General features: G+C 34.0%; 2 protein-coding genes, 1 long non-coding RNA gene and 1 pseudogene across 3 annotated transcripts; 1 reads left to right on the top strand and 3 right to left on the bottom strand.

Moving 5' to 3' along the window:
• Positions 1-335: 335 nt before the first annotated feature.
• On the bottom strand, positions 336-3,858 carry LOC131639821 (BTB/POZ domain-containing protein At5g66560-like). The gene is made up of 3 exons (XM_058910272.1): positions 3,083-3,858; positions 1,713-2,972; positions 336-1,625 (listed from the first exon to the last, which is right to left on the bottom strand). Exons 1-3 carry the CDS (start codon positions 3,194-3,196, stop codon positions 1,032-1,034), a joined length of 1,968 nt encoding a protein of 655 aa, XP_058766255.1. The 5' UTR covers positions 3,197-3,858; the 3' UTR covers positions 336-1,031.
• A 9,249-nt stretch (positions 3,859-13,107) lies between these two features.
• LOC131607963 (uncharacterized) lies at positions 13,108-14,809 on the top strand. Its single transcript, XR_009285461.1, has 2 exons — positions 13,108-14,076; positions 14,287-14,809. It is a non-coding gene; the product is annotated as an uncharacterized LOC131607963 (long non-coding RNA).
• Positions 14,810-24,381: 9,572 nt separating this feature from the next.
• On the bottom strand, positions 24,382-28,876 carry LOC131639813 (wall-associated receptor kinase-like 14). The gene is made up of 4 exons (XM_058910267.1): positions 28,737-28,876; positions 27,794-28,571; positions 26,333-26,407; positions 24,382-26,208 (listed from the first exon to the last, which is right to left on the bottom strand). Exons 2-4 carry the CDS (start codon positions 28,566-28,568, stop codon positions 24,947-24,949), a joined length of 2,112 nt encoding a protein of 703 aa, XP_058766250.1. The 5' UTR covers positions 28,569-28,571; positions 28,737-28,876; the 3' UTR covers positions 24,382-24,946.
• A 10,567-nt stretch (positions 28,877-39,443) lies between these two features.
• LOC131639805 (uncharacterized) lies at positions 39,444-71,219 on the bottom strand (annotated as a pseudogene).
• Positions 71,220-72,089: the final 870 nt, after the last annotated feature.

Here is a 72,089-nt window from a genome sequence, read left to right as displayed (position 1 = left end):
TTTTATATTTAAAATAAACTTCAATGTTAAAAAGTTAATTTGGAGAAAATATGATGAACTAAAGTTCCAAGCAGTAATATCATATTATAAATATGATTAGTTAATAGTGGTTCAATTCAGTAAACTTTAGTTCGATTAATGGTTCGGTTTGGTTATTGAACTGTTTGACAAACATTAGTTCGGTTCATAAACCAATGAGAATAGTTAAATTTTTTAACAACGATTCGGTTTAATTCTGTGGTTCAGTACTGTTCTATAGATTTTTTGACCAACCCTAATCACCGGTGCTCCTAAGTTCATACACTAGGAGAGTTATTCCTTTAATTTGATTAGTAATAAGAAAGTGATCCTTTATTCCATTTATTTGAATCATGACATTTTCCCCCTGCTCCCTAAAACCTAATCACAGAAAGGCTAATGTTGCTAAGATATGGAAGCAATGCAACAATTCTTCCGGCATCAAACTCATAAAGCGTAGTAGAAGAAACCTTTCTTGCTGTTTCTGCGGTTCATGATTAATCACCATGTGTGCTTTCAGTTTAGAAAAAGCACTTTGATGTATCCCCATCTTTTACTAGAAGCAAGAATGAGTGTGATTCAGCAATGTACCAAACAACAAAAATCACATAAACCTCGAACAAAAAGCATCTAAAACTTCCATCACCAATTATCTGTCTCCACCATGCCACCCACTATAATTCATTTTCTATAATTTCATGTCTTGTGCTTCTCACCACATCACCATCACTTTAAAAGCTGGGTCACCCCGACATTTCAAACCTAGTCGTCCCAATAATTGCCGCACAGGAGTCAAACACTCCCTCACAAATTATAATCGTGTTTTTACTTTCAGATTTAACAACTTAACTATGATGATTAACTATAATAAAGTAAAATTATGATGGTGATAAATTAAAATTTTATGTAGAAGATTAAAAAGAAAGGGTAAAATGAACAATTACAAGTGGGACCCGTATCAGCTTTACTCTACCAACTACAATGATCCTCACGCGAGAAATTGAGCGTGGTGCTTATTCATGATGAGAATGCTGTTGTTGCTGCTGCGAGTTGCGTTGTCGTCCCTTGCGCGTATCAACAACCGCCGATTGATGCGAGTCACAAACCTGAGTTTTAAACTTGCAACCGAGTTTCTTCCCCAGCGACGCCCTCCAGCCACCGCCGTGTGTGGCGGGCTTTTCAATCTTCTCAATCACTTTTTTCATCGAGGAACACTCACGTTCCAGCTGATGCACTCGCGTCCTCATGCTATCCATATCCAAGCGCAATACCTGATTCTCCCTCACCGTTACACGCCACGTGCTGTTCTCTTCCTGCACGTGCTCTGATTCTAACGTTAACCGTAATGGTTCTCCTCCTCCGTCTTCCTCTTCGCGTTCCAGTGCTGCCGATTGACGCCCTATATCCGTACCTGTCTCCGCCGCTATCAGCGTCTCGGCGATGGCGTGACGAAGCTGTAACTGCTCGAAGAAAAGTACTTGAACCACCGCGCGTAGTGGAAGTCTCTCGTTTTGCGCAGCGTGTGTGCATGCTTCTAGCGTTAGCTTCTGGCAGTCTAGTAATCCGCAAATCTTCTCCCTATCCGATTCCGAAACCCATGGATGTGCCTGCAATATTGCAATTAACACAATGAATCTGAATATTCGGTTTCTCAAAATGTAAAATGAAAATTAGGAACTGAAATTGAATGATACCTTGAGATACACATCAACGGCACGGTAGAGACCGTCGTCGAAGAGTCTTGCTTGATCTGGAAGAGATATTGCGAATTTGTAGAATCTCTCTGGCTTGAGATTCGCGTCTGAAGCAATTTCAGAGAGATATCCGTCTATGAGTTTTCCGACGAGCATCATCGCCGGAGTCCTCGCAGCGGATTCGCCGCCTTCGATTACCTCTGCGACTGTTTCAACGGCGGCGTTTCTCGCTTCGAAGCCATTCAGAAAATGAGATAAAATCCTCTCTACGCAATCAACATCGTAAAGCGTTTCGTTCAGATACGAATAACTCGGTACGAGAAGATCATCGAGTGTGGCTTCTTCAAGCTGTAACCCTATCTTCTTCTCTAAAGAGTTTCTACATGCTTCAGAAGCGTTCAGTATGTTCGCGGTTCGCAGCAATCCGAATAGAAACCTCGTCGCCGTGGACGAATTCAAATTCTTCTCATGAGGAAGATTCGAAACAACTGTTTCCAGAATCTCTTTCTGCTCCGTCTCTGATAAAACCGACGAGGACGACGATAACGGCTTCCGACTCGATCTTGAAACACCAGGAATGTACTTCTTAGCGTAATACATTACGCAGGTTTCAATAATCTCAGGGTTAAGCTCTGCATCTCTCATCGCGAGAATCAATCGCTTGAACAGAGGCAAACGCAGAAGCGCCAGATCTTCAAACCAAGACTCTCCGGCACCACCGTTTCTTCTTCCGGCAGCATCAATTCCATTCCAAAGAATCTGTTTAGACGCAGACGCAATGGCTTCACTTACCGGCCAACCAAATAACGCAGGATCCGCCGTCGAAGCTCTGGTGATAACCGAATCGATGCACCTCTCCGTGATTCCCAAATCGTCCGCCATTGGAAACACCCGCTCGCAGGATTTTAGGGTTTTGATTGAGTTGCCGAGGCTCTTGAGCACGTTCTGTGAGATGAACTTCTCTGTTTTGGAGATGAGATTATCCTCGGAGTAATCTTCTGTCATATCAAGAAACTCACCGGCGCAACGGAGCGAAGCTACATTGGACGGTGACAGTTCCATTTTAACACCGTAACAGAATTTAGCCGCCATCTCAAACGCCTCAGAGCCGCCAGGGAAATCAGTAAACGTCACATGACACTGTTCCTCCACGATTTCATCATCTTCTTCTTCCTGTGGGACGGTAGAATGCGTTATTGCTTCCGCTTCTTGCTGGGTTATCAGGTCATGAAGCTTTCTACTCTTTGACATCAGAGGAAACTGAAATTGTAAATTGTAGCTACTCTAGTTAGAAATAACCCAAGTTTTTGTGTATATATTTTCAATTGCATAAAACAAAATTGATTAGTTTTGTATATTGTTAGACTTACCTTGTGGAGATGAAAGGTCATGTCATCCACTTCAACCACAATGTCACTTGGTAATCCAGTTGTGCAGAACCATGCCTGTCCTTTGGAGCTAGGTTGTTTTTCAGATGATGACATTTTTTCTCTGTAAGTTATATATGATTCTTTCTTCTCTAGGAATCTCAAACTAGGTTAGTGAAAAGTCAGATCCATGAATATCACAAGGATAGTAAAACTTTCAGTTAGAACTGGAGACACTGGAAATATTATGTGGGGGTGGATAGTACTCAGAATTATGATAGTCTTGAAGAGGTGAAATGGACTTGACTTGTACTACTAGTACTCAGCAATTCAATATCAATTGGAAAAAAGAGGAATAGAAGAGGAGAATGAAAGAAATTGTTTGTTTGTTCTTTATGCTGAGGTTTTTATGAAACAAAACAAAGGAAGAAATTATACTTTAAGAAAAAGGAAAGTAATAATAATAAAAAGTTATTATAAAAAATAAAAAAGCGGTAAAACAGAATGGAATCCACAAACTCAAAGAGGACAAATGAACCTTGATCAAAATTCTTAAAAGGGGTCAAATTGGAACGTTTTTCCTCCCTTTACCAAACCTTATATCCTTTTTTATTTTCTATGAATCAAATCAGAATCTCATACCCACCTACTAGTACTCTCTATTAGGGCAAATACATTTCAACAAAAAGAAGGGGCCTTTGATGATTTTTCTTCTTTAAACCCTTGAAAAGCCAATAATAACCTCTATTAGCCCATATGTCATATTTGCATTGCTTGCCAACCAGTTTACTACACTTGCGTAAATTATGGAGTATTTTAAAATGGAATTCTCAATTCATGACCTATTGACTGGCTCCACTTAAAATAATTTATTATCGCTATCAATTAACGATATATTACAATGAATAGGTGAGACAATATCTCACTTAAGCTTGTTAACCAATGTAATATATAATTATTAATGATAATTCATAATTGTCTTCACTAGAGCATAAAATTCATGAAGTCATTTCCTATTTTAGTACTAAAAATTAAATAAATATAATTATTAATTAATGTGATTAGCAATTTACTAGTACAAGTTAGCTGTCATTGATAGAGAATATATCATTCTAGCACCGTTTGAAAATGTATTTGGGAAGAGCCTAAACTACGAGCAATATTTTTAGTAGTTAGATGTAGCTAAATGGATTGAAAACTTGCTATAAGTAGCACATGGTATATTAAAGATAGTTGCTTGAAATTAATCACCAAATCAATTCTGTTTTGATTTTCAAATTTTTGAATTTATCAGCTCTGGTCGCCTTGGATCCTTCTTTTCGAAATGTAATAGTACTACTCTTGGAACAAAAAGATTTTGTTTAAAATAAAATACACAAGAAAAAGTTATCTTCATTTATGTTGGTATAGCTACCCTCATTACTCTTACCTTAGAATTTATGACTGCCATTAATGTATAGACAGCTATTGTAAGGTACATTATTCCATTCACAAGTTCAAAGTGAATGGAGGGTATTTTTCAAGTTTTCAAATTGAGACAGTTGAAAATAATGTGAAGAAAAAAAAGAAAAAAACAAATGTTTGGGGCGATAGTCCAAAAAGAAAAGTCTCAAGCGTGGGAGAAAAAACTTGAGGAAAAGGTCAAAAATAGGCCCCCTTACTCCATGACCATAGTATGTAGTATATGGGTTTTATATGCTTTGGATTGAGTATTATATTAGCTGGAAAATAGACCAATTATTTGAAATTGTAGATTAATAGGCAATAGGTATGTTTTGTTACTGCTAATCATGTGGTTGGTGGCTCATTATCATTCGATTTAGAAGAGAATTTTCATACTTTCAAAGAAGTATTAGAGTACTAATAGCTTATTAGACTCACTATTGCGCATTCTCGTCTCATAAGTGAAAGTGAAAAGGACAAATTAAAGACAAATACTACCAAGACTAAAACTACCAAGACTTAAACTAAAACATAAAATAAATTAAAATATAGAAGGAAAAAAAAAGGATAATAGAACAACATTTCAAAATGGTGTATTTTACAATGTCACACGAATTTTATGTATAAGACACAAACCATATAACTTATATATGAATAGTGACATTAATGGTGTATTTTACAATGTCCCATGAATTTTATTTATAAGACACAAACCATATAACTTATACATGAATGATGACATTGATAATAGAAAATTTTCACTAGTATTTAATATAACTTTTCCATACTATAATAGAAAATAGATAACGTGTTGAGAACGACTACCTTGATATGTTTTTCGGCACACTATGGTGATGATTTTCAGTAATTAGATAGGTATGTGCAAAAAAGGTTATCACCATGACGTTTAAGTCCGTATATCATTCAAACTTTATATCAGAGTGAATTTGTACTTGAATATAATTTAGAGTCATACGTATATAAAGAAGACATCTATAATTATTCTCAACTTGTATGACATGGAGTGTGGGCAACCGTTAGATGAGGATCAAAAGTCCAGATGGATTGAGGGTTGTGCTCCTATGTGGTACTCAAGGATAAGAGTATACTTGCACATGAGTGATTAGTGTGCCTTTTCCAGGGGTTTAGAAATTCAATTCAAGCATAAGGTTGTTTTTTATGAAGTGAGACGGTGGTTGGAAGAAAGTCTAGGTGTATGAATAATACAGAAGACATAATGAAGAAGGCGTCACTACCACCCGTGGAACTATCCACTAGCGTTGAATATTATTGTTGGGTGGATGATGAGGTTCTATGAACCAGGTCTTTCTACACCGATAAGGATATGATGTAACATGCGTACTGGGAAGTGAGACCTTAATTTGACAAATGTGAGTCTTCCACATCCTATAACAAAATATAACACATGATCCAACTTTTGCTCCCCCATCAAGGTGAATCATGACTCTGATACCACTTGTTAAGGAAACAAGAGAGTTATGTGCAACAACACGCATCCAATGCTCCAGGACCACAAGAAAGGGAGAGGTCACATATCTGAAGGTGAAAAAATACACAATAAGGGGGGTTGAATTGTGTAGTTGATAACTTTTGCTTTTCTAGAATCAACAGCTTTTGAATCTGACCATGTTCAGATTCTAAGCTCGAGTAAGCAGTAGCGAAATAATTTAAATTGCAGAAGCAATAAGTAAATGACATACAACAATTATTCTGGTTCCTCTATAACGAGAGTAGTTCAGGCCCCTTGTCACACAAGAGAGTTATGTGCAACAACACGCATCCAATGCTCCAGGACCACAAGAAAGGGAGAGGTCACATATCTGAAGGTGAAAAAATACACAATAAGGGGGGTTGAATTGTGTAGTTGATAACTTTTGCTTTTCTAGAATCAACAGCTTTTGAATCTGACCATGTTCAGATTCTAAGCTCGAGTAAGCAGTAGCGAAATAATTTAAATTGCAGAAGCAATAAGTAAATGACATACAACAATTATTCTGGTTCCTCTATAACGAGAGTAGTTCAGGCCCCTTGTCACACAAGAGCTTTTCAATATAATCAGAACCTGATTACAACTTGCTTAGACATACCAGTCCAAGACTTCATGTTTAATCACACCTGAAAGAGACTTCCTTACCTAAACACACACCTTTTTGATTTCCTTGCTCAATCTACCTGAAAGAGACTTCCTTGCTCAATCTAACCAGAAAAAGACTTCCTTGCCTAAACTCAAAACTCAAGACTTTTTTGTTCAATCACACCTGAAAGAGACTTCCTTGCTCAATCTAACCAGAAAGAGACTTCCTTGCCTAAACTCACAGCTCAAGAATTCCTTGCTCAAACACATTGTTTAATACTTATACAAATTCTATTCAAACTGTTTAGGATTACAACAAGATGTATTTGATATACGCTCAAAGGTACGAATAATACTGCACAAGAAAAGATCTTGTTACATGAGATTTCTTGGATATACAAGTGTAAGAAACTCTTAAGTCTATGTACAATACAACAAATATGTATGAAAGCTTAGAGTGAGAAAAAATTCCTGTTCTATCTTGTTGTGTGTATTCTTGTTCTTACTTCTTTTGAATATTTAGCTCCTTATATGGTGGGAACAAAAGAGATGCTGGAAGCTTGCTTGCTCAAGTATCTTTGTTGAAGAAACAATTTCTAAGAGCGAGACGTTGAAGTAGGTACAATAAGGATCTTCATCTTCTAAATAATCTCTTTATCCATTGTGTATTTCTCAAGTAAGTCGTCCATAAGCGTGCTGGAGTAGACAGAAGAAATCGCGTCACACAATTTTTGAGCCTTGCGCTAAAACCTCTAGTTGTCTTTCTCCATAATTATGGTAATTGACAAGATGAAAATGCTTTTGCACAAAGTACAAACCAAAAGACATTATACTATGTTTCCAGCTTATCAGGGGCTGAGTCAATATGGCGCTGAGGTTCCATTTAAAAATCAGATTCTGAGTCATTATAATCTGAATTATATGCTTGTTCTTTACAAGCCATTTAACTGGGTCAGAGCCTAGTTAATTACTAGCTTAATGATCCTGCACACTTAAACAAATGTTAATATAACATATTGTTCTTTAAGTACTTTGTTATTATCAAAATCCAAGGAGTATGAACAGATTTTGTTCCAACAATGTCCACCCAAAACCTTAAGGTATCAGGTATATGGGTCTCCTCTGTTAAAAATCCAATATTTCACACATTCATAGACCATGTGTGACTACAACTTAACATCTCTTTCATAATACGATCCTTATTTTCGGATGTGGAAGATAAAACAAAGTTACAATCACATAGCATACTAAGAACTATTATCCCCTGATCGAACCAAAAGCTCTGATACTTGTTGTTGGAAAAAACCAGCAAAGAGAAAAATAAAATAGCATAATCACAACAAAAGTGACATAACATGTAAACAGAGAAAACTCCATGACCATTGTCAAATGACAGTAAAATAATAACATTAAAATTGTTATAATACATAATTTACCATTAGCCACCCCAGGCCCCCAATACACCCACATCATCCAAAACAAATATTTAACTATACCTCACAACACTTTAACACTACAATATAAGAGAACCAAAAAAATTAAGTCTTAATTGCAACTTTGAACCCCTATTTTTCCCTTCTTTTTTTTTTGAGTTTTGGTCCCTTATTTTAAAACCCGGAATTTCGGTCCCTTTTTAACTTTTTTTTTTATAATCCCCCACCCCATTTAAGTGTCATTTTGCATGACATGACAGTTGAATCGATGACGTGGTGTGACTTTAGTGGCAAAAAATAATTTCCACATCATTCATAATTATTTTTTATTTAAATAATATATTAAAATATTAAATTTAAAATTTAAAATAAACTAAATTATAGTATCATAAATATTCTATTAAAATTAATTTAATTTGCTTACAAAATTAAATTGAAATTGATTTATTCTTATCTTCTTCCTTTCAAATCCATGCTAATTTTTTTTCTTCAAATTTTTCCATAAATTCATGTTTACATCTTCTCACCCAAATCTAAATCTTCATCAAATCTCATAAAATTAAAACTCACAAAACTCCAAAAGTTTGTTTATGAGTTTTAATTTCATACAAAGTCTGGTTATCCATACATGAAACAGAAACTACCATGAAATGTTGCTTCCCACATTCACTCATTCATCTTCCTTTTTCTTCTTCCCCTTTAATTTCCCTATTTCAATAATCTTAACCCCTCCAAATTCATTATTCGAAGCTCTATTTCCAAATCTCAAACCCTTCTTGAATTCAACATTCAACGAATTGCCGACAAACTTCACTCCCTCGGCATCACCACCGATCAATCCACCACAACCGCAACTTCCATAACTGTCGATGAAATCTTTGTTCCCTTACCACACAACTTCTGAAGCATTGAGTGGAGCATAGACTCGACCACAATTGGAGAACGCCAAAGAATTGGATCCGGCTTCCTGGTAAATGAGTCGAGAAATTGAACAAGAATGAGGTGGATAGACAATGATTAGAGAAGGAAAAGGCGATGGAAGAAAAGAGAATGAGAGTTTCAACGCTTGCAGAGCTGAGTATGATAAATGGGGAGATTTTGAGATTGGCAAAGTTAGGGTTTGAGATAAAGCAGAAGATTGGGATTGGGAAGGCAGTGTGGTGGAAGGGATTGCTAATGAAATTCATGAACGATAGAGGCGCTCTGAAGTTGTGAGGATTGTTTGTGATGATCTTTGTAGAACTAACATGAAATGGACTCCAAATATATTGGAGGTATAATTTTAAAAAATAATTGAAATTTTTATAGTTTTTTCCTACTTTTTTTTCTTTGATTTTACCTTTTTTTGTCAAGTAGTCTAATGGCTTGGGTTTACCCTTGTAAGATTAACAAGTGGGATGTCGCAGGTTCTAACCCGCGGCCCTGCACCTGATGTCCTTGCACATCTACCAACTGAGCTGACTTGTTGGATGAATGGGTAAATTAGTGATACAAATCAATAAAATTGAGCTGGTATTGGGTGAAAGGTAACCAATATTGTATTGAGCTTTGGAAGTTTGTGACATTGAATTTCATGAGGTTTGATGGATTTTTAGATTTGGGTGAGAAGATGTAAACATGAATTTGTGGAATAATTTGGAACAAAAACTAACATGGATTCAAAAGGAAGAAGATAAGAATAAATCAATTTCAATTTAATTTTAAAAACAACATAAATTAATTATAATAGAATATTTATGATAATTTAATTTATTTTAGTTTATTTTAATTTTTAATTTTAATATTTTTATATATTATTTAAATAAACTATAATTATGAATGATGTCGAAATTGTTTTTTGCCACTTAAGTCACGCCACATCATCCGTTTAACTGCCATGTCATGCATAATGACACTTAAATGGGGCGGGGGATTAAATAAAGAAAAAATTAAGATAAGGGGACTAAAATTCAAAAAAGTGGGAAAATAGTGGGACCAAAGTTGCAATAAAGTCAAAAATTAAATACAAACTTAAAATGCTTTTGACTAGTGCATCTTTTAATGAAGAATTTGGATCTTTTATATAATTTTAGAGACCCTCTTTCTTTACAAAATTAAACGATATTAGACTTTTTCAACATATATATTTTCAACTAACCTCAGAGTAGGTGTGATTTCACCGAACTGGGTCAACAATTACTGGTGTCATTTATCTTTCAGTTTGGCATAATTATGTGAATATACCTTGCTGATGTTTCTTGACAGATCACATATCTCGACATCTTTCACGACATCTGGATCTGTTACACCAGAATTCCAAATTACATAATGCAAGTATATTTTCAAAGCTTAATCTTAAATATGGATATTATCATATGCAACTAAAAGAAGAAGATAAATATAAAACCGCTTTTGTAGTTCCCCTTGATCAGTATGAATGGAATGTCATGTCATTAGGATTAAAAAATGCTCCTGCTAAATTCCAAAGCATTATGAACACTATATTTAATAATTACTCCCACTTCACCATAGTTTATTTAGATGACATATTAGTATTTTTAGATTCTATAAATCCACATATACAACATATTAACCAATTTTATGAGATAATTAAAGATAATGGGTTAGTCTTATCAAAAAAGAAACTTAAAATATTTCAATCTAAACTAAGATTTTTGGATGTTGATATTCCCCAAAGAATGTATACTCCCATTAGTAGGTCTTGGGAATTCATTAGTAAATTTCCAGACGAATTAAAAAATAAAAACCACTTGCAGAGATTCTTAAATTGTATAAATCATGTGTCTGACTTTATACCCAACTTAAGAACCATTTGTATATCATTATTCAAGAGATTTATAAGAATCCTCCTTCTTCGGATGATTCAATGACCAAAAGTGTCTTGCAAATAAAAGCAAATAATTAAAAAATTACCATGTTTAGGAATATCTGATCCTAGAGCTAACTTTATTGTTGAAAGTGACGCCTCGAACATAGGTTTTGGAGAAATTCTAAAACAAATACTTGCGGGCATGGAAAAGGAACAAGTTTTCAGATATTATTCTCGAACTTGAAACTAAACTCAGTTAAACCATAATACTATTAAAAAAGAAAATTTATATATTATTTTATGTATTACAAAATTTCAAGATGATTTGTTTTCAAATTTTTTTGTATTAAAAACAAATTGCAAAGCTGCACAAAGTGTTTTACAAAAACATGTTAAAAATTTCGTTTCAAAACATATATTTGTTCGGTGACAAGCATTACTTTCTTGAATTTTCTAACCTGAGAATTTTTACCGGGAAAACATGAGTAAAAAATCAGTTGACCCCAGAGATGATTATGATCCTCCCATTAATGATAAAAAAAATAAGAAAATAATTTTAGGTTCTCCATCTTTTATTTCCAATGTTACCTCTTTTATTACTGCTACTCCATTGACAACTATTAAGTCTACTTTATTAACTCCATTAGCTTTTACCTCTCAAATTACCAACTCATTATGTATCCAGAAAGTTCACCCCTCTAAATTAGCCTATTATACTCATCCTTCTTCCTTTCTAAAATTGACCTTTATTACCAAAGATTTTTCTATACCAATATCACCTTTAAAATAGTTTATTGTTCTTCAAACTCTTCGTTATTACAAAATATTTCTAGAACTTTTTTTCTGGGATTTTTCTTCATTCCTAAAGATAAATTTAAGACCAGAAAATTCTACGATTTTATTCTGGTAAATGTTGAATGTATTACTCTTACCCATCATATAGATCAGAATGATAAATCTAAAACTAAGTTCTCTAAATTCAAAATTAATAAGGTATTATCTCCTTATTGGAAACAACCTCCATCGAAATTAAATTCTTTTTCTAGAATGTTTACTCCATATTATTGTTCTTACTTTGATTACATGGACGCTTGGTTCAACTTTTTGTCTGTCGAGCCTTTCAACCGCACTTGATTTATATGTTTCAACAAGGATATTTCACTTAGTTTTTCTAATTAATTTTTCCATTGGTTCCAAATTCTTTGGTCAATTTTAAAAATATTCCTTGATTATGCCTCAAAGGCATTCAAAATTTTTATAGAAAAAACTACTTGTCCTCATTACAAGTCTTTATAATCTTTATAATGTTACGGTGTTGTTTTTTGAATTACATGAATTATATTTTGTACCTTTTCAACTGAACTATTACGAGAAAATCCTCTTCTACTCAATTAGTCATGAAATTTTTTAGTATTAAATAATGGTCAAAGTTTAATCTAGATTTGCTTTCTCCATTAAGATAAAAAATAAAATAACTATAATAAATTTCAATTCAAAACTTAGGCTTCAAGTTTTTTATGACAGCATTTAAGCTTCAAGATGAAGAATATTAGTAGCAGTCAACACAAGAACAGGGGAGTTTGTTATTTAGTTATTTAGTTATGTGTTGCAATGGAACCATAAAAAAGCATTACCGAACGAGGGAATCCAAAAATTCTGATCCGTGTCTCTATCTTACAACCCCATAAAATTTTAATATTTATGACATACCACATCTGGGTCTACTTCAAGAATTTGAGCATTTCAATATTTCATTGTCCGCTTAAAACAAGAATTAGAAAAAGTACTAGCAAGTTTCATCTTTATAAGCAGCTACTTTAGCATTTGTTGGTCGAGGCTCTCTTTACTCTCGCAGGAACATTTTATACTTCAATTATTCTTATTCCCTCATGATATAATATAACAACTATTTGTTGGGATTCAATTGTCGTATCTACTTGAATTATTATTATATTCACTCACATACTGCCTTGTATGTCTCAATATAATAATAATATTAGACTATGACAAGTTACACCATGCCATGACCGGCACGTAAAGGAACAGTGTTTTCTCTCCTCTATGTTGTTGTGATATGAAGTATAAATGGTGGTCAAGTGCTAGCCACGTCCACGTGTCTCGATGAATAATTTCCCTTGTATGTATTTATAAAGACTCCAATGTTCAAGCAAGTTAAGGGAGACTACCAATTTATATCATATTTAAAAAGGGGCACTACTTCGTTACCCTACTAAAAATAATGGGTAACTTTACCCACCTGACATGTTTCACATGTATTGGTGATTAATTATATCATTTGTCATGTCATCAATAAATTGTAATTTTTAGTTTTTATCCACATCATTGTTTATAATTGTATATTTATCCCAATTTCAATTTTTTTCATTTTTTCATCTTGAGTCTAAAAAAAAACATCTTTTATTATCTCTAAAAAGAAGAATTAGAAAGAAGAAAGCCATCTACATAACTCCGATCAACCACCGCTTTCTACGCCTCTGCTTTTTCCGTCGAAATTGAAGATACTCTCCATTCTCTTCTGAATCTCACGTTTCTACTCGTTTTCCACTCTTAATTTTGTTCTATCTCTACGATGTCTATTAACGCCCCCAACTGCCGCCGCTCAAATGACATTCATCACTGACCTCATTTCAGATTTCACCATCTTCTCTGTTTTGTTAAGTATTCTCTTTCTTAAATAATTTTTCAATTTCACAATTTTTTTTTATTTTCTTTTCTGTTTCATAATTTTAGGGTTTTTATGCTTTTTTTGTGTTAGCTAAAAGTTGTGTTTAGCTTGTAATTGTGTAAAATTGTGTATTAATTATATGTTCTCTTCATGGGTCTGTAGTAATTTTGGGGTTTTATGTGATATTACTGTGAAGGTTGGGTTTGGTTTATCATTCTTCATGTGAGTTTCGAATGTCATCATTGTATTTGGCGTGGGATGGTGATTCTTTATGATTTCAGAATTTTTATCAGTTTGAGCTTGTTAATTTTGAGAAATGTAATGAATTTTGGTGATAAAGAAGTGACTAAATCCTTAATATTTTGTCTAATGTTTTGATGAATTAATAACTATAATTTCTGTATGCCATCATTGTAGCCGAGAGTGCATTCCTCTTGGGCTTCAAGAGCAGAGAATAATGTATCCAAAAATGGTCATGTGGGTTAAAAGAAAGTGATTTAATTACATCTTCTGCAAGAAAAATTAAATTTGGTAACTTATCAGTAATAGTTGTTTCTGTTTTTACATGTATATATTGATTAGTGTTTTGCTTATGATGAAGAGTATATCTTTATGCTCTTTTCTTATCCTAATCTCTTTAGTATGCTAAAAAGAGAAACAAAATGTAAACATCTTGCATTTAGCATAGTAAAAATAACTTTATTAGCCAATATCTAAAATACTCTACTTATGTATTTGCAGTGGCCATCGGTTCTAGTATTGGTCAAGTTGTTTGCGAATGAAAGTCTATTTCTTGAATGTCAAATTCTTTGAGCAAGCGCTGTGAAACAGTTTTCTTGCCTGGTAGAAAGTTATGCTGAAGCCATCATACTGGATCATGTGAATTAGAAGTGTATTGATACTTTATTCCAAATACTAAAATCTCCATCTGATAAAAAGAAAATTGTTTCTGCTATGGGAATAATCTGCTATCTTCCAAAAATTCAATCACATAGTGGCTTTTGGATGCCGGGCCACTGCCAATCATTTGTAAAAAGTAAGCTGGTAGAGGTAAGCTGGTAGAGAATTATGTTGGTGCCTTGTATCATTTTCCAGTTCCAACAATTTGGAATGGCAAAAGAGAAGGACAAAGATCTCCTAAATAGGAAGTTGGTAGAGAATTATGTTGGTGCTTTATGTCTTTTTAAGGTTCCAACAAACTTAGAATGGCAAAAGAGAAAGACAAATATCTCCTAAATAATAAGCTGGTAGAGAATTTTGTTGATGCCTTATGTCTTTTTACTGCTCCAACAAAACTTGTGTTTCATCGATTGTATGACGGAGATAGTTCGTTATCCCTTATACTCCTTGTGTAATTCCATAACCTATTAAAAAAAAAACAAAACTTGTGTTATTAATAAGCTTCCAAACAACATAACAATTGGTTAAACAAAAAAATATAGTAAAACAAAAATAAAAGATACTAAAACAAATTAGAAAAAGCAATGCTTGATTATTAACCTGAAAGATGATACATAAACCACTGAGATGTTTTTACATACGGCGTTTGAGTCTCATTTCATTAGGCAAAGCTGAAGTAAAGCACTCTTCTTCCATGTTCTGTTTGAAAGTTGTAATGGTTGTTTAGCTAAAGATCGAAAACCTTATCGCTTTCGCAAAGAAGAATAAATGGGAGGAAAAAATTGTATCCATAGATGGAATTGATTCAGACAATGGGAACTGTGTAAATTAAAAGAATGATGGCAGAATATGCATTGAAAAGTTAACAAGTCAATTAAAAGCAAGGGTTTTTGAATCGTTTGGTTTCTTTTCAAGAATAAATAGTTAGTATTTTGCTTCTATCAAATAAATAAACGTGTGGGACTTTTTCACAAGGAACCGGTTATTCCTTTTTTTTAATTTTAATTTTAAAATAAATTGAGTTTTTATTACTAGGAGGAGTCCGGATTATTTTATAGGCTAATTGCTTTTTTAATTTTAAATTTGATTGCTAACAATTTAAACTCCTTCTTTTAAGGATCAAATGTCACAATTTTAAAAAAATTATATAATTTTACTTAGTTGTTTCTAATTTTATTTTAAAATTAAAAGTTTTAAACAAATATTTAAAATATATTTTTTAGATTTTAAGTTTCAGAAAAATATTATTTAAATTGTTACTTTTTAATTTTTAAACCAAAAAATTATAGTTTATAACAATTGATTGAAATATGTTGGAAAACTAATAATTTATTTATTAGTTACAATTGTTTTCCACCCTACAGCTAGACGGTAGCCATCTTATCCCATACGTGGGCCCGGACTTGCAGGGATTCAATGATGTTGTGACCAAGTCGTGGGGTTCGTGGAATTGATCGTATCATTTGGAACACCTGAGAAGGCCAGGGCTATAAAAGTCTAATTCCTGGTTGTCGACTGCCCATCCATCTATCAGTGCATCTTCGGATGTTCCACTCTTGCCGAAATGATAGCAGTACCCTCAACTATCCACCTCAAATTAAAGTACTACACTGCGAAAGGACAGGTTGCCATCTTACACGGAGATATCGAGGCTGCCTGGAGATGTTTTAAGGAAGCATCTAAGGGCCTCAATTCCATTAAGGTGTCACCTCGGCAGGATGCCAAGTTCACACTGCCCACCAGCTATGAGATGTATAAGCCGTTTCCGCACGTCGTCACCGTCGACTTAGACAGCCGCTTAGTTACTCGTGTTGTCTTTGATAATTGTTTGGAGTCTTATGAACTCCGTGTTATTTGAATAAATATTGTTTATGCTGGATGCACATTAATTTGATCACATTATGTGATTCTTTTCTGTTGCGTAATAAAATGGGAAGTTGGGATTTATTAAGTTTTGTTTTGATTCATCCGCATAATGTGTTATGTATCTATTCGGGTAGAGTCAGAACATATGGCCAGCAGCAACGGCGTGATCTTCACTAATGGTTGAGAAGAAAAAGGGGGTTGTACCTGCAAGGCACTCTGATGCCAAAGTAAGAAAGAGAACAAAGGTACAATAGAAAGTATGAGATTTTGGGTAAAGTTTGAATCATCTTGCCCTCTAGGTGTAGAGGGCTATTAATATTATTCTCTTTGGTGTGTGACTTAGTCAAACTATATTTTCAGTGTGTGTTATCATATTATTCTAAAATACTTTGAGCTACAAAAAGGGAAAACAAAAAATTCCAAAACAAAAGAAATACCTTATTCCATTAATTATGTGTTGTATTTCATTTTCAGTATCATAAATATAGAGCTGAGCAAATTTAGAATTCTGTCCCGACATCGGCAACATACTGCCAATTCTATGACATGCTTGCCCTTGAATACGAAAAGTAGGAGGACCGCCTCCATTGTTAAAACGGTTATACATCTTTGTACCAGGAGAAGTGAACGCAAACATCATGTTGTACATTCTAATGTTTTGTTGGAAATTGGGAGACTGAACCGCATCACTGTTAAATAAAAGTTCCTGCGAGAATTTAGGTGGCGCCTTAATATTAATGTACCTTCTGTACTACTGTCATCCGATTCAGAGAATAAATCATTAACCTCCAACTCTAGTGCAGACGATGGAGAGACCAAAGAATGAACATTTGAGTCAATAAAAGAGTTGTCAAACCTTTTATTCAAATTCACACCCATTCGGTTTAAACGGAATTGTGAGGGTGTTTACCCAGAAAATGGTAAACAATCGCTAGTTTCCTTTTTAAAGGTTACTTCTGCGAAATCAACTAGAATATTCCAGGACTAATTGCTTTTCTTTGTTGTTTATGTGAATTTGACTTGCATTAAATGTAATGATAAATATAAAGTAAAGGAACACACTGAAATTAAAGCTTTAAAAGTAAATAAAAGCTATAAAATGCAGTAAATGTGCACTGAAAATAAAATATAAAAGAAGATTGCATAAACTTAAATTGGTACGCATACATACATTCCAAAGTTGCACTCGTTACTCATTTTGCACAGAGATTGAGTTTGCTCGTGTTATGTAAAAATTGCGGACCCCAACTATTCATCTGAAACTTGCTTAAATAGTAAAATAAAATAACTACTACTAACGGTTGACTAATTACTAGCTAACGGACCCCAACTATTGAGATGTTTTATGACCCAAGAAATTATGAAACTTACAGAATCCTCTCTTTTTCTTTTGTTCAAGAGGAGGATCTGTGGTTTGGGAATGTGATGGAAGATCTCAGGGAGTCCGATTGATAAATTTTTTGAACTTGATCATTTTTCACTCCATTTTACACAATGTGGACGGTCCGATATTGAATATTATAGTCGGAGTCCTTTCGTTGAAGGAAATAGCCTCCTAAGAAGGACCCTTTCCAATGGAAGACCAGTGAACCATGGTATGAGAATGTGATGGAAGACCTCAGTGAGTCTGATTGATGTTTTTATGAACTTGATCGTTTCTCACTCCATTTTACATAATGTGGACGGTCCGATATCATTATAGTCGGCGTCCTTCCGTTGAAGGAAATAGCCTCCTGAGAAGGACTCTTTCCAACGGAAGACCAATGAACAGTGGTATGGGAATGTAATGGCATACCTCCGGGAGTCTAATATACAATTTTTTTTTAACTTACTTGTTTCTCATTCCATTTTACACGATGTGGACGTCCGCTATCAAATATTACAGTCAGAGTCATTCCGTTGAAGTAAAGAGCCTCCTGATAAGCACCATTTCCAACGGAAGACTAGTGAACTGTGGTCTGGGAATGTGATGGTGGACCTCTGGGAGTTCGATTGATAAATTTTTGGAACTTGCTTGTTTCTCATGCTATTTTACACAATGTGGACGGTCCGATATCGAATATTTCTCCAATATTTTTTCTAACTAAACACATATTTATAAAAAATTAATATATTTGTTTTTAACCATACTTGTTTATAACAACAAAAGAAATAAATGTGATACCTAGTCTAGATGTTTTGTTTTACAGAATAATCATGACTTTTTTTATAGTAAAGAGAAATTATCATTTACTTCTCACTCACGCCACCCAATTCTCACTCACGCCACCAACTGACCATATAATCATTCATATCGGTAAAAGAAAAAATATTGGAGATATTATTTTGGTATGCATAAAGACAAACTTAAAAAATTGAAGTTTAAATAAATAAATATAAAAAATCTAAATCTTACTGTCTACACTATTAAAAAAATTAAATATGGTAGAAATATAATTTTTATGTTTGATTATGATTTTAGAAAATAAATATTTTTATAGTTTGATTTATAATTGATTAGTATTATATGATTTGATTTATCATATATAACGAAATTTAAAATTAAAACAAATGAATACAAAAATGACAAATTGAAATTGTTATTTTGAAATATACATGACGTGGACGGTCCGATATTAAATATTATAGTCGGCGTCCTTCCGTTGAAGGAAATAGTCTCCAGAGAGGTATTTGGACACTTAATTTAATTAATTTCTAAAACATAGATATAAATATATAAACTTGGGTTTAAGAAAAATGGTAAAAAAGTATATATAAAAAATTAAATAAAAAACAAAATATAATTAGATTATTTTGACAATTTTATCATTTAAAATTTGAAAGTTAAAATATATAAATTAAAAATTAAATTTATACATTAAAACTAATAAATTTGTTCCACCATTTTTTAGCAAACAAGATGAATCAGTCATTCTTATAAAAAAAATGAATCAGTAATTACTTCTTGTAAAAAAAATATGAATAAGTAATTACTAATCACTTTAGAATTTACACGCTTTATGTAGCAGTATGCTACTACCAGACTCTGACCTAGACCTTTTGTATTCTATTTGAAAAAATCAAAGAGAATTAAATGTGATATTATATGAATTAAATGCCATATCTATTAGGAGTTAAATTATGCTGGAAGGAGTAAAATCAAAGAGATACTCCTATATTCATAGATGAAAAAAGTTACTGCCAAAAAATTTAAGAGTGGAAATATTGAAATAAAACGTCGTTTAAAATTTTCAACGTGAATAACTTTTTTATGTCATAAATTTTTATCAATATAATAAGTTGTTTTCTTTTTTATTTTAATTTTAAAATAAATTAAATTCTTTTTATTGAGAAGTAGTTGGAATTATTTTATAAGTTAATGACTTTTTCAGTTTAAAATATAATCAATACTTTTGAGGATTAATTTTTAAATAAATATCATAATTTAAAAAATAATAATAATAAATAGTAAATGTCTTTATTTTTTTACAAGTTTTTAATTTTATTATAGTAAGATTTATGAGAATTAACTCATGATTACAGAAACTCTCCACTTTTCAGTCGCAAGATTTAGAGCTACTCGAAACCTCGCACGACTTCCATTCGCATCGTTGGCCTCGGATCTCTACACCGTCCCCGCTTCTTATCACTCTTACCTTCTCTGTTACAAACTAATTGACGAACAATTATATTCCCTTCATAATCACGTTTTACATCATCTTTTCTTATTGCAAACCCGTGACATTTTGCATATATTTCATAGAAATCTATTGCTTTTTCCTCAGAAACAAATTCCAAACCTCTTATATCATCATCTGTCAGGTCATTAATCTTTTTGTAAATATCCATGTCCTCTTTTCCTTCTTCATCGCCGACATTATTACAACTAACCAATTCTTCACAATCTATATCGTCATAGTCTACGTCCATTTGAACCTAATAAAAATACACAAACAAATATAAATATTTTAGATTCTCCATCTACATAATAGTAAGCTTTATGAGAATTAAAACCTCAACGAACAAATACTTTTTCTCACAACTTTACATTATAAGCATAACAGTAAGATTTAATGTCAAATATTCAATATGATGCAAGAAGGCAATGAACCATGATCATTTTTTATTATTGTTTGAATATTTTTGAATATTTTTTTTAAAAAAACACCTATAATTTAGAGACTAAGCAAATAGACACACATAAAATCCAGTAGATTTTCCTTTCATTTTATTTATTGACCTGGATAGATCAAAGGTAAATTTGGAACGAGAGAACTATAAGAGTTTTGACCTTCTTTGTTTTCTTCAAAATCTATAAAACAGGCCATGTAAAATGGCTTCAAATTGAAAGGATACATCTAAATCACTAAAGTGTCATTGAGTCTTATGAATCAAAGACAACAAAAGTTTGAACAAGGAGTGTTAAGATCTGAAAGAAATTCTAAGAGTTTTCACACACAATTAACCCAATTGAAAATTAAACAGAGATAAGAGTTATTCTTTTTCTTTTTTAATTTTTATTTTAATGATATTTAGTTGTGATGCATAAGCCAATTATCATCATCATTTTATAACAGTTGCTACCATTTTATTCTTTATAAGAAAAATAATTCTTTTTCAAACTGTTTTGACAAACCCATTATCATCATTTCATAGCAGCAACAATAGCAGAACAAACATAATCCACAAACTACCAATGTTTAAAGACAAAACCCATTTATAAATATTAATAAAGAAAATAAATACAAAATTATTCATCTATGAATATTAATTACAGAAAGCAAATACAAAAGTATCCATATATAAATAATAATAACATAAAACAAATACAAAATTAAAGAGAAAAAAAGAGAAATTACCTTGTAAAAATGAGTAGAAATCTAGCAAAATATAGATGTAGCAATGAAATATATGAGTGAGAGAGAAGAGATTGATTGAAAGAGTAGCAAAGATGAAGAAGAAATTGACAAAGTTTAGAAAGAAAAGATTGGTTTAATGGAAGATTTGAGAGAGTAGTAAATCAAAGTGGAGAAGAAGAAAGAAAAACAGTAGAATGAATCGTGGAAAAAAGAAAAAAGAATTTGAAAAGTTATTGTTTTATTATAGAATAAAATAAAAAATTACCATTAATATATTTGGGGTAAATGTATAATTATTCAAAAGTATATAACTATTTAAGAATAAAGATATGACACATCATAAGAACACCTAATAACTTCTACACTTGACAACTCAGATGGGTAAGGTTACCCAATTTTTTAAGGTGGGTAAATAAGAATCCACCTTTAAAAAGTTGTAGTTTTCCCTAAGGCGGGTAACCTTTTACGTGGGCAGGTAGAAAATGTGAAATTCTGGTTAGACAACAATAAAGAATAGATACGTAGATAGACGATGTCAGACATAATATCGACACTAACACATTAATATTTATAAGAATTTTAAAAGAAAAATAAATTGAATTTTATTCATCCTTTATCAAAAGTATTGATGCTACCGAACTAGACGGACTCTTGGACCCGAAGCAATTTGTTTATCGTGTCGAGGGAATATGATTGTGTTTTGTTTTTGGATTGAAGAGCTTCATGGTTGAGCCATGAGATTGGGTCAAAAACAATTTTTATATTGAAATTTAGTACGTAAGAGAGAATTGTTTCTTTTCAAAAAAATTAGTTACATATTTTTTAAATTGTGAAAGTAAACAAATGTTATTTGAATGTCAACTTATGTGTTTATTTCAATCTCTTTTGTATTTTTACTTTACATTTTACACACATTTCAAAAGAACACACAAGAAAGAATTTGACATCGTATTTTAACAATAATTTTTTATGTTTAAACATCATTTCTCAAATGTTATATAGAAGATCTCTAGCTTAATCTACTCTCCTCATGTTGAATTCCAACCAGAGATATTCCAATTCTACTTTTAAAATCACAATATTGAATTCCAGCCAGAGATATCTTAATTCTACTTTTAAAATCACAATTTAAAGATTATTCTTAATGACTACAAAGAAAATGATTATGACTGCAGATGTTTCACAAACAGAAATGGACTGACACATACCAGAGGTGCATAGCAACTCAAAAAGAAAGAAAATAATAATTATCAGGCCCTAATCAAAAGCAGGATACTAAAAAAACATCTGGAAAAAAGTTTGAACACGGATTCGCCAAATAGACATGACAATGGGGACAGAGTGGGAAGGAGTTAAAACATCACCATCTCCGCCCTCAAGATGAAATATATAGATCATATGTATTCATTTTTGACATATGAAGGTTATTCCAAGAATTCATCGATATTTGATTAAGATATTGACATATTAATCCATGGAATGGTATTTAGAAAAAATATTTTTAATAAAATGACAACAAACTTTTATATGTTTTGCCCTTTCCTTAAAAAGTTTATTGGAGGAAAATGTGTCAAACATACAAGCTCACATGTAGCATGAGCGATATCTCGATATTCAATTTTTGTACGCGATCGGGCAACAACGGTGTGTTTTTCACTCTTCCAAGAAATCGAATTTCCAATCACAAAAATACAATAACGAGAAGTAAATCATCCATCACTTGCATCTCATATCCAATCAACATCCGAATATCCAACAATCTTTGAATGACCTCTATTAATGAAAACAAATCCTTTGTTAGATGCTCTTTTAATAAACTTAAGAATTCGAACAAATGCATTTCTATGAGTGTCATGTGGAAAGTTAAGGAATTTACTTACACTTGGTGATCTTGTCATTGTGAGATAATTCAATTTTTCCATTAGTCTTTAGTATCTTCCCGAGTTGAATACGACCCCCCTCTAATAAAGAAAGAGTTTCACATCAGGATCCATAAAAGTATGGCCATTTACCATTATAAGATTTGTCTTCTCCAAAATATCAAGGGCACACTTCCTTCGTGAAATAGAAATACATAACTTTGATTCAGAAATATCAATCCGAAAAAAGTAACGTAGAGAAGATAAGTCCCTCATTCGAAAGTTTTAAAATATGTTTTGTTTCTATGCTTTTATAACTTCATGATAATCACCTATAATCACAAGGTTATCAACATAAATAACTAAAATAGGCATATTTATTTGATGATGAACACATAAGAAAAGACCGAGTGATTCAATTCACAATAGATTATTTCAAAGTACTATAGAACTTGGTTGAATCGGCCAAACCATGTGCGAAGTGATTATTTTCTCAAATTGGGTATTTATCTCTGAATAAAACGTATGAAGACACGGGAAAAGATTCTCTCCCATGAACATTGTTGGGTCATCATGGGAAGCATCCACATTGAATCAAGGTGATAGGTGTATGAGTCCTCTCACTTATAAAATCCTCAACCTCTACTTTTCCAAGCAACGTGGAACTAACAACTCACACTTGTACACAACAATCTCCTCCTCAAGTGTGAGTCTATCCACTATACTCTCCCTTAAGCATAAGCTCTTTCTTCCACACATATTTGAACCGCCTTTGCGAACACTACAACGGGACACGCCGCATAACCACAAACTTGTCAAGATGACTTTCAATACAAGGAGCCGGTCCCTTACGTGAACCATCAGCTCTAATACTATTGTTGGCTAATCATGGGGAGCATCCACATTGGGTCAAGAGCAACACTCAAGTGAAAGAGACACTTTGGATGAATATATGGTGTCTCTTTCACTTGTGTGTTGCTCTTGACCCAATATAGATGCTCCCCATGATTAACCAACAATGGTATTAGAGCCGATGGTTCACGTAAGAGACCGACTCCTTGTATCGAAAGTCATCCTGACCAGTTTGTGGTCATGCGGCGTGTCCCGTTGTAGTGCCCACAATTACGGTTAAAAATGAAAAAAATGAAGAACCAACGATTTCAACTTATTTAAACTAGAATGACTCAAGCGATGTAATAGTCACTGCCCCTAAATATCATATACCACAAAATAGTCACCACCCCACAAATAACAAAGGTAAAAAGAGGACTCTATGATCCCTAGGTTAGGCCTACAAAGATATTGACGTATATTGATTTTACATTAAATTAGACGATATAGTACACATGTGCCTCTTATGTTTTGTTTGTCTTTTTTTTCTTCTAGTTATCATTAGATTAAAACAAGTTTGGTGATAGCAGGTTGTGCACTACACCTGCACAGTCACGGTAACCATTTGAAAAACTACCTGCATCAATGTTGACCAAGTCAGGTTCAGAAATATCCCAACTAGACAAATTAGATATTTTGTTGGCCTCCTTAGTTGTGGTCTTGTTAAAAAGTTGGCACAATGATAAGGACTGAGGAAACTACTAGGAACACATTTAGTGGCAAGGAAGGACTAAGGAAAATCACTCAAAAATTGGTACAGCGATTTTTTTTGTCCCTTTTCAATTATTGAAAAGACATGAAGAGGTTTTCATAACAAGCTTAAATTGCAGATTTTACTTAAGATATAATTGTACTTATGTTATTAAGACAGCTTTGGCAGTAAACTTACCAAAAAACCTTCCTTCAATAAGCAAATTACAAACAAGATAAACATAGGTTCTGGTATTAGTTATTTCCAGCTTATTTTTCTAATAGTAACTATTCACAGTTTACTTTATATACAATTCTAATAATGCCGCAACTTTGTGATTCACAAAATAAGTCATTTCACTGAACAACATTTCCTAACAAGCTGTTTGTTGAAGGTGAGCTAGGTCTACTTGACCAAGTATCATGAACAGATTCAGGAGAACCATCCTTCACTTCCTCTATTGTATGCAAAAAACTATTAGTCTTTTGTGGAACAACCAGGATTTCATTCTTTGAGACTAAATTCTCCTTTCCATTATAACGAGGTGATGAACACCCGGATCCAACCGATGAGCCTAAGCATATAGTTTCCTCCATTGTCGCCCATCCGCTACGTCTGATATGATCTAACTCCTCAGCAACTTCAATCATACTAGGCCTCGATTCGCTATGAAAAGCGAGGCATCTAAATGCAAGCTCAGCTACCTTGTTAACAGAATAGAGTGTCCATGCATCCCTATTAAGATCAAGGAAAGGATCTATAATGTCGTCGACACAACCTTTCCTAATCTTTTCAATAGCAAGTGCTGCCAAATTTATCTCACTTTGAGGTCTACCAAAATCAACCACTTTCATCGCTGTTATTATCTCTACCAAAACAACTCCGAAACTATAGACATCACTTTTATCTGAAAGATGAAAGTTTTGATGGTATTGTGGATCGACATAACCTGGAGTCCCTTGTGGCGCGGTTGAGATATGTGATATTTCTGTCATGCCTAGCCTAGAAAGTCCGAAATCTGCTACTTTTGATTGAAAACTAAAGTCCAATAGTATGTTACTAGATTTTATGTCTCTGTGATAAATCGGAGGATTTGAAGAATGAAGAAACGCTACAGCATTAGCGGTTTCAGAGGCAATGGTGAGTCTTATTGTCCAAGGAAGTGTTCCACCTCTTTCCCTTTGTAAATGTTGAGACAATGTTCCATTTGGCATATACTCATAAACAAGTATGTGTTCACCTTTCTCTATGCAGCAACCTAAAAGTCGAACTAAATTCGGGTGACTTACCGAAGATAGGAGTTTGATTTCATTCATGACTTGGTCAACACTGTTGGTGTCTCTATACCTGATCTTTTTTATAGCAACCAATTCGTTGTTGTGAAGGTTTCCAGCGTAAACGGTGCCGTAAGCACCAGTTCCTAGCCTGTGTTTCTCAGAGAAAAAATTTGTGGCCCTTTCTACTTCTTTGTAAGGGTAGAGAGGAACAATGTAGTTTCCTGCAGCTTCTCTTAGTAGGCGCCTTACTGTCAATTGTTTTGTTAGCCATTTTGATCGGCGATTCGTGAAGTAGCATACTAGAGACAGTGCAGCCGTCACTGAGGCTCCAACTATGATCACTGCAAACAATCAAGTAGCATTGGTTTATTTTTGAAAATGAAAAAAAGGAGATAAAAAAAGAGACATGAACAAAGAAAACAACAAAGACATTAGTCCAGTAATTGGAAAATAGTGAGATTGCACCTCCAAGAAGTAAACCAATTCTGAGTGCTTTTGCACATTTGCTAGACCCAAGTGTTGAAAGACTGCAATGTGAAGCTGATGAAAATGAAACAACATAAAATTATTATCAAAGTTGCCAATATTTAGCACATAAAAGGTTACTTTTCCAAGGAAAAATCAAAGAGTTCTAGTGTTGCAGTTACAATATGATGCAGATTATTCTCTTACACCTTGTATAATTTTAGTCTTCATCACGACACCAAAACAAAAAATAATATCATCATTAAATAATTCATATCCGAACAACAAAGTCAGTGAATTTCAATCCCATATATATTTTCTAATTTGCAGCTGGATCAGGTGTATCTAGTAATGTTCCTTGTTTGATTTTGTCAAACTAGTATTTTACTTAATTTTTAGTTTTCAAGAACCTGTACCACACTCAATTTCTTTTATCTGAAGAAAAACACGTGTCCGTAATTTCAGTTTTGGATTCCATTACAGACATCCACTCTCAAATTAACAGTAAAAATTATCATAAGAGGATTCCATAAAGGTCAACATTGAACCAACTGATCTTAAATCAATGGCCGAGATCACCCAATACGCCCGACTACGTGTTTTTCTAAATGTTCAAAATCTTCCTGAACTTCAAAGTTACAAGTCAATATCAGGTATTCAGGTTCATTTTCTAATCCTTCACATGATGAATATATCTGTCACCAACCTCTCTCCCCTTTGACCAGTTAAAATGGAATGAAAAAAATATCTAGGAGACCATGCATGTGCATTACCTAATATTGATTTATAAATAATCCAAATAGGCTACCAGAAAATGTTGACATTTGAAGCATTCTTTCTTGCAAGTTACCATTCAAATTTTAGAACAATATAATACAAAACAATGTTACAACAACTAAGCAATGAACATTAACTATGTTTCTATATTCTCTGCAAAGTTATGCTACCTAACATAATCTCTCATTAACTATAAAAAATTCTCAGTAACCAATTACCACAGCAAGAGAGAAAAGAATAGTGAAACTTATGTTGAAATAATCAATATACCACTCATATCCACAACAAATAAAATCTTATCATAATTGACTTTCATAAAGAACACAATTATCTCTACAAGATTCCCTCAATCTTAATCCTAAAATTCTGATAGGCACACTGTTGTAGTATTATATTTTCATTATTCTAATCACCCTGGTTGGCCAGAGAATAAATCATCATGCCAGAAACCACAAGTCAAACATTAATTTGTCTTTGTTCAACAATTACTGATTACCATCCATTATAGCCGCCAACATTATCTTAATAAGTTTAGCGTGCAAAAAACACTAACACGATCAGATAGAGAGAAGTCAAACAACTACAAAAGAAACTATTAAGAAATATTTTGAAATTAACGAATTGGATAAAAACATGTTATGGCGGCATTTAATATATATAACTGACCCCACTTAGTGGACTAACCTCTCTGGCAACCGGTACCGTTTACAAATCCATCTCCGACTAAACCTTCACGGCAACGACACCGGAAACCTTGTTTTCCTCCGGCAAGACGAACCTCCGTACAATTAGCATCATCAGTACATAAACAAGGACCTTCAAGCCACCACCCTAACTCAACCACCTGAAACTGAAGCGGAACATCATCGACTGTGCTGTCATCAACAGCAATAGCAGAGAACAACAATTCACATCGAGTTCCATTCCAATCACCAAGAGTAAGAACATCCTCGCCCGTTCTCTTACGCTGCGATCGCGTGAAGCAATTGATATTTTCACTTTTTCTCGAATCACAACCTTCAACATCTCTATGTGTTCCAGCAAAAATCGAAGTTGGAATAACACAACCATTAAGACTTGGGTTACATCTCTGGACGAGGAAGGTGTTGTTCCAGGTTGGAGCATAGTTTTTGCCGAAAAGCGGATATATGAAACTGGTGCTACGATTGCATTTCGCTGGTAGAGATATGAATATGCTATCAGAGTTCAGTTTTTGAACAGTTAAGTTTCCAATTTTGATTTGATTGTCGTTGTTGCTGCAGGTTAATTCGATTTTGCATCCTTCTGAGAATCCGAATGGGTAGTTCACGGTTTGTTTTCCGCATCTTCGCTTGCAGTGATTGTTGTTTTGATCGGCAGTTATTACTGTTACGAAGATTGTGATGATGATGATGATGATGATGATGAGAGTAGAAAGCTTTGAATTGTGATGATGATGATGATGATGATGAAGGAACATTTTCTGATGAAAAATATTGAAACTGAGGTTAAAAGTTTAGAAAAGGAAAATCAGATATTTTTATTTGATCTGATTTTGTTTTTATTGGGAAGATATGTAATGAATGTTATTCAATAAATGCTGAATAGAACAAGGAAAGAGAAATTTCAGTTATAGTTTTATGCATACCTTTAATTTAAGTTCTAGGCTCTGGCAGCAACATGGTTGGAAATTAATGGGTGTGATTCATGAAACAAGTAGAAGCTTGAACTTGAAATTGAAATTGAGTTAAGGTAAAAAGAAGAGTTAATTATTGTCATGGACTTGTAGTAAGGAAGAAAAGTAAGAAATATAAGTATAGTGAGGAATTGAGGGATTTTTTTTTATGAAAAGCTATTTGTGTTATTGATGGGTGGGACTAGTTGTGTTGCAAGTGGAGCATAATTAAGTAGGCGTTCTAGTTTTCATTTTGTGTATGATCACAAGTCATAACTTTAGCTTGGTTGATTTATTCTTTTTCACATATATAGAAAATATCACCACTCTTTGGAGATTAAGGATGAGAATGGTAGGTCGGTCAACTTAGTTCTCTAATGTTTATTTGTTCTCATGTGTAAAAATTATAGAAAAGTTTCTAAGTAATTGTATTCTAGTAGAACAAAGAGATTAAATTGTAGTTCTTTAAAAGACAAAGAAACTAAGGGAAAGTTAGTTGTTTGTGTTGAAAAATCTATAGTATAAGTCATGTAGAATGAGATACAAGTTATATTTGGATTGATGGAATTGGAAAAATAAAATGAATAAGATGAAATGTATTTTTTTTACGGGAAAAAGGTTTCCATTAAGAGACTAAAATCCCAAAGACAATATAATGAGAAGGAAACGGATTTAACAGTGGGATGCAACCCAACCAAGTCCTAGACCCCTCACTTTTGTCAACCCCAACCATGAAATGGGCATCCCCATTGATTTTCCTACTATGATAAATGACAGACGCATTAGCAAAGGACTCTAACAAAATCCTAAAGTCCACCACAATATCATGGAAATGGCCAGAAACTTAAAGGTTATTAATGCAATCAACAACAAAGCGGGCATCAGAATGGAGGATAAAATGCTCAATAGCCATCGATTTTTCCATTTGGAGGCACCATCTAATTTCCAGAGGATAAAATGCTTAATAGCCATCGATTTTTCCATTTGGAGGCACCATCTAATTGCCAACAATTCCGCAAGCATTGACTCCACTCTACCATGACTCCTGCAGCAGGCTGAGAGAAAGATGTCCTTGCCATGATTCTTGATCACACAACCGAAATAATATGTATCATAAACAAAGAACCAGCATCCACAAAGATAAGGGCCAAATTTCTGTGATCTAATTTCGGACCTGTTGGCATCTGCCTTAGGGGTATTGTTGCTTTAGCCTTTGATGCCTCATTAAAATCCAAAAGCGCCTCCATAGCCTCAACAACCACAGTAGGAGGGGGACTATTGCAGTTTTTAAAAACAAAACGGTTTCGAGCATCCCAAATCTTCCACATGATATAACAGCATAACTGGATACAGAAACTATCATTGGAACCCAAACAAAAATCAAGTCAATCAAGGATGTCCATACTAGGGGTTATGCGACAACCAAGGGTGGAAGAAAACCAAACTTGTTGGGCAACGCATAAGGGTGGGAATAGGCTAGGCCGGCCTACAGGGGCCTATAGCCTAGCCTACTTAAAGCCAGGTCAGGCCAGGTCTATTTGATAAAAAGGCTAGGCTTGGGCTTTTTTAAAAGCCTATTTAATAAAATAGACTAGGCCTAGGCTATTAAAAAAGCCTATAAAGCCTTGTAGGCCAGCCTATATTTTCATATATATTAAAATTAGTCTAAATAGGTTGGCGTATATATGCATATATTAGAAAAAGTGTTAAATAGATTGGTCTATATATGCACATATATTAGAAAATAATGCTAAATAGGTCGGTCTAAATGTTCATATATATGCGATCTATAAGATTTCTTTAGTAATATGAATTAATTGAAAACATTAATAAGAAAGAGGCTTTTAAATAGGCTTTCAGACCAGGCCAGGCTTTTAAAAAGGCCAGGCCAGACTGAAAAAACAAGCCTACAGTAGGCCATAGGTCAGGCTCAGGCCTTGTAAATTTATCGTAGGCCAGGCCCAGGCCTTATAAAGCCTAGCCTAGCCTAGCCTATTCCCACCCCTAGCAACGCAAGAGGAGGTGCTCAGTGGACTCTTCAGCCTCCAGACAAAATGGACATAGTCCTTCAACTCTCTTACCTTTTTTTCCAGAGATTTGACCTTGAGGGGATAATATCACGTGTGGCTCGCCACAAGAAATCTTTCACTCTATTTTGGACCGGAGCCTTCCATAGTTTTTTCCACAGAGCATCCCAAGAACCCGACGAAGGTTCAGGGCGCATGTTGGACCGTATCTGGCCAAGAAGCCTGTACACAGACTTGACTGAATAAACCCCATCTTTCTCATGATGCCAAATCAAAGTATCTTCAGGTTGTCTTCATGACAGGGGCATGCTGAAAATACGAACCACATCGTCATGGATGAAACATCTGAATACCAAATCACGATTTTATCAATGCAAGTCCTGGACAATAATATCACAGACCTTGGCGTCAGCCTCTAGAATACATACAGGACTGTTGATGCAGAAGGAATTCCCCCCCGAGACACAATTATCCCTCCAGATTCGCACTCTCGTGCCATCGCCAATTCTCCATCTATGACCCTTAGCTATCAACTCACCAGCACTCGTAATACTTCTCCAAGCATAGTCAAATAATTGAATGCCATATTTATTCCACTCCACTCATTTTTTGTCGGTTCCACTCTAATCGTTTTAAAATATTCAAACATAACCTTGTTGAATTTGTAATTAGTTAGGTTATAGTGAAAATTTCTCAAGTATGTGGGAACTGGATGTAATTATAGATTGTAAACTAAATCGCGATAATTTTTGAGTCTTTTGTCTTCCATATCTCTTTAACTTTAATAATTATGTTTAAACCTTTGTTTATTTTAAACAAACTAGAAAATATGACTACAAATAACAACAATGTTTAAGAGACTAATAATACTTCTTACTCAGTCAAACCTCATGTGCTTGATGGCAAGAGATTTGACTATTGGAAGGACATAATTTTTAGTTTCTTTATGTCTCAATCTATAGATAACTAGGATATGGTAGGAGAAAGCGATTGAATAATACAAAATGAATCACAAGGCCATAAACTTTATAATGAATGTTATTGAGTTCAATAAATTAAAAATAATTTCCGATAAAAGACTTTGTGTATCAACTATGAAGGAAGCAAAAAAAGTCAAAGAATTTAATAAAAATATCTTAGTAAGGCAGTGTGAACTTATTCAAATTGAAGAAGATGAAAGCGTGGAATCCATATTTTCTAGATTCCATATTCTAGTATCAGGATACAAAGTTATGAACAAAAGCTACACTACTATTAATTTCGTCAAGAAAATTCTCATAAGTCTTCCAAAAAATGGAGACTGAAGGTTATTTCTATTCAAGAAATAAAAGACTTAACCATATTAACTCTTAAAGACTCCATAAGTCCCCTCTAGAGTCATGAGATTGAATACAATAGAGATGAACTTAATAGGAATATTAAGTCTATTGATCTTAAGTCAAAATACAAGAATATCAATACCAAAGTGTTCCAAGCTAAAGAATTAGAAGATGTAGATTATGATGATCATACAAAAAACGCACATTTCCCAATCCTTTGGCATTAAAGAACTTATTATCAACACATCTAATCTTTGTCCTCTTTATGGAGTAGCCAGTTATGTGATTTGAGTAGCCAGTATCCATATACCACCATTCTGACAAATAGACTATTGTCAAACTCAGAAGCCATCAATATCAGAGTTTCATCATTAGACTCTCTAGCTATATTTTCCTCTTCTGACTTTTTTCCTTTATTTTACTTACACTCAGAAGCATAATGTCCAAAATTCTTACAGGAGTAGCATTGAATCTTCTTCTTGTCAAGCTTATCCCTTCCCTTCTGATGTTTCTTCTCATAAGAGTTTGACGTTTTTGACTTCTAAGAACCACCATGTCTATTTTTGGCTTCTGAAGAAGAAGGCTCATAACTCTTCCTACCAGAAGAAGGCTTCAGAGCTTACTCTACCTCTCTCTTAGAGGTTCTCTCTATTAGACACAACTCTTGTGCTTCTAGATTGCTTTGCAACTCTTCAATTCTCATGGTGCTTAGATCCTTAGAATGTTCAATAACAACAACAATGTAATCAAACTGAGAGTAAGTGATCTCAGTACCTTCTCAATAATCACTTGTACTGAGAGCGTTTCTCCACAAGTTTTCATCTCTTTGGTGATCAGAATCACTCTGGAGATGTACTCATGTACCTTCTCATTGTTCTTCATGTTAATATTCTCATACTTCTTACGTAGAGACTGAAGTTTCACCTTCTTCACTGATGCGTCACCCCATAGCACCATACCAGTGTGTCTTACGCAACCTTCACCTTCGTCGAATTAGAGATCTTCTCAAACACATTCACATTCACACATTGATGGATGCAGAACAAAGCTTTCTGATCCTTCTTCCTTGTTTTGCGTTACACGTTTCTTTTCACTTCCGTTGCATCTGTAGCAACCAGCATGTAACTGTCATTGACGAGATCAAGCACATCTTAAGCACCAAACAACACACGCATCTGAATCATCCATTATTCCAATTGTTTGCATCAAACACCAGGAACTTTGTATTCAAACTATCGTTTCCACCGTTCATCTTTGATATTGTGCAAGAAATCACTCAGATCTCACCAAACACTCATGCATGTTTCTCGATCCCTCGAAATCAAGAAATGTGATTCTGATACGATTTTGATCTTCAATTCACTATGAATTGAATCTGAAATAAAAAACAATCACACATCTCACGAACACTCGTGTTTTTTTTCCCATGGCTCTGAACCGGAACTCTAGATATTAATTGTTGGAGCACAAGGTTGAAGATGAAGATGATGAAAGAGAGAGAAAAGAGAGAAAAATGTAACTAACTTTTCTCAATTGAAAACAGTTACAATGAATGATTCTCTCTACCCTCATATTAAGCCAAACTATTTTAAGTCCAATACAAAATCTAAAACAACTTAACAACAAACACTTTGAATGTACAACGATACTTCATTAAATGATACTAATTTTTATATTAACAAATGCTTCCATGCCTTGTCAAGAATCTTCTAAGACAACATAAAAATGATGATTTGAAATGAGTGTGATGGGATAATCAAAAGTCTTTTTTTTAACTAGAATCACTTAATGTTATGATGAAATTTATATACATCAAACAAAGTATATCAAAGATTTAATTTTTTTATGAGAGTATATATCAAAAGAATTCTTATTGATGTTTGATCTAGACGAATGTAACCCCTATGTATCTTGCCTGCACTCTTAAAAGAACATGAGACTAGTTAAAAGGTGGGTGAAAAAGTAGATGAAAAAATTTAAATAACAATGTTTATTAAAAAAATTACATAAAAAACAAGGTTTTCAGAAAATTTACCAAAGTGTCTAGGTTTTGCAGGACCCCCTAGTGTATGCGCCAAATTATTTGACGCATTAATATAAATTTTCTTGAATTAGCCAATTCATTTGGCGTATATGTTTGTGAAAAGTAAAAAAATAAATAAATAAATAAAAAAGTCCACATTTGCGCCAAACCATATGGCGCATACTCCTAATTTTTGTACTATTGCGCCAATTCATTTGGCGCATACTCCAGGGGGTCTTCAAAACCTAGACACTTTGGTAAATTTTTTGAAAAACTTGTTTTTTTGGTATTTTTTTTTTAAACCTTGTTATTTAAATTTTTTTTTCGAAAAAGTATACAAAGTACGAAGTAATCTATTATTTATTAATGTATTTTCTTATGACATAATTGTTCTGGCAAAACAATTTTTAAAAACTTGAACTTTAAAATATTAATTTAGAATCTAAAAAGATTTAACTCAAATGTTAGATTGATCATTGAATTTATTTACTAATATCGATAATTTTTATAGTCAACATAAATAAAAATAGAAAAAAATAAAGTTATATTAAAAATTAAAAATTATCATTGTTTAAAAATATAATATGACAATATGTTAATCACCTAATTTGTGGATGATAAAAGTCAACTAGGAATTATCACGAAAAAGGGAGTATACAAAGAAAATGGCCCACAAAATTACTTTAACAATGTGGTTGGAACATCTTGATGATGGTGATAGTACTTGCCCAATAATAATAAATAAAAAAAAATTAAGATATAACACAAGATGATCAATGGAGTGGGATACGTGTATTGTGTGGACAGCAACTACCACCATTGCTTGTGTCTCGCCCTTAGGTCACAAAAAAAATATAAAATACTACTTGTGTCCTTATACCTAAAACCTCATTCATAATATATAAAAAAAAAACATTGATACAAAATATTGCATTACATTTTTTTTAAAATGACGATAAAATTTGGCAAATATTATATTAAGATTGGGTTTAGTGAAATGTGGTAGATTGAAAAAATAGAAACTCTAAATCCAGGCAACATTATCAAAAATGCCTTTATGTATTCAAAGATGTATTTTTGAAAATATTTTTTTATTCAACGTTGATTTGTTACGTAGATGTATCTACGGAACCTTCTCTTAACTGAATTATTTTGGAGTTTTCCTCAACGTTTTTCAATTTAAAATATTTTTGTAGATGCATCTCCGAAAAAATTTAAATTTTAGTATAGAAAAGTATTTCCTAATGTATATCTCTGTAAGCAGGACATAAGATAACTGCACTAGGTACATAAGAGTATTATAGGTGCATAAGGGTATTATGGAGTGAATAGAGATAATGCCTTAAAAAAATTTCTCCTATTATTGGCATAGTGTGGTTGTTGTTGGAAGCGACTTGAAGAGAATAAAGAGATTGGCATAGTGTTATTGTTGTTGGACGCAACTTGGAGAGAATCAAAGAGAATCTATTTCTTACCCAATCCAACATTTAGGTCGAGTTAGATATGCTATATCTCTAAGCCAACTCAATATAGTGCACGTATGCTCATTTGGTTTGGATAAGAAAAAGAAACAATTCATGTTTGGTTAACCGAATTAACTTAAATATAGAATAAACACTATCCTACTTAATTGTGTATCCATAATTTGATTATTTATAATTAAGTTATTTTTATATTAATTTTTTTTAAAATAAATATACTTTTTAAATAGTTTTGTATATGGTATCCATCTTAATTTCTTTTTTATTGCAAAGAGGGCTTACAAAGAACTACACACCAAAGGAGAAGAAGGGATAACATTTCTAGCATTCTCATCTAAAAGTTTCAATAAAAACTCTAGCACTAAATTGAAAAATACAATCTCTTAGATTGATACTGCAACCAACTCTAGCAAGAACATCAACATATTTATTCGTCTCCTTAAAAGAATGACAAAGAATTATTGTCATTTCATAAATTTATATGTAGATCGAAGTATTAATGTTATAATTTGTTAAACACTTTTCAATCTATAGGTCATTTTAATACATTAATTACCAATTATTAACTAGTTAATTTTGTTTGGATAAAATGATATTAAAAATAAACATTAATAATTTATTGATATAGAAAACTCATATAATAAAATATTTATTTAACTAGAATGCTATATTATGAAACATATAAAGTGACTTTTGTTGGTGCATATTAGAGAGTTAAAATTTAATTAGAGGAGTTAGTTATAGGGTGACAACTTCTCTATCTATCACAAAAAGTTGAAAAATGTACCTTCGATCAATTATATAACACCATTTAATTTTATTATCTTTAATTATTTATTGAATGATACACTTTTGGTTGTTTTCAATACATTTTATATTAGAGATAGCTCAAGTTGTTGGTACAACTCACTCTGTCAAAAATATCCACCAATACAAGCAAAGCCAGAGAAAGTGGTAAGAGTATAGACACATCAAATGTATCAGCAACTGCTTACCTATCACTTATAGAAATTCTATTTCACAATTAAGTCATGTATATGTTAGCCTGAAAAATTTAGCTAAAGGATTCGACAGAGGATGGTAATAACCACGTTTGAAAATGACTAAGTATAACAAGACCCAGTCTTTGACACACTAGCCACGTCGACCCAGATGATTAAAATAACTTACTATATTTGGTTTAGAAAAGTCTCATGAATATATCTACAAGATTAAGACCACTCTCTCTTTTAAACATGTCTAAAATCTCGAAAAGGTATGCAGTAATCAGTGTTTCAACGTGAAGATATGGTGTAGAGGTGTCAAGTTCGACACACTCATTAAATGTTGGGGACTTAGTATATTATTAAGTCTAAAGTTTAAATAATTTGAAGGTATTTCAACACTAGAAATGGGTTCGATCAAAACATCCTTTGACAGGAAGAAGTGAAGGTTGTAAAGACAGTTTTCAAATGGTAAAATAATAGTTAGAATCAGTTTCAAAGACTAGAAACACGTGGAAGTATATCATAAGTTGGAAGCCCGCGTAGCAAGACACATGTCGAACGCTTGACAAGTAACTGTTATCGATATTTATTTAAGATTAGTATATAGGTCAATTCTATTGATGTAATCAGGGTCACAAAAATTAATTCTTCTCTATTGAACAGAAGTATTGAAGTCACAAAGAGAAATCGTTTGTGAGAAAATGTATGAGTCTGCGTCCTTTCCTTTCAATTTTTAAGTCTTTTTAATCAAATCATTTTCTCTAATGACATTTATTATGATTTTTGTCTATTTTCTTGTAATTCTATATTTTTTCAATTAGAGTTTATGTTCAGTTTATCAACATTCAAACATCTAAGTTCCAATGACAAACACTTTTCATTGTACTTTTCTGCACAAATTGTCCTTAGAATTTTTTTCAAGTTTAATCCATTAAGTGAACAAAAACTTGTGATTTGATTTATTAAAAATACCAGTAAACAAATCGACACGCTCAGTGAGACCCTTTTGTACAAGAAATTTTAACTTCTGCATGAAAAGTGTTGTGTCTTTTATTGTTTATTAGTTCTTCATACATGAAATGCCTTCAATTGTTGAGTATGTATGCATCTAAGGAGTGGTAAAACTCTTTTAAAAATGGCTCTTCCGACGTTAAAGAAACCCCTTCCCCAAACAATGCTCTAATTGTAGAAGAACAATTGACTGAATCGGTGGTTGATAGTGCAAGAACTTCAACAAACATTGGAGTAACTCCTCCTGTTATAAGCCAGATATTAGTATCGACGATATCACCTAAATTGGTGGTTTCCCCACCATATTATGTGAGTATCCCAACTACCACTGAGGTCACACAAGCAGTAATGGGATACCAGAGGCATTCTTTCCTCCCAAGCTTTAAGTTACCTCCTAGTAGGGATTATCTTTATGGCATGATAATTACAATAATGACATATCTACAAACTAAAACATCGACATATGTAGATAATGCAATGCCTATTGTGTCACCTCTCAATCCATACTTAGCATCAGGATCTGCAGTAAACAATATCAGTCGAATGGAAAAACCACAAGGAGGGTTAAGATACATCCCTCAAGTTATGTCGCCTTTAACACTAATTCCCTCCAATAAATGAAGCAACAAATGGATGAGAGTAATCATGACATGGTTAATATGCTTACGCAACAAATAGGCCTGATGTTTAATCCTTGAATTCAAAACACTAACCAGAGTTACCTGCAATTGGCACAACATATGGGTCGAATTGCTCACTTCTTTGGTGCTCCTCGAGAGACTATTCTTCCAATTCATTAAATCCAAAATGTTATGCCATTTGAAACCTAAGAGTGTCAACAATAAAGGGATTCCTAATGATCAAGGGTAATAACAACTTCTGTCTCAACAGGTCCAACCACTCTTACCAAAAGTAGTTGAAGACGACCTAGGTTGAAATGATCCAGAGATAATTTTAATTAATAAAAATTCCTTATTTTTAACTCAAACAGTTGTAATTCCCTTCTACATTTTTTCTATAAATATTTGATGAGGGTTTATTTTTTAACTTATAAAATTCTTTGATATATTTAAATACTATGATTTATTATATTTCACAAAAAAAAAATTGTCATTTAAAAATAAAAACTTTATTAATTTTAAATACAAAAGTATAAAAAGAAGACTATAGTTGTTTAAAATTAAAATAGAAGAGGATATATATAATTAAAAAAAATAAAAATTAAAAAAAATTAATATTTCCATGTCATTTTACATTCATAAGAAAACTAAATTTATCAAAAAAAAATAATTTTGATTAACTTGTTTTTCAGTTATAAATCATAACTATTTTAATTTTAACGTCTAAAATAATAATGGGGTTTAACCATTTAATTTGAGCATAAATTACGACGGCACAAAACAATTCAAACTGGAGCGTTGGATAAGTGACTTGAACTGATTGAATAGAACATTAGTTTTAATTGACAAAAGAAAAAGAAAAAACAAATAATAATATTCATACTAAAACTATATATATCAATAATTTATTTACATTAATATATAAATATAAATAAATACATAAATTAAAGAGATAAGCAATTTATACCGATTTAATTCAACTTACTATTTACTACTATATACTACTCCATCTGTCCCAAAATGAATGAACCATCTCAATTTCTAATGCACTTTTTCCAATTTTACCCTCTAATTAATAAAAATTCTATCATTCCCAATACATGATAAGGGTATTATAGTAAAAATTCTACTCTCTCCTACCTTTATACACTTTTCTTAAACGGTGTGAAATGATGGGCTGGGTCACTAGGGAGTAATATTTGTCTATACAAAGTAAACAAAAAACTTAAACACGATGCGCTCGAGGGTAATTAGTAATTAAGTATACTAGTTACAATCTGCATAATAACAGAAACAGTTATTCAAGGCCAGGTCATACATCAGATTAAAGGTTGGTCATATCATAATGCATGCATGTTTCTATCTTAATTAAGGAGAAGAGAACGTGTCATCATGTTGGAGCAACTTCTGTTCTTGGGCAGCGTTTGCCTCGGTTTTCAAAATTCCTAGAAGAGATTCAAAAGCGCTTTTGGCTTTGTTATAGGACTTGTGTTTCTTGATGCGTCTAAGGACAACATGTTTATCCATTGTTTGAGAAAAGGATTTTAACTGGAGCTGGCTTGAGATGTCATCGCCAACTTTCAAAGAGACTTTACTATTGTCCCCTTTGTCTTTGTTGTGGTAATCAATACTTCCCTTCTCCTTCTCCGCAGTCAAAGCTGATTCAGAACTTGAAACCGTAAAAGCCATTCTCGTTTTGTTGATAATAAGAATAAGAATATTGTTGTTGTTAATATGTCATGGTATAGAGTATGGTATATAGCTAGCACGAACATAAGGTTGAAGTTCACTTATGTTATATTGTGGTGGTGACACAGACGGTGTAATAATTAACCTTATTATTTTTATAACTTCATTTATTTATTTATTGTTATGTACTGCTGAGCCAAAATATAGGCGTAAGGAACAAAGAGCACGTGGCGAATGACGAGACCGAAAAAGCAGCGGAGAAATTCTGTTGACTCTGCTAAACTATGTGTTGTCAAGGTTGCACGATGCCACATCTCACTTTTTTTCTACGTGGCTAAGTTTATTATGCTGAATCAACTTGCATTACATTTGCTATACTACACAACTATAAACTCAAGCATTTGATTTAATAATATGCTTTAGTATTATAGTTACTTGTAAGGTGTTTAGCACTTAAATTCCAAATATATACATACTTAACAATGCAACAGCTTGAAAATAAAAACAGGATAATCCAAAGCAAGGGAAGGGTTAAAATGTATTACCCGACCAGCAACTAGAAAAATCTCCTATGATATATGCAAAACAGAGATACTGTATAGTCTAATTCATTTGAACTTGACACTGCAAGTAAGTCACTGATATTCTCATGTACAAGATGAGCGTGTTTCAGCATGTCACGCCACAAACGGAGACTTCATCCATCACATCCTCTACTGCTTTTTGCGAACATAGCTTGAATAGTGGCAATTGTAAAGATTATTTTTCATCATTGTTGTCGATGTAACTTAACATAAAACCACTAACTACTCTTCTCACTACGGGATTGGGAATCCTACGACATAAACGGCCGTCAATATATGCTAACAAACCAGACAGGATAAATCTGGCGATGCCCCATTTTTTAAGGAAATTCACTTTCTGCACTTTTTGAATAATAGAGTTTGCAGGCTCATCTGAATGATCACCAACCTCTGACTGATTTTCCCGCTTAATGCTCAAAACGAACTTGTTAGCCTGCCTTCGCAGTATGCGTATTGCAAAGCTAACAAAAAGATGTTCGCACAATGTCAATAATGTTGGTCCTATTCGCCATTCCTGCAACAAAGAGTTTCTGAATCAATGTGTTCGTACATGACTGGGTAGATTACTTAAGGATTATGCCATTGTTGATTGTATACAGCAAGAAGCATATAAATTACCCTTTACAAAAACAAGTCAAGCACACAATATAGATTAAACTTTAACTGTAAAATCAAGCGTAACATTTTGAAGCACCTCCAAACTAAATTAATGCATTCCAAGATGCAAAGTATTAGTTTGGGAACTCTTGATAGCAAGTATATTTTGTATTTAATATTTGATTTTTTTGGTAGGACACTAACACTCCTAAGATAGCTGATTTTGTTTTCATATGGTTGTAATATTATGGGATTGTATTTGCTTTGTCTCTTGTATATATAGTAGACTTGTAGTTCTCTGATGAATACAATGACAGAAATCCAGGTTGAAGTGGAAGTTCGACCACAAGATCTTAAATATATGAACACATAAAAAGAGAATAAGATGCTCTAAATTAGAGGTAGGGAACATAGGCCAACAAACATCATCATTCATAATCATGAAATTTAAGTAAAGTGATAAAAGATGACTAAAAGGAAAACATATATACTAAAAAGAGAAGAAAAAGATGCAATAAAATGATAATAGAGCCATGCTCAATAGAACAGAACATACAGTTTCTCCACGAAGACGGCGTAAAGGATGGGAAATAGTTGAGAGATCTCCTTTTAGCAATGCCTTACTCATAAGGAACTCCTTAACATGATCCATAATGTCATTGATAAGAGAAAGATTTGGTGGTAAGTTCTTCAGGATAACCTAAACATCGCAAGATTCCATCACAACCAGACAGTATATGGATTTTTTTTCTTAAATAGGAAAAGAAATCCATTAACAAAGCATAGAATTACAAAGAAAAAATTTATGTCCTCTACAAGAAAACTATTCGAAAAAATTGCAAACAGCCTGCAAACCAAAACTCAAGAATAACAATGCACAACAGGCATCCCAATCTCAATGCAGTTAAGAAACAGAAACCCCCTTAACAAGATGTTCTTTGTTAGGGATTCTGTACAAAACAAAAGCAGATAATAAAGTGAAAACATTGTAATACTTTTAGTAATTGAAATTGAAAATAAATAAAAAATGTAAATCAAACAAAACGTTAGCCTGTTAGCCTTTTCCCTTCCCCCAACAGACTAGTCGTAGTGCCTAACATCCTTTCATCCATTGTTTAATATATATTGTTTAATGATTTCCCAATTTCTATGCCTTCCTGTGGTAAAAATCGAACAATTATATCATGCCCATGCATGCGAACAACATTCTCAAAACAAGGTTTTTGCTTAAACTTTCATTCCAAAGAATGTGCTAGTAGTGTTCTCCCAAGACATGAAAATGTAAATTTCCACATAAATGTCAAGTTTCAAAAAATCTCCTATGCATACTTCACCATATATATGTACACATTACTTAACTATTACCTGATTGTCAATAACTCTGACTCTAAGATATTCTTGTCTATAAACTGTATCCAGCATGGCTTGGATATATCCTTCAATGTATAACTGCAGCAGACCACGCATCTAATTAGTTACTGTGGACCTCAATGAGAAATTCAAAAATTAAATGAAAAAATAAAGAATAGGTTTTTTTTAGTTATACAAATGTGTCAGAAAATGAAGTCATTATCGTAATAAATATAGTTAACATAGAAAGGATATTCTAAAATTTGCCTTACAACTAACTAGCAGTTACTGACTATTATATCTTATAATATCATATCATATAAACAAAAATAATATCTGTCATATTTATTTTGTATTGATTGCCTTGAACTATATGACTTCGCTGTGTTTTCACTGATTCAACAAAGCTAAGATACTCTATCAATTCCTAATTGAGAAAGACGACAGGAAATTATTTCTTAGAATTTGAGTTGGACGTAACTCATCCTTACAAAACCGGCTTGTAAGGCGAAAGTTGTCCAAGCTTGCAATGAAGGCAAGTGAAATGTCACAATAAGACGACTAGAGGTGGACTGCAATAACACATCTCCTCACGCTCGGACCTCAATGAGCCTAAACCGTGGACGATGCATGAGGCCCAACAAGAGATCTAGGATAAGCTCTGATATCATCTTAGAATTTGAGTAGGGTCTAACTCGTCCTTACAAAACCAGCTTGTAAGATGAGAGCTGCCCAAATTTATAAACACTGCACAAGTCATATCTCTAAGCAATGTAGGACCAAATTCACCCCTTCAAATAATACAACACAAAGTAGGTGTTGGAAGCTACAATAAAGGCAAACCAAATGTCACAATTAGGCGATTAGGGGCGGACCACATTAAGGCAGAAATTCGAACACACCCCCTCACGCTCTGGCCTCAACGAGCCTGAAGTGTGGGCAATGCGGGAAGCTCAACAACGAATCTAGGATGACTTTGATACCAGCTTAGAATTTGAGTATGACCTAACTCATCCCCACAAAAACAGCTTGTAAGGTGATGGCTGCTCAAATATTTTTAACACTACACACGTCATATCTCTAAGCAATAAGCAATGCGGGAATAAATTCACCCCTTCAAACCTGTTAGAGGCTGCAATAAAGACAAGCCAAATGCCACAATCAGGCGACTAGGGAAGGACCACAATAAAGGCGGAAATTCCAACACTTTTGTTGTTAGCTTAGTTAGTCAAATCATGCACCGACCAACGGAGATTCATTTACAAGTTGCGCTCTGAGTTATACAATATTTAAAAGAAACATTTGGTAGAGGAATTTAGTTTTAAAGGAATTGGAGAGTGGGTCTTGAAACATATACCGATGCCGACTATGTAGAGTCAATTATGGATAGAAGATCAAACCAGCAAAAGTCTCACAGCCGTGCTCTGCCATGACCAAAGGTCAGGGGCCATTGCCCTCCTCCACCAAGACCCAGGCCTTTCTTGCCACTACCAAGAGTACCCTTCCCTCTTATTCTTGAGTCTCAATCTCTGTCTCATCTTAGCCTATGTTGACCTATTTGTATAGTAAACATGACAAAGCCAAACTCTGTCGCTGCTTCTGCCAGCTTGAGTGCTGACTCATCAAGAACTGCAGTGTGACTTTTAATTACACCCCTTCTTCAAATAGACTTTTAATTAATATTCTAAAGGTTAATAGCATATTGGAACTAAACAAAACTATATAGTTCCGTCTTCTTTTTAGCTATTTGTATGCTTAGTATAAGCATACATTCCTTACACCCTGAAAATAAGTCTGAAATATTTGTTGTTGATATAAAAAAACAATCAAGAAATACTCTTCACTCTTCAGTAAAAACATACAATCAAAGGGAGAAAAATAGAGATTTTCAACATAATTTTATTCAATCTTAAAATACTATAGATACAACAAGATTATTCAATACCTCATCAACTCCTGGACTTTGATCAAGCAATATCTTTCTATCAGAACCACCTTCCATCAGAGCAGTTCCCAGAACTGATGGCTCCATAGCCAATTTCAGAATGCCTTGGTGAAACCCACTCATCTTGAAAATCAAATTTGTCAAAATGCAAACATCAAACACATAACAATTAATGCAGCAGAGAATATAACCCGGCTTAAGTGAACCTAATCAAATTTAAAAATTAAAACGAAAGGTGCTGATTCTGTACCAATCCGTCAAAACCATTTGCTTCTGCACCTCTCAGAATTGAGTCTGATATCTCTGCTACAGCTGCAAAAGCTATATTGGAACCTGCGGATTTCAACTGCGGAGCCATCACAAATTGATTAATCTCCTGATGCTCCATACTCAAATATTTAATTCGATGGAATGATTATAGACAACAAGGAACTAAAAACCTACAGTTTTCCCTAGATCGCCAAAGTATCGTTTTGTCCCAGAAAATCCTTCCCCTTTAACACATTTACTTATCAATTTGAAAGTACCTGATAAATAGACAAAAATAATCCAAAATATTAGAACAAATAATATATATAAATTATGTTCTAACTATCTGAAACAGTTGAAGCAGTAACTCTGTCTGCTGCACATATCAGACAGAAATTAATTGAGAAATAAGGCTTCCCAATTATCCATCTCGACTCCTATCATAGTAGAACACAATCTACATTCTTCTGCAAGTGCCTCACCCCCGGATCATGCATGAATTGGCTCACCAAATAAGCCAAATCAAGTCTAGTGTGTGCCAAGTCAATCAACTTTCTCCACTAGTCTTTAATACTGTAACTTGTCAATTTCGGCACTATTCAAAGCTCATCAAGAAAAGAGAGTAAAATTCAAGAAAACTTCATATCTTTGAAAAGTAAAAACTAGAGTATATTACAAGATCCGATGCTGGGGCTGAACGTAGGATAGGACTGTGACATTAATAACTTGCGAGCTCATTTGAATGAAACAATTCCTCAATGAGCTTCAATTTAAAGAGACAATGGCATTGATATATGCTAATCAAGTAACCGTTGCATATTTCCTCTAATCCAATTTTTCATAAGAGAAATTATAGATTTCCAATTGTCATGGAGAAGATCGAATCAAACTACATCACCGCTAACTTTGTCAATTTCAATTATCAATTGACATATGCTTCATTATATCACTGAGGTCCTCAGAATCAGGATTAACAAACTTGATGCATGTGATTTATATGCTAAAACTAGAGGGTGAATAATGAAAATAAGATTATGATTTTGTATACATATTGTGTAGGATATACATATCATATCATGTAAATAGGGATAGAACATTTTGTAGTTGTGAAAACTTAATAATATATAGGGATCCCAGTACCCTCCTCACATCAAGTACTATTGGACTTGAGCGTGGACATATATGGTGGATGGCCCAATTGGTAGGCTATGATATCACTTGGAGAGCCCAAGAAAGTCAGAAATAATGAGACCAATGCTCCAGGACCACAAAAGAAGATGTACATCTCCAACCAAAATTTTAAGGCACTAGGTTTATATTTGGGTCACGCACAAGATACATCTCCAACCAAAATTTTAAGGCATTAGGTATATATCAGACGGCCTGTGAAAGATCGAAAAACTAGGATCGTAGCACAGAACGTAAGATCCTACCGAAGGGAAAAATGGTAATTTCATATATATTTGAAGCCATTACAAAAGGGAGAAAATAGTGTTAAGAAAATGATGGGGGGAGAAGAACACAAATATTGATGGTAGAGGGAGTATGTGGAGAAGATTAACAGCAACAATAACAGGGGCAAGCAGGGAAAACAACAGAATGGGGAAGATTGAAGCTTGAAAGTTGCAGGGTACCAACACCTACGGGAAAGATGCAGTTGTTTCTGTTTTAGGGTTAGGAGGGAGAACCTAATTGAAACAATAACCAAGTTTTCACTTGAAAAACCCGACCCAGTTAAACCGCCCAAAAAAACAAGCCCTACACTATCTTTTTACAATCTTGCTCTAGAAAGCTCAATCTTGACCACGCCATGTACAAAAAAAGATATTTCTTTGATTGTCGCACTAAAAGGCAACCCCAGCACGTAAGATCTTAAGATCCAGCACTCGATCTTGACTAAACTGGTCACGTATCTAATAAATCCATCATTTTACTCATTATACTCAAAATTGGACTTAATCACTCAAACTTGAACCCAACAATTTTCCTCACAAATATGAGTCTCCCACATCCTATATCAAAGTCCAACACAGGATTCAGCTCCCACTCCCCCACCAAGCTGAATCAGGGTCGGGGCTCTGATATCATGTGAAAACTAAAAATATATTTTAAATATAAATAATGTGAAAATGTTAATTTCTTTATAAAGATTATTTAAATCTAATGAGTCTTACTATTGAAGTAAAGGTCCGAATAAAAATTTATACTAATTGATTATCTCTCCAAAAATTGAGTCCATTTATTGGTTCCCTACACAGTTTATTAGAATATAAAAATGAGCGCAAATAGGAAATTAATAAAGCACATCATATACCTAAGGTTAATCCTGGAAGATTTGGCAACCTATGTGAAGGATCAAAGAAGACATCAAGAGATGACGAAGCCAGGTCATCAAATATAGAAACAAAATCCGGAGGGAGCAAAGGACTTCCTTTGGCAATGTATATAGCCCTCATAGCATACCTGAACAAGCACTTCAAATTCAGCCATAACTCTGATAATAATAAAAAAAATTAAAAATATTGTAGGCTTACCATGAATAGTGTTGTGCACATTTAATAAATAATTCACGAATTGTAATCAAAGCATGGGTTATCAGAACCCCATTTAGTTCTACTACCATATTTTTTATGGAAGGCACCTGAAAAAGAGGAAGATGAGAATTAAACATGAATAAATAGGTAAGTATGAGTACACGACATGGTTATGAGGAAAATGGTCAATGAAGTATACTAAACAAACCTTAACCACACTATGAATTAAGGATCTTAGAGCCTCCTGCGATGAGCTATAGGTTGAATGTGATTCCCCAGGAATAAAATTGGCAATGATCTAAAAATTCAGGATAAATTATGAATTAGTTATTGGATATACTGTTGAATATTCTTAGAATTTAGACTTTAGGATTTTACTTCACTCCACAATACCAGCTTGTAAGGTGAGACTAAACCCACCCTATAGGAGATATACAACACATTTGCAAATAGAAATGTGTTAACATCCCATTGTAAAATTGAATAATTGTAACTGATTTTGTAGCAATGAAAAACAGTCAAACAAAATTACAAATCAAATATACATTATCATTCTCTCTATAATCTAATATGATATCAACAAGCTAGTTCGATCAATAGCGGATCTCACTCCCCCTCCGTCACCACCACGTCTGTCATATAGTGGTAGTTCTTCGTCTGAGCAGTTGAATTCTCAACTTGTCTCTGAATCCTGTTCTTTGCTTCAATTCTCTCTTGAAAAATCTCAGAAAAACTCAATGAAGATAATTTTCATCTATGGCCCTAACAAGTAGCACCATATATCAATGCACACAATCTCACCGAATTTGTTGTTTGTCCAAGAATTCCAGTGAAATACTTGCACAATGCGGATCACAACAAAGGATTGATGAATCATGTGTATCTGTCATGGAGATCCCGTGATCAGATGCTCAAATTGTGGTTACGGTTCATGCTAACAAGCAAAATATTGTCTCGCATTCTCGATTGCTCTCATGCACATGAGCTATGGAACAAATTGTTCACCTACTTTCAAAAATAGACAACATCTTCGTGTCGAACTTTATGCGAACAAGCTTGAAGGTGTGAAGGTAAAAGTGTATATTCTTCGAATTCGCAAAATTGTGGACGCTAATAGTAGGCATAGGTGGAATGAAAATAGTAGGTGTAGGAACATTATAAGAAAAAGTAGACAATGTAACATCTGCGGAGGTGAACAGCGATAATTCTTTTTGTTAAAAAGAATGTATCATTCATGAGTCTTCCTGTGTTAAAACTTAAAACTCTCCAACAAAAATGGGATTGTTGAGAAAAAGAATGGGCATTTGTTAAACCAAACACTAAAGCCTTCCTCACAAGTCTAAACACTATAATAGTACCTAATTCTCTATCTAAGGCATTGTCTGACAGAAAATGGAAGCAAGCCATGGACTTGGAGATGGAATCACTGGATAAGAATAATACTTAAGAATTGGTTTCTCTCTCAAATGGAAAGAAAACTATAGGGTGCAGAATGGTAAGTATGTAAAATACAAGGCTAATGAATCTATTGAGAGGTACAAGGCAAGATCGGTTGCCGAAGGATTTACCCAAACTTATGGAGTAGATTACTCAGAGACATTTTCTCCAATTGCTAAAATGAATATCGTCAGTTGCTAAAGTGTGGTATCCAGATTTAATACTGAAGCAGAGTTCAGGGAAGTGGTACAAAGGATATGTGAACTAATATGACTTAAAATGATCTAAGAAAATTTGAAGAGAAAGAGTGATTAACCGGTGAGACTTTATTGTGATGAGAATAATTGTCCTATAAGACTGGTGTGATAACCAGGCAATGATACATATTACATCAAATCAAGTCTTTCATAATCAAGTCTTTCATGAAAGAACAAAACACATAGAGGTAGAGTGTCACTTTTTCAGAGAGAAAGTTCAAGAAAATCTCATATCTACTTAATATGTTAGGACATGAGATCAACTAGCAGATTTGTTTACAAAGGCATTGAATAGAGTGCATAGTGATTTCATTTGTAACAAATTGAGCATGATTAATATATCTCCTTCAGTTTAAAGGGGAGTAGTAAGAGTTATAGTATAAATTATAAGTTACAGTATTACATTACTAGGATTTAGTATTAGGGTTTGCCTCATTTGTCTTTCTTATGTACCTCTTTTAACCTATTAATGTAAATATGAGTAGTAAGAGTTATAGTATAAATTATAAGTTACAGTATTACATTACTAGGATTTAGTATTAGGGTTTGCCTCATTTGTCTTTCTTATGTACCTCTTTTAACCTATTAATGTAAATATGAGGGTTACTATACATAGTAGTGTATCTCATACACTATTTTTATTGCTTCTATCTTTCTAAAAACAATGTCTATGACTTTCGAGCTTCTATCTTTCTAAAAACAATGTCTATGACTTTCAAGTATAGTAATTAATGAAAAGTACTCAAAGTAGGGAAAAACAAATTGTGGAAGGAAACCTTTATTGGATGGATTTCAAAATGATCAAAGTAAATCCGCTGACTCTCTGAGTCACTAAGAGATGTTCTCCAAAATGAAGCAAGTTTCATTAATGTCTCCTCATCAAGGTTCAAATCCATAGGCTACACAAAACAAAATGCCGAATCATATAAGAGTACGACCAATTCATGTGCGGAGCTGTTAAGTCCATACCTTAAAATTCAATAATATTAGAAAAAGCCAACATCCAACTTTACCTGAAGAAAAATTGATGAGTATCTAAATTGCTTCACATTTGAACTGGACGTGAGTATAACAAAAACAACCTTCAGTACACTATCATTTGGGTCACTGCCATCTGATTGATGTCTGCGAAGCATTGATGCAAAAGGAGCTCCAGTCCGCTTAAGCTCCAAGTTCATGTACTAGATCGATAACAAATAGGATATGATCAATAAAGTCCTTAAACAAATTATTTTCCTCGGACTTGGTATAAAAAAAGGTGAAATAAATAGTATTAATCAATCATGCTGTTGAATTAAACATGTTACCTGTATACTGAGCTGGTTATATTTCTGATGATTATTAGAAACAGTAACCATGTGAAGATTCTCAAGCTTCACGACTACAATTGGTGTAAAATCTTTGCGCTCATTTTCATCTTCCTGCTTCAAATAGAAACTTGACAATTACAATAGAAAACAAAAACTGGAGCTTAAAAGTTAGAGAAAACAATTTACCATACCTTCTATGCTTCACTAAGAATTGAACACTAAAATATCGCATAGACCAGGAAAAATCACTCCCATTTTCCAGGGCAACACATTTTATGACACTAACTTCAAAAAATCTACTTCTGGCAGTATTTGAAATTGAGCCACTGATATAATATCATATTTGATTACAGATATATATGAAATTTTCCTATCAATTTTTATTACTACAAACTGAGAAATGCCCGTTAAGATCGGATGAAACAGGGAATGTCTTTTGTTCCAAACTTAGTTTTATTCAAGTTCACACAGTATACACATTATCATGCATAAATTATAAACATGGAAAGTCCAACTTCAACAAAATTCAACAGATATTAGACTTTGGTGGTCAAGAACCTGACAAGCTAGGATACCTGTGTTACATGTTCAAGTATGTGAACCGCAAGCCGAGAAACTCTCAGTTGAAATTTTGCATACAAATCAAGAACTGCATCTTTCTTGAAACTATCAGAGAACTCACAAATTCGCAAAACTCGAGTTGGCCCTTCTGCATATATTTCATATCCCACTTTTGTGATCTCAAAGGCATCAGGCTCACTGATCTGATCTTTCGATCTTTTGTCTGAAAGTAAGCGTGTGGCCAAAACTCTTTGTTGACCAAGTTTATAAAAAGCTCTCCATGTTCTCACCTTATCCAACTTAATCTCTCGTAATTGAAGGCTATCTACAACAGAAATCAACAGCACTATTAGTTTTTCTTAAGTCTTTTTCTTTTATGATGAGCTGATTATTTATCCAAATCATGAGAGACTATTAGATTGATAGTGTAAGAAAATGAAAAGCCAGAGAGAAATTTAACTTATAAGAGTCTTTGTTGAGTGAGAGCCTTTGTTTATTTATATAACTCAGAAAGAAATATAGCTTATAAGAGTCTTTGTTAATATAAATAGATTGCCTTAAGAAGCTCAAGATAACTGAACCATAACTCATATAACTACATTTATTAGTAGGGTTAAGTGAGTTCAATCCAAATTTTAAGAGTTACAATAGAACACTTTATTCTTTAATTTCTTTCCTTTTTTTCTTTTCCATTCATACAACCATGATACATGTACTTATCAGCTCAATAATTTATTTCCATTTTTCTTAATTACGAATACTTACGAGAATCATTATTGTTGTAAAAGACTCTAGACGGCCGACATGGCAGATTCTAAGCCTATAGCCACTCCTATCCCTGGCAACTAAGTGGTTAATAATGCTTGTAGAGTGCACTATTTTTAGAATTTGGGCTTAGGCCCTAACTCATTAGGATAGCCCAATCCATATAAGCACTACAAAAACCATATCTCTAAGCGATATGGGATTAACCCACCTTTCAAGCCAGCACGCTAAATATGTTAGAATGTTGCAATGAGACAAACAAGGGGTCCAATAACAGACCATAGGGGTGGCCACAACTAAGGCAAATTTTCAAACATCAATGTCTTAACCTCATGTATACTTAACCAATTAAGTTATTCATAAATCAGGATTTTTTTGCCAAGATGTCATGAATCAACTTTTTTTTATAAAAGGCAAATCAAATTTTCCAAACAGAAGCATGGCTCCATCATTATTGATGCTGAGAAGAGATTATAGAGTCTGCAATAAGATTCAAATGAGCACCATTGATGCGGACAACCAGTCTACGAGGAAGAGTTAGATCATCCCAGACATAATCAGCGCTGCCTGCAGGTCCAAGAACCTCCGGCTCTAATGAACCCTGGAAATTTCACAAATGATGTGAGGAGGAGGGAAGAAAAAGAAAATGATTATATAAAAATCCAAAACAAAGAATCGCTGTATACCTTTTGATAGTAAGTTATTGATACGTTAGGCAAACAATTTTGAATTCGGTAAGGAAGACTCAAATTTGGTGGCTTGTAGAAACTCAAAACAAGAGTAGAACCTTCTTCTACCACATGAACAGCTGCAAATTGTATCATTCTGTTGTCTGATGCTGTATCTTCTTTTCTGAATTTCAGGAAAAAATGCCCTAGTGAAGCTAAACACACTGGCCCAGACCATCCCAATCCAGGCTCATTTGTTTGAAACTGAATATATAACAAGGAATTGTCACTGTCAACTCTGTGTTTTCTGATTAACCGCTCAAATACACTGAGCTCTTTTTGCTTGCTTAATCCTTCCTTCAGCGGCAATGACATTCTCTGTTTGCTTTCAATGGAGATAACACCTGCCACCTCATCCTTCACAGAAAGCTAAGTTAAGTACAGGTTATACAAAAAACACACTCTCTCTTAAACTATTATATACTTGATGCATACCTGGAAATAGTATTGGCGAACAGTAATACATTGTTCTGATTCATTACAAATAACATATCGTGGAACCAAAGTCACCGTTTGGGAGGGCACAACAATCTCTCCTAAAGAAGGACCAATAGACACTCCAAGCTTTATTACGGATTTAATCCCAGATCCTTCTTCTTTTTTAAAGCTTATTTCTGTAAGGCCTGATAATGAACCCAAGTCTAGCAGTGCCTCAGATGTATGGTCTTCCGGCAATTTCAATTGCACTCTTTCAGATCTGGAAACATTGAAAATATAATAACAAGTAAACTTAGGTACCATTACAAGAAACCAAAAATTTGACATATTAAACAATTAAGTTATGGACAATAACTAATCTTACTTCAAGAACCACGATCTGGTGGACTTTGGAAGCAAACAAAATCCTAGCTCTGAAGGAATGTTTGAATTCAAGTTTTCTAATTCAATTCTGTATATGGAGAACCAACCAATGTCAAAAATGGGCAAATATAGCATTAATAACCTATTAAATGACTAGAAATGTAGGAATCACCTGGATAGAGGCCACCTTTTTGTTGCAAGAACATAAATCGGAAAGTCTGTCTCATTCTTCATAGAATAGGATGTAAAAACAACAACCTGCAAGCAGTTCCACAGATTCACAAGATATATGAGTAACTAAACAAAAGCATGATATAGAACTTCACAACTAGATGTCAGCTCTACTCAATGAAAACAAAGGCAGACATAATAACCTCCAGCATGCCCCTGTTTCCTCGGTACAATCTCAAGGTTGCGGAAAATTTTCCTCCATCGAAGTCCAAATTTATATCAAGATGTTGGATTTCATTGTTCTGCTTCAGTAACTTCTTAACACAATCCTTACTATTTACGGGCTTGCAACTTGAATTAGAAGAAGTTAAAGTAACCGTGAAATAGATAACTGCTGGATTGGCATAAAAATCAGCTGTTGAACCACATGATATCCTTGCCTGCTTCCCAATTTTCTCATATCCAACCAGATTCAGCTGATCTTAACCGAAATCAAAATTAAACATATCCAACCAGATTCAGCTGATCTTAACCGAAATCAAAATTAAAAGTTAATGTAGTGTAAAAAATATATATTAGCCAAAACATGCATTTCTTTACCTGTTTCACTTAAAAGGACGTCTATGTCAGAGTGCAATAAGTTTGTCAACCGTACAGTAGGAAGAATATGTATTTCTTTCTGCTCCAGCAATGAAACTTTTGAATTCCCATTTTTCAACACAGCAGCAGACTTTTCAGGTTGTGCAACAGGAATATCTTTAGCAATTGTCTGAATGAGAAAATGCATATCGGACACGCATAAACCCTCAGACATGAGTTTGCAATGCACAGTGCTAAAGGAACATTTAACAGATTTTACAAATAACGCCTTGCGAACTTTGTAGTTTAATTTTTCAAATACTCCAGTTAGACGGACAGCTTTCCCACCTTTAATATAATCCGACCATTCCGGCGAAAGAGATGTTTCAGAGTTACTAAATTCCTCAGTCATTTTAGGTCTACATGCAAATAAGAAGTTACCTGAAAATTAACCATAAATCAAATTAACTCGGTATAAAGGTCAATTGATTCAACAAAGTCTTCCAAAACATTAAATCAAATTAACTGGGTATAAAGGTCAATTGATTCAACAAAGTCTTCGAAAAACAAAACAGAATGAAATATATTTGTTGTAAATAATTAATTTTACTACTGTTATTTTTAGTATTATTAGTAATTTATGTTTGGACCTTTAGTAAGGCCCATTAGGTCAGAATACTCTATTTAAAGAGATTAGTGCTTGTATATTCATTATCACAAAGTAATATTCGGATTTAACAATATTATAGAGAAAAATAGGCTGTATATTTTTTTTAAATTCAGGTTGTGGTGGGCTTAGTTTTTATTGTTTAAAAGTGATATTAATGGGGTCTTGGTTTGTGGGGTTTGAATGGATTTTGGTTTGAAGATGAAGATTGAGGTCGGTTTCTCAAGCTTGGTCCTTGTCTTCCAGAAATCATCTGCTGTTGCTTTTGTTCCTCTTGTTCCAGAGTCACCTGTTTCTACATCTGAGTCACTTGTTCCTGCTCAAGTTCCCCCTTTACCCTCTAAATCTCCTATTTTTGTTAATGTCCCTCCTTTGGCCTCTAGTACATTCAGCACCCGTATCAGAAGTAGTGAGGACAAAGGCCTGTGAGCCAACATTGGTGTACCAAAGAAGATACTCAAAACAAGACATTGGCACCTGTATCAGAAGCAGTAAAGACAAAGACCAGTGACCCAACATTGGTGTACCAAAGAAGATACTCAAAACAAGACATTTTATATCTCAGAGGAAGTATAAGTATGTGCTTGATCTTTTGCATGAGAGACAAACTTGGATGCAAATCTGGAAGTGTCCCTATTAAGAAAAATCACATAATGAGCGCCGATGACAAGTGCTAAGGTTGACAAAGTTCAATATCGGAGACTAGAAGGTAAGTTGATCTACTTAGCCCACACAAGAGCGGACTTGGCATATGTTTTTAGCATTGAAAATCAGTTCATGCATGATCCAAGAGCCAGACACTTTTGGGTTGTAGATCGTGTTCTGCAGTATCTCAGACACTTATGGGTTGTAGATTGTGTTCTACAGTATCTCAGTCACTCCTAAGAGAAGGCTGGTGTGAGTTTGAGTATGGAAGCTTATACTGATGCAGACTATGCAAGTTCAGCGAGTGGCAGAATATCCACCTCAGGCTATTGCACATTCTTGTGTGGAAACATTGTTGCTTGGAAACATTGTTGCAAATAACTATAGTAATTAGTAAGCCTTATTTCGTATTAGTTTTCACAAGCCTGTGCGATTAGTACTTGGCTTATAATTAAATATAGATTAGCGCACTTGTACATTGATTATTATTGATTAAGAAATATTTTGCACATATAACTTTGTATTGATCATGTTTACAGACAGATCATATTTGTTGCTTTTCTTAATATACTGATTGTGTTTATATACTTCCTAATTTGAGCTTGGCATATTTGGGGTATTATGGATGTTTGTTGTTTTGAATATTGAGATAGTAAAATAATTTAGTCTTTAATATTTTTTTCTTCAATTTTAATGACTTTTTAATTCAGTATCAATGGTTGACATTCTGTTATTTATTGATTTATTGTACAAAAAGTGTGAGTAACAAGTATGGGCATGGGTACCCACCTAAGTGGGTTCGCTCGGGTACTGAAGTTGTTACCGGCGCAGATACAGATCTGAGTACGGATATTTTCTCAACTATGGGTATGGGAATGGATACTGCCACCCAATCGGCCGAAGCATTGGACCGACTCTTACATCACTAAAATAGGAGACAAGGATGGAGAGGGTCATTCTAATCCCCGTGTTCATTTCAGCATTCAATTAGACTTCCAAATCTTACGATTCTTTTTTCTGTCTTCCATTTCAATTCTCTGGTTCCTAATAATGTCCCTAGCATCATTTCTGTAATATCTAGCTAGTTAGAAAGAAACTTAATCTTAGGCATCATTCTAAATTATAGTAAAATTACATGTATAGAAACCAGGAATAACATTAAAAAAGATGATTGGAATTGCTTTAGAGAAATACTCTCAGCTTTTTGTTATTTATAACTAAAGAAAACGTTTAAATCAATAATCAAATATCTTGAATATAGGGATGAATAAATTAATAAAACTAATCTAATAACGATTTTCTCATCAGAATAGAGATTTTCTCAACGGAGTATAACTTAAATCTATACATATCTTAACAGCATGTATGGAAACCAGGAATAACACTGAAATAGTATTTAAGTAATTAGAATGGCAAAGATGAAAATCTGCGGTGTTATTAATAAGGACAGAAATCATTCATCTTTCACGAAGGAAACCACAATGATATGTAATAGAATTAGAGTTTGGTCTAATTTATCCCTACAAAACCAACTTGTAAGATGAAGAGTGTCCTCTTATATAAAACTCTTCGTAGGCTCTATCTTTAGCCAATGCGGGTGGGACTTGGATTTTTCCCAATACGCCCCCTCACGCCCAGCACTATTGGCTTGGTGCGTGTATATAAACGATGGATAACTCGAATTGTCGATATATGTGACTTGGTTTTTCCATACAGCCTCTTATACCCAGCACTATTGGTCTTGGTGTGCATATATAAATGGTGGGTGGCCCGAATTGTTAGACTCTTCATACCATAGAAGAATCAGAGTTTGACCTAACTCATCCCTATAAAACAGTCTTGTACGGTGAGAGATGTCACTCTACATAAACCATTTGTAGGCTCGATCTTTAACTAATGTGGGACTTGGGTGGTTTTTCCCAATAATATGAAACAATATAATTTCTAAACCTATCAAAGGTTCACACGTGAATAGTAGTGAATAGAGAAAATAGTGTGAAATGAAAAGGAATAGCAATATATAAAAGGGTAAGCAGATGAAAGTGTATACCAACACTTAAGGACATTAGAGCCCTCTTTACTCCCCCAGAGAAGTTTATTGCATCAAATATAGCCATAGAATCATCTATACAATCTCCTGGTTTTAACAACACAGATGCAAACTCATCTTCCATTGGAGCAGGTCGCTGGAATTGAAGTTCCATTGCAAATCCAGTTTCATTATGTATTTTAATCAACGGAGAAACCACAAATGACAGGCCAGCCTGATTTAAACAAAAAGAAGAAGAAAAAACATGGCTTACACATGGGGATGAGGAAATCTATCTCTGACTTAAATTACACTAACACTCAAACAAAGGCATGTATAATTATTTTTACTTTCATTAGTTTATAACATTATATATGATTACTTATCATAATTCTTTATTTCTTACAGTATTTAATTCTTTAATTGTGTATACTCCTTTATTAACCCAATTTCAAATTTGCAAAAAATATGTGCTAAATGGAAAAGAATTATTTGCAGATACCTCTGAATCTCTAGAAATGTTAACCACGAGCATTGGTCCAGGGAATGTTCTTGAACCTGTTAAATGAATAATGAATATGATAAGGACAGCCTTCATAATTGCGAAATCCCAAGATGGCGACCCAAATATAAAGAGCATCCAACAACTTCAACCACTCAGTTTCTCATGACATGGTTAAGAAACTGCATAGTATTAGATGAATATGAAATATCGTTTTTACCGATCATTCTTCTTCAAGATCAAATAAACACCCTTCTATTGAATGTGACATATATGGTTCAAGATACAGTATCAAATATCAATACCGAGACTTCCCTGAAGGTAATGTACTACTTAAGAAATGCAATTCATTTATATACCTTGGAGGCTAGAAACAACATCAGGAAGGAGGAAAAGAGAAAAATAAAATTAATTCCGACAAGGAGCCCATAGTAACAAACTATCTTTAAATACTTAAAATATAGAGCATTTAGTGAATTTCAGGTTGCACTGGCCAATGGACAAAAAAAACAAATAATGCATGGAAAGAAAGTAGTTAAGACCTTCTCTTGACATAATTTGGGCTTTCCAAGCAAGAGTCTGTGTTTGTGGAAGTAAGAGACGAATAGGAGAAGTTGCAAAGGAACCACCATCAGCAAGTTGGATAGAAACAGATATTGCAGTTTCTAAATCTTGAACTTTGAAATCACAGAGCCTCCTGTCACATGACAGGCACAAATTAAAAATCAGAAGAAAAAAAAAAGGTATTCAACATTAGCCATTAAAATATGAGCAGTAACTCAATTAGAGGATTGGGGCTCAAACTAGAAGAGGGGGGACAAAAGTGAAAGGAAATATGAGATCCTTTGAAAACCACCTCAGTTCTCATAACATTAGTCAAATACAAAATATGACGCAAGTTTATCAAAACCTACCATCAAATAAAATATCAACCTAGATGAAGTAAAAGTTAAGATCTTGGATCAAACACTCAAATTTACAACCAAATGATTGTGAAATATTTTTCATTAAAAAAGTCTACCCTCTATCTATGATATATGATCAAGGACCAAAAATAAATTTATCTAATATTCAATTATGTGTCATATACATGGCCATGAATAACAACTGCAAACCTTAATAAAATGGAGGCAGACTGTTTTCTGGGAATTGTTACTCGTTGCTGATCAAAGTGAAAAAGAAGATTCAACCCTGACTGATTCTCCACCTGCCAAGTAGCATAATTAGTTGATCCAATGGAACCAATTATACCATTAATTCAGTGGTGCTCAAAAATATAACTTTCTAGGCATTAAGCAGAGAAACTACAGACCAAAGAGAAGCTAAAACAAAAATGTGGTTGAGCAAACATCAAGTCTTCTTGTTTCTTTCTAATGGTGAGAATAATAATATATAGATGCACTAGATCAACAACCTTGCAGAAATTAGCCAGAATCACAGAATTCTGTAGTGAATAAGGACCGGATAATTTCAATTCCCCAATCATGAAGAGAAGCACGTCCAACGAATTTTCATTCAGTGATATGTCCAACTGCCCAGATGATCCAGAAATTTCAGAAAATAGCAATATAGTTGTTTAAATAAATAAGAGATACATAAAATCAGATGTAACTCTAGAAACCTCTTTTATTCTGCAGAAGAAATTAGTAGGCACTGCACGAGATGCATATTCTGAAAGCTGGGCCTGAACATTAGATCGGTAAAAAATGCTAATTTCAACGGGATGGAGAACTTCTCCCCTGAAATTCAAAAAATCAAATATTATGAATGTAGTTCAAATAAAACGTGAATGGTAAAAAGGAAGTTTATAATTTAAATGGGAATGTAGAATAACCATAAGTTTCTTTGAGCATCAAAATAATTTATTGATGCACTTGAAGTGCTTATGACCCTAGATTTTGTTGCCAATATCTGTACAGTAAGTTGTGTATCGTTGAGGGATAAGCAAATGAGAGGGAAGAGATCTTCGGTATCAGAAAGTTCGTGAACAATATTCAAGGAAATTTTTTCAATTTTAATATCAATACAAGGAAGTTTTCCACCCCGTGAAGATGTACTTTCTTCATCAGTCGGCAAACATGTTTGCATAGCCCTTCTAGGATAGCTAGCAGTCATGGAAACATCATAAGTAACAGAAAGATCATTGAAAACTTTGAACTTGATTGGACTCCCAGGCTTCTTGACAAACTCCAGAGTACCATCAACGAAAGCAATAGCAGAGCTATTCATTTTGTTCTCAAGGTAGAAAGCTCTCTTCTCCGATTGATTGAAAGCCTCCAAGTCGGCTACTCCTTCATAACTTTCAGCCTCGGGAGGATAAACTCTCCAGAGTGCACATCCTCCATCATTAGTACATGAGATGTCAACAAAACATGATCCTGGTCGATAATTCAATCTCAATGGTACACCCATATCATTCTTAGCAAACAATGATACAAGGGAAAACCATAAAACGGTAGACGTCCATCCCTTTTGGAAGCAGTGTTTGACCTGCAGAAATGCCTTTGTTGTTACATTTGCGAGATACACATTATGACATCATAAAAACTATGTAGAAATTGTATTTTTGCGTAATGCTTGTTTCTAGACAGAGCACACCTTGTTTGTATCATAACAGAAATAGAAAACATTTACAATTAATGCAAAATAAGAATAATTGGTATGACAACTAGCAAATCATACTCTCTTTAAGCTTGTGACAACAAAACAATTCGTCACAAAACTTGAAACTAAGTCTGATAATTGTTAGGCTTGTGTGAGGCATAACCAACATAAGTCACCACCAGGTTGATCATCATTGACGAGAAGAGAAGACGCCATTTATGATCCATTTGTGGGAAAAGAGTCACACCGGGTTGATCATTGGTTGGAAGAAAAGGCACCAATAATATTACCTATATGTGGGAAGAGAGACACCTCCGGAATGATCATCGGTGGGAAGAGAAGTCACCACAATAAAATCCACGAATGAGAAAAGAAGGCATGAAAATCAAACAAAACCAAAAATATCAAGACCAGATCTCTGTGTTTGTGCACCAAAACCAAACACCAAGACCGGATCTGAAACCAGTGGGCCAAGGCGACACCTGAAAGGACGATGCACGTGGTGGTGATGGTCTGAAGATCGGCCATAATGCGGGCTTGAGATGGCTGGCGACGGCGATCTCTTGGGGGTAGGATGGTCTTGAAGAGGCGGTCATAGTGGTGTGGTCGGTTGCTTGAAAGGCCCGTCAGAGTAGACGGTGAAGGACAGCTATATGTGGCAAAAAAATTGAAAAAACTGAAAGGTGGTGCTGACGGCAGCAGCAGTGAAGCACAGAGACAGGTCACAGAACTTACTCTGATAGACTGATACCATGTAGAAATTGTATTTTTGTGCAATGTTTTTGTTTAGACATAGCACACCTTGTTTGTCTTTATAAGAAATGGAAATCATTTACAGGTAATGCAAATTAAGCATAATTAATATGACAACTAGCAAATCATAAACTAAAAACCACCAGTATTTCCATCAGATAGAATTAAGATGATGGAAATCTTAGCTCAAGAACAAAGCAGGGAAAGAGCCAACCACTTATCTTTTGGCACACCATCTACTCAATCAAACTAGATGAAGTCATATAACACAAATTTCACATCATATCAACAACATCTTGTACATTAACCCCTGCCAAATACAAGCAGCACTATATATTTGATTGTGCCAAATGAAATATAATAGCAATGTAGAGTTATAAAGCCCAGTGCCCTGCTAAGGCCCTAAACAATTATACTGTTTTTATAAAATCAGATAATCAAGAGCTTGATGAGAACATCAAGAATCAGCAGACCTGCCAAATTTGCAGCAATTAACAGGAAGATATAATGCTACACTACTTTCATACCCTGAAAAGAGCCCTTTCTCCTGCAAGAGAGTAATGAATGGCACCACCTATACTGAATGAATTTTCTTCACCGTCAACTGTAAAATACATATGTTGGTTTACATCTTGAATAGCAACAATTGCACCTACACAAGATCGCTGCTAATTAAAACAGTAATTTCCCAAAAGGTTATAACCAAATGTAATTGAGCTTTTAGTCTGAGTACCATCAGGAACGATTGCTTCAAAACTATTCTCAACTTGGCTACTAGACCAATGATTTTTCTCCGATGCTTCTGTTGTGTTGTGGCTGGATATCCCAGAAAATGAGGAGGCCATTGACAAAATCGTCTAGCATATTGGCAAAATGAAATAAAAAGTCAGAACAAATGTGTTAGAAAATGATAAAATGTTTTAAAATATTTTGATATTACGTTAAGAGTATCTTAGTTTATAACTCCTAAGACCAGTTTATAATGTTAGAGTACCTTAGATTATCTCCTAGGATTGGTTTACATATTACCTAAGTTATTTTATGAATTGTTTCCTAAACTCTCTAATTATAGTCATATTGTTTCAATTAACTATCAAGTTTATTATACCATGTTACACTATAATCATATTTCTTCTCAATTTATCTAAAATCTATAACTTCAACAAAATGTAGCATAGCAGTACACGCAACAAAAGAAAATTTAATAATGCAAGACAGCCAAATTTGATTCTAAATTATTAGAGAGAGCAGCAGCAGGGACAAATAATAACTAAGCATTACAAGAAATCTATAATAGTAAGAAATCTCACCTGGATTTCATATACAGAAAGAGTCATATCGAAACCTGACAGACAACCATTACCAAACCAATACCCGAAAAAATGCAAAGATTCATTATCCGGCTTCTCTAATGATATGGAAGCTCTTAAATTTTTTAAAATTTGGTTCTGATGACTTAATTGAACTGGAGTAGGGTCTTTTGAAGAACTTGCATCACTATTTGAGCTCAATTCACCGAAGTTTTGAAATCCTGAAAAAGGATCTGCTGATGCAAGGTGAGATGACAAACCTTTTGATGTCACAGAAGAAAAATGAGGAATTATCATTTCTTTTTCCACTCTCTCATGGATAACTTGTGAGAGGATTAATAAACGAGAAAGCTCAATTGTCAACTTCATCCCAGTAGTTCTCAATTCAAATGTTAGACGGATGTCAACCTCCAGTACAATTTCTTGGATACCACCTACAGTAGTGAGTTACATATTTAATAAAAAATATTCCAAGTTACACTTCAAAATTAGAAAATAGTTAATTACCAGATTCGTTTTCAAGTGCTAAAACGAGAGAAAAGTGAGACAAAGATATGTCAAATGCATCTGGCAATCCACTTTCAGCCTGTTGAGATGTACCAACAGTCCGTTGATCAATATCAATATTACATCTCTCCCTGCCATCTTCTGTCAAATTGATGCTTTTATCATGTTGCTGTGCAACAGAAGTGAGATTGCCGATATAATGAAGATATAAAGAATAGTTATCAATGGCCATTGGCAAAGATGATGTTTCAAGAACAATGACTCCACCCTGCCCAGCAATATTAGTAATTCAGTAGAATAAGATAAATTTTAAAACCTGAATAACAGAAAAAATCTTTGAGATTCAATCTGTGACAAAAGGCTCAAAACAAAGATGCGGAAACATGTCTGAGATTATCATGTCCTCACTGGCTTCTCAAATTATTACCTGAATCTCCCAGAATATCATATTAAAGTCTCCACCAATAGAAATCAAAGACAGAAGCTTATTCACTTTATGTGCTCGAAGTAGATCACTTTTCATCGAGCATCTTCCGATGAAAATATTGCATACTGCAACATTCATTACTAACCAGTGACTTGCTGAATCTTGCATGCTAATATTTGTAGGAGGCACCATTTTTTTAACAATGAGGGGAGATTGGTTACTAGACCTTTCAAAGACAGACAAATTGGTTTCCTGTACCAAGTGAGATGTACTACCTTCAGAACTACCAAATGTTTTGATCCCATTTCCTGAAGATGGAGTATTTTGAACAAGACCCAAGCATAAAGTAAATCTGCCACCAGAAAGAGAGACTTCGTGCAAACAATTAACAGATTGCAATAACAAACTTTGAAGTACAATATTTTCATGATTGTTTCCAATTGAGTTCTGGTATTCAAAAACAGAAGACATGATTCCAGATAAATCGATAAGAAAATCCATTTTCGCTTCTTCACAAGATATTACCGTAATTGCCTGTTGAATAGAAATCCATATTCCACAGTCAGGTAACGTTTTCATAGCCTTTCTGTTACCAGTTAAAATGTCAAACTTTCTGGTATTATGCTCTAGATTATCATTTGTCCTAGAATTGTGAAGAATAACATCCACTGAATTGAATCTGCAGGTCCCATCAATAAAAAACGGGAATATGTCATTTGTTTGTATACCTCCCGGTATAATTGCCCCATTGCTATCAGGTACTGCAAAAAATGCCTCCCATTTCATGATTTCAGGATGTGCGCAATCAACGTCTTCAAAGCTTCTAAACAGATAGGAAACCACAGAAGAAAATTTTGCAATTGCCTGTCATCAAGGAAAAAGTTTGTTTAGTCATGACCTGGTAACATACAACATAAACTAACAGAAGTGCATTTATGAGACAAGCTCTTGCACACGCAGGGGGGAAATAAAATTAACATGTAGAAGAATCATGTCCAAGCTTGTTACAACTTGGCATTGAACATAGCTTGTGCCTCCTTTTCCACCAAATCCATTTCTGCCACCGCTTTTGTGAACTCCAGAAGAAAAAATTACCATTAAAATACGTATGCCAATATTTTGTGGAAATTGATTCTGAGATAAGATGTTTTAAGAAGGTTCTAGTAGTTTTCTCCCCCTTGTGTAAACAATGAAGCACATGTTTGTTAGTTTTCAGCACATGGCAAAATGCCAGCTGCCGCATCAGCATAATTAACTCTAAGTCAGTTAGAGCTAAGTGTAGGATTAGGAACGCTTGGGTGTGAGATAAGTAAGGACTCGTATAAAGTCTTGGATTCAGTTGAATCTTATCGTTTTTGTAACAATATTCTTCAGATATATGAAAGAATAAAGATGGATTACATTTTCTCCCAATTTCTTTCCCCTTAACACTGATGAAACTGAGTCTGAAATTGTTGTTGCGGTCCAAGGGATTGAGGTCGTGATAAGTTGCATGAGGGGGTGCAGATTGTGCAGAGTTATTTGCAAAAGAATGAAGGCCTGGCGTTTTCTGCAGCATATTGTTGCAACAAATCATTCATATATCTCTCAAGTTGTGCTTAAACTTTTTTTTATTTGTGAAGACTCGCTTTTAGGGTTCGTTTGATTCAACCGAGGGGAGGGGAGAGATTTTAATAAAGGGGAGGGGAATGGAAGGGAGGTGTTTTAATTAAATGTATGTTTTGTTCAAAAGAGGGAGAGGGAAGGGAGAATTTTTAATCAAAAATATGTTTGGTTTACAAGGGGAGGGGAAGGATTTTAAAACTAACTTACCTTTTAACCCTTAAAATATTATAACACTTATGCTAAATAAAATAAAAACAAAGTGATATTCACAATATATATATATATATATATATATATATATATATATATATATATATATATATATATATATATATATATATATATATATATATATTGTCAATTCATAACAACATAGATGATAAAACACAATATTTATTATTTCAAATACTCTAAAATATATTAAAACGTAAATAAAGTATTGATAAATTTCGTACAATAATTATATGATCCATTATCAGATGAATCATTTTATCATTTTGATGATCCATCTAATCCTATATAATATTTATAAATTAAATTCTAAATAATATATATAGTTCATATACTACAATTATATATAGATATGTAATACAACACAACAACTTAAAAAACAAAATAATAAATGAAAATGAACAAAAATAAAACACGTGAAAAAATAAAGAAAGTTGAGTCAGCATATAAATAAAAATAATGGAGTTGCCGTAAAAATAAATTTTATCATAACTCCTCTCTCTCTCTCCTCCCCTCCCCTCCAAATCCCTCCGATTTGGGGGAACAAAAAACTATTCCAGGAGGTAATCTGATTACTTTCAATCTCCTCTCCTCCCCTCATAAAAAATTGAACCAAACATACTTAAGTTAAAATATTCCCTCTCTTCCCCTTCTTTCCCCTCCAAAAGCCCCCAACCAAACGGACCCTTATAGTGACTAAGTAATAATAAAATTGAAACTTATGAGCTAGACCAACTAAAACAACATCAAGGTTATAGAAAGAGAAAAGTAATATGAATAACCAATAAGATACACTACAATGTGTAATGACCCTCATATTTATATTAATAGGTTAAAAGGGCAATACATAACAAATGACCAAGCCCATTTACTTAATACTAAGTCCAAGTAATATATTATTATGATATGACACTTAATATTCCCCCTCAATCTGGAGGATATATATTAATCATGTCTAGCTTGTTACAAATGAAATCACTACGCACCTTATTCAATGCCTTCGTAAACAAATTTGCTAGTTGATTTCATGTCCAAACATAGGAAGTAGATATGAGATTTTCTTGAACCTTCTCTTTGATAAAGTGACAGTTTTTATAGTGACAATCTACCTTAATGTGTTTTATTCTTTCATAATTATGGATTTGATGTAATATATATGGAGACTCGCTATCATGCCACAATTTCATAGGACAATCATTCGCAAATGTCATCTCATCCAAGATTTATCTTACCCATATTAATTCACTAGTTTGAGTCATAGCCCTGTACTCTCCTTTTGCACTTGATCTTGCTACCACATTTTGTTTCTTACTTTTACAGTACAAAAGTTACAAAATATAGTAAATAACTCATATCTCTAGAAAACTGACTAGCACTCATCAGATTTTGGGTTATGGATGGCACTAGAAGCAGATTATTGAGTGTGAGGTATGTGTGGGGTTGAAAATGTGAGGTAAAGGAACTCCTCACCATCACAAGTTCTAGTGCTGATTCCTCATCATCACAAGTTGGTTCTCATAGTCTTTACAGTTATAACAAACTAAGGCTAAGCATGTCCTAGCATATCTCTAATAAAGGTTACCAGACAAGGACCCCCAAACATTAGAATGAATAATGTCAAACAAAGTTTGTGCCATTTTATTTAGACGAGATAAATAAACACTACAATGATGTTTAGCAAACAGACAAGACTCACAAGACAGACTTGACAATGACTCTAACTAAAGACATAATCTTTTAAGAACTCCTAAAGATGGATGTCTATACCGACAATGAAGATAAAAAGGGGACAGTGCTGGTAGATACTGGGATAGTACACCCACTTTCTTTAACATGGATTTTGGAATCATCAACAAATCCTAAGGTAGTAGCAGGCAAATATGAGAGAGAGAGAGAGAGAGAGAGAGAGAGAGAGAGAGAGAGAGAGAGAGAGAGAGAGAGAGAGAGAGAGAGAGAGAGAGAGAGAGAGAGAGAGAGAGAGAGAGAGAGAGATTATAAGATACCGTTTCTCTGTAAAATTGAGCTGCACTAGAAGCCCAATGCAGATTACTAAGGCAATCTTAAAAACTACCTACGAGCTAAGTCAATTAGAGTGGAAGCTAAGAAAAAACTGAGTTTTACAATGCATTATTACTTGATAAATAAGCAGTGGTGTATGCAACAGGGATACCTAAATATTACATTTATTCTTAGATACCATATGAGAAAACAATAACTATATTTGACATAACTAAGGGGTAAAATAAAATACCAATTGGCTTGTCAAGGAAGAAAAAAATTACCTTATAGATCATATACACCTCATCCAAAAATGACAAAACAGTGAATCCTCCAGCAGTTATATCCAAAGCAGCTGAAAAGGCAGTAATTTTTGTACTCAAGGAATAAATACAATCCCTGCAATTTCAAACTAACCATAAAAAATCACAATTCCAATCAAAGCAACGCAAAAGCTTATGAAATGACACACATTTTTCAACTATGGGTATAAAGGACAAAGGAGTGTTATTCTATGACACTCTTATACACTTTTTCCTGTATTTCATCAAGGAGAAACTTTTGTAGGGGGTGTGGGGGAGGCATAGCTAGCATACCTCCGAATGGAAGAGCCTAAGTTAGATCAATCAGAAGTTAGTTTAAAGAAGCCTAAAATACTTTCAATGAAAGCTAAGTATCAACCTTTAGTCAACATCCTACCTTATGCATAACATCTGAACGGTGATTGGCTTCAATATTAAAAGTTGAATTTGATGGTCATTTGTTGACTTCTCCAAAAAAGCATTTAAGCCATTCAGATGAACGTAAAAGCCAATTGAAATATTTCCTACGGATGCATACTTATCATTGTTGGGTTTTGGAATTTCTATCACCCGAGGTTCCAATGTAATACACTCTGTTTTCGTATCAACAAGTCCTGATTGACCAGTCAATAAGGTCATACCAGCTAAAGATGGTGGTGATCCAGCAACAACTTCAATCTCATGGAAATCAAGAATGAGGTCAAAATCATCCTGACTGCTGGTGTAATTAGTGCCTTGACCACTGATATTGGCCTCCAATCTGTGTGAAAATCTCACAGAAGGACCGTCAACAAACACTCCAAAATGAATGTCTCTCTCGGGAAGCTTTTGAAGCATGGCCAAAATCATTTTTTTGGAAAAATATTCATACTTTTTAACCCAATCATTTTCTGTTTTATCCAACAAATTTGAAACAGTGGAAACTTCCTTCCCTTCCTCCCAGTAAACAGCATGTTGCATTTGACTAAGAATTAGAGACAGGGATGATATTGAAGAACGATTAAAAATCAAATTTAACTTCCCTACCAATAAACCACATTCGCAAAACCCATAATCTGGATTCTTATGGTCTGAATATGAGGAAGATGTCTCAATCTTACAGAGCAGGCATGGATTTTGAGAATATTGAATCTCACTTTCATTAAAATTACTGCAAATCTCTTTCCAACTCACTGACAATTTTCCCATAAAGCTTTCAATATGAGAATCAAAAGAATCTTCAGCTTGCACGGTGTTAGTTTCTGAAAGTGGAAACCTTTTGGCAGGTTCAATCCACATGAGTGATTTCATATCATGACTACCTTCTTTTCCCTTTCCTTCAGTGTTACTAAGCATATTCAATGTAATTTCTTCTGCTGACATTGTCGAAGGTGCAAGTTCAGCCTTCATTTGCCCGCATGATAGGAAGACTCTCTGCTCGAGAATATCTTTTACAGATACCAATAACAAAGAATCTATGCAAAAACATATTGAAAGAAAATCAAAGTATGCAACCCCAGTATGTGATTGTAACCTTTCACCAACTGATGGGTGAATTTCATTGGTTTGAGAAACTGTCACTATGATTTTCCCGAAGTTCAGCACAAAACAACTACTTTGACAGGGGTCTTTGATTAGACTTCCCAAACAGTAACCATCAATTTCTGGAGCTTGCACTTTTTTTTTCCCAATAAATATATTCCCTAGAAAATGGATCACCTTTGAGATCATTTCCCATAAAAACACCACTATAAAAAGAAGAGGATGGAAGAAATTACGTGTGGCTGCACTTTTCTCATGATAATCAAATGGAACTTTCAATGCTGCTCTACGACGAGCTATTCGCCTTGCAAGTGATATACCTTCAACAGGTAACTTTTTCTCAATGTCAGATATTAACTCCCAATGGTGTTTAGCAGAACTCAGTTTATCACGAGACATTTTAGAAAATGACTTTTTCCATATGTTTCCAGTAGAATATCCAGTTAGCAGCAAGATTTTCTCATAAGCTTTGACATAGAGTGTCCATTGACCTATAACACCAACTAATCTTTGCAGTGAAAATCTAGGAGTTACGGTCACGCGGTCAATTCTGCTGGAAGCTATTTTCCATAACTCTCTAGCACTTCTAGCTTGATTGAACTGGTTAGATAGCAGTTTGTTAAAAAGCAAACATAAAGGAATGTCATCGGGAGAGAATGCACAAGTAAGTTCTGGAAAACAGAGTGTGCAATCTACCAGCTTAAGATCTCTGAATTTAATGAAACTCTTCATATCAGATGAAAGCATAGTACGATCGGTATGATCTATTCCATTTAATCCAACCTTGAACCCAGTCCCATCTACTACGAAAGAGCTCTCTTTAACTGGAACAAAAACTGAATTGGCAAAACTTCTAAGAAGACATTTTTTATCCAGATACTTGGATTTTGCACTGAACTCCTTTATTTCCCCAAAACATGCATACTTGTTATTTAAGATGGGGAATTGAATGTCCACATGAATGTGATGTGCCTCTAGATGACAGTTTTTCAGAATCAAATTCAGAAAAGATGACGTGAAACTCTTCTTCTCGTGTACAGCAAATAAGATTGTCTCCAAAATTTGATGAAACGAACAACCCTAAAACCCACGCAAAATTTAATAGTAATCAATCACAATGACCATAATCATATGATATTCAATAAATTGATTCTGCATGGTAAAGCTAAAAAACAAAAAACACACTCGCTTTGGAGTCAAATTCATTTGACTAAAGGCACATAATTCTCATACAAGTGTACAGTTTAATGATTAATAATACCAGTCAGTCTATGTAGCACAGACACCTCAGAAAAAGTGTGTGTGGCCGTGTCGGTGTCCGACAGCATCCACACTAGTTATTTCGTTTAATTTATTTATTTTTTAACTATTATCGGTGTTGGTGTCGGACAGCACCCACACTAGTTATTTTGTTTAATTTATTCATTTTTTAACTATTATTGGTGTCGCCAGTGTCTTGTTCTTCTTCTTCGTGTTCGGGTGTCCGTTGTACCAGCCTATTAGATAAGGTGTCCGTTGTACCAGCCTATTAGATAAGGTGTCCGTTGTACCAGCCTACTAGATAAGGCAACTACTACGAATCACTAAATTCAGAGTCTAAAATTCATTACCTCGGGATCGAATTCCGAAAGTTTCTTTCTAAGATCATCCGAATAATCATACTTCGATGGTATCTGCAACCGCCTCACGCATGCTTCCTCTTCCGGATTCCTTCAAAACCAAACGACCGTATATCAGTTAAGTAAACGGTAAACATTCATCTTATCCAAATCATAATACAAAAGAAGAATAAATAGAGAGATTTATTTACTCAAATGATAGCACGACTTGAACACCGTGAATCTCGATATAGAAAGCCGGCGGGGACCAGGTTGAGAATCGAACGACGAGGCGTTCGACGGTGAGGTCTTTGATGAACAATAAAGGAGGGGAGTGGAAGAGTTTGTTGAGAACAGAGACGTCGAAGCGAAGATTGGTGATGACGGCGAGAGAGTGGAAGAACCCTAATTTGAGATCGAGTTGAGGTTCTTCTCGCAGCCATGGCTGAAGTAGAGACAATATTTTGCGGCGAATTGTGCTATTCAAGAGCATTGTGATGGGAAGTGGTGTTGTGGTATCATGGATGGATTGATTGTGTAGTGGTAGGGTTGCGATGGAGAAGGTGAGTTTGAAAGAATGGAGTAACTGACTTTTTAGTTTGGCGCTGGGATGGTTGTGTGAATCGGCGGGAAAGGGTACTGTGGTCCACGTGGATGCGAATCTCTTATCCAACTGAAACGGAGCCGAACGCTTGGTAGTGCTAGCCTACGACTATTTATCAAGGATTTAACTTGCTAGCTAAGTTGTATTTGGGACCCCCAAATTTAACAAAAGACTATAATGTCTTTCTGAGAAAAAAATTGACAATCTCGTATTTTACGATTTCGTACGTGCATCTACAGAATCTCCTTGTAATTGAATTATTTTAGAGTTTTTTTCAACGCTTATCAGTTTTAAATTACTTTCCATAGATGTAACTCTGAAAAAACTCAAATTTAGACCAAAAAAATACATGTTTTTAGATATGTATCTCCGAAAACAGGGAGCATAAATAAAATTTTGCTAAGTGTCTAAGAGTGTCAAGGGGTGGATTGAGATATTGTCAAAATTTCCCACCATTTTCAAACTCAACGAAAAGATAAATATTTTGCGCAAAATTTTTTAAAAAAATAATGACACCAAAAAATTGTTGAAAAAGTATATTATTTATCGAAAATTATAGAATTGTCGTGAGTTTTTATTGAAAATTATGAAATTTTCAAAAAAAAAATATTAGGAATTATGAAATTTTTCGGAATTTTCAAAAACCATTTTATTGAAATTTTGGATAGTTCAAAAAATTGAAATTGTCTTGAAATTTCAGAATTTTCGATACTTGTTTAGAAACTTGGAAATCGACGGTAGTTCACGATTTTTGTCATTTTATCATTTTGCAATGAGGACCAGGGGAAATGACAAAAGAATTGTCGGCAAGATCACTGATAGAACGACAGCCAAGGATAAGGCTGATGCGGCAGAGTCTTCCCAGCTACATGTTGGACGAGTAGCTGCAACCGATTCTCAACAATAGATGATCCTTTTTATTCGGATTCATTATGGACCACAGAAAATTGTTGGTGCGATTGCAGTCGTACAAAATTGTCAGCAAAATCCTAATCGTTG

This window comes from Vicia villosa, linkage group LG1 (genome assembly GCF_029867415.1).
Source record: "Vicia villosa cultivar HV-30 ecotype Madison, WI linkage group LG1, Vvil1.0, whole genome shotgun sequence".
In the NCBI taxonomy this organism is placed as follows: domain Eukaryota; kingdom Viridiplantae; phylum Streptophyta; class Magnoliopsida; order Fabales; family Fabaceae; genus Vicia; species Vicia villosa.
Note: the sequence above shows the minus strand (reverse complement) of the source record. Positions and strands in the feature narration are given on the sequence as shown.

Bases quoted from the DNA above. Each gene is read 5' to 3' on its own strand.
- LOC131639813 (XM_058910267.1), bottom strand. From the start codon at position 28,568: ATGTTCCTTCATCATCATCATCATCATCATCACAATTCAAAGCTTTCT. The intron at 26,408-27,793 runs GTTAGTCCACTA...CATTTTCATCAG, and splicing joins CGGTACCGGTTGCCAGAGAG to CTTCACATTGCAGTCTTTCA. The intron at 26,209-26,332 runs GTGCAATCTCAC...GATTGTTTGCAG, and splicing joins AATTGGTTTACTTCTTGGAG to TGATCATAGTTGGAGCCTCA.
- LOC131639821 (XM_058910272.1), bottom strand. From the start codon at position 3,196: ATGTCATCATCTGAAAAACAACCTAGCTCCAAAGGACAGGCATGGTTC. The intron at 2,973-3,082 runs GTAAGTCTAACA...TTACAATTTCAG, and splicing joins TGACCTTTCATCTCCACAAG to TTTCCTCTGATGTCAAAGAG. The intron at 1,626-1,712 runs GTATCATTCAAT...GCAATATTGCAG, and splicing joins CCGTTGATGTGTATCTCAAG to GCACATCCATGGGTTTCGGA.